Source organism: Lygodium microphyllum, chromosome 17 (assembly GCF_053477565.2).
Source record: "Lygodium microphyllum isolate KBCC chromosome 17, Lygodium_microphyllum_v1.1.10, whole genome shotgun sequence".
Taxonomy (NCBI): domain Eukaryota; kingdom Viridiplantae; phylum Streptophyta; class Polypodiopsida; order Schizaeales; family Lygodiaceae; genus Lygodium; species Lygodium microphyllum.
The window spans coordinates 12676914-12749002 of record NC_141151.1 but is presented as its reverse complement, the minus strand read 5'-3'; the positions used below and the strand labels follow the sequence as shown (position 1 = coordinate 12749002).

The window sequence follows — 72089 nt, the reverse complement described above, 5'->3', positions numbered from 1 at the left end:
GTGAGTCTCAAAATAATCCAAACTTTCCCTTTGAGAAAACCTCTTCTCAACAATCCATTGCCTTGTGCTTGTCCAAGGTCCCATCTGCAAGATACTTGGTCTTGAAGATCCACTTCACACCAATCACCTTCCACCTCTTCGGATGAGGATCCAACTCCCAAGTCTAGTTCTACTCAACAAAATCAAGCTTAGCCTACATAGCATTGCACCAATCATCCTATACAAGAGCCCCATCAACTATAGTAGGTTGATGGTTATGCAGAATTTGAGACATAAGAGCATAGTTCACATAGAGTAAACTATCCCATTGGGCCTGTAACCTAGCTAACCTGCGTGGGCCAATAGCCATCATAGGGAATTGAGTAATCCTTGAATCTTTCATGAGCCACTAATACCTTTGAGGAATGGTGATAGGTTCATCCCATTGTGAAGGAGACAGAGAATCCTTCAGTACACGTAAGGCACTTGTCTGTGGAAGGGATTCCTCCTCACTAAAGGAAGGTGGATCCTCCTCACCCAATGAAGAGAGCTTCCCCTCTAATGGCTCAATCTCCCTAGAGAAAAACTTGAGGAGAAGGGGAAGGGGTAGGAATACTTGATGATGAAGTAGTTGTTGAAGGAGCCATCAAAGGCGAAAGGGGAGAGGGTGTGGGAGAAGGAGTGGGAGGATTTGTAGACGAATAAGGGGAACCAAGGGGTAACCTAGAAGGAAGGGGAGGGACTGATGGTGGGGGGAGGGTCAATTGAAGACAAAGAACCACCTATAAGCAGAAGTACCATCAATAGGATCCTCGGAGGCCCCAGCCTTGTCGAAGATCACATGCTTGCTCACCTTAATCTTATGAGTCATTGGATCATAGAGTCGATAGCCCTTCATGGTCATATTGTAACCAACGAAGATAACCTTCTTTGACTTGGAATCAATTTTTGCTCCACCTTTTCTTCTTGTCCACATGGGCATATGCCACGCATCCAAAGATGCAAAAGTGGAAAACATAAGGCTTTTGTCTAAAGAAAGCCCGATAAGAAATCATATCTTGCAATGCCAAGACATCTCAAGTATAGTTCAATTGGCATGCACCACACCATTTTGAGATTGTGTGTGTTGGGTTTGACTCATGCCTATGCTCATAGAGGAGTGCCAGTGATCCTCGATAGGACATTGGGACACTTTTTACTCTTCTTACGAGAGGTTTTTTCCTCCATATTTATTCTCTTTTATTTTATGTGCTTGTGTTATACAATTTGACCACTTATCGTGTTTTATCTCCAAGAGATTGTGAGAGAGAGATTGAGAGAGAGAGAAGAGTTACCCCAAGAGGCTGCAAGGGGGAGAGTTAGCTCAATTCCCTCTAACTCGATCCTCGGCTTAGCCATCTTCTCTTACCCTCTCCCATCTCGAATCCATTCTGCTTTCTTAATCTCTTGAGTCTACTTGTGGACGATTGCCTCCAAGTGAAGAATGCCACATGCAAATGGCAATCCTACAACCAGTAACAAAGCTTCGGGTGAAGGCATCACTGTCAATCCAACTGCAGTTTCGGTCATAAGTAATGTATTTCTAAATTGATAGATAATTGCTTTGATTCTTGCATAAGATACATTAGGCCCATGCTATGATGTATGAGAATAGGTCATGGGAAGGGATAAGCCTCTTCTCACATATTTAAAAGATGGAGTTTGCAAAGTGCATGTATCAAGGAAAGTTAATTGCACTTAGTTGCATATGGCTTATTCGTTGATAGAGCGATCGGTTTGGGGTTATGAATAGCATAATCGTAAAAAAGAATGACATTAAGAATTGTGCATATAAGTAAACTTTGCATAGAATTGCTCTTTGATCCCAAGGGGGAGAGTGAATATGAAATGTAATTATTATCCCATCTATTCTTGTATTGTTTGGGAAAAATACAATTAGTTTTTTTGATTGATTGAACAACACCCTAAATGTTTTTCTTTCAATCAACTGATTGTTGCATTGTAATTTGGATAAATATTCCAAGGCTTGTGTTGATGGCAAATGCATGGCAAAGATTTGTAATGACAGGTTGCCATGGGAATAAAGGAATGTTTTCCTAGAAGATGATATTAGGGTTGATTGCTTTGAATATGCTTGATTTTTAATTGGATTAATTAAGGAAGGATATTTTGCACGCGTGGATCATCTCTAAGATCGCACCGCGGATTACCGCGAGAGGGCACTGCTCAATTCATAGGCCGATGGTTGAGTGATGAAAAGGCCAACCACGGAAATGGCATCTCAGTCCTAGACCGCTTGTAGGTCAGGTGGAGCTCTAGACACCCCTTGCCTATCTAGAATGGAGTTGGAGATCCCTGTGAGCCTAACGTCTAGGACATTGGAAGATCCTATTCTAGATAAAGGATGGAAATTTTCGTGCCATGTGATTTGGACCATGTACTTATGTTGGACAGAAGGGATACATAATTCTTCTGTATGGGCAGGAGACAAAAATTAACTTGAAGCTAAGTTAAGGAACTTGTTTGTCAAAAGGACTTCTTGTTTTGTTTTTGTGTCTGTGCCATAAATTGTGTGAACAAGTCATGTTCCCTAAAAGGCTTAATTAATGAAGCTGATTTTAAATATCGCACATAAATGTGGTAGGACCTAAGTAGAAAACTAAAGCTATTAAGGGAAGCGAGTGGACGAAATCCTCGATGGGTCTGTCGTACGACTGGGTGGTCCCAAAGAACTGGGAGGCTTCTCACAAGGATTTATCACCATTTGACTTTAGGTATTGTTAAGTTAGAACCCGATTCATGACGTTTTAGGGGACCGGAATGGGACTATGCTCTACAGGCAAAGAGGTTGAGCAGCGCATCCCTCTCGTTTCCCATTCTCTTTGAACCAAGTGTGCTATGGATCTGCTTCAAATTGGGTATCTCTACGTAAAGTAGGATGCCAAAAACTCGACACTAGAATACTATCAGGAGACCTTGACGACTAGGAACCCAAATTTTAGGTCAATCCTAGTGGGTTCGGCCGCATTGTGAGGCGGACTTAGGAAAACCCTAGGCGAAAAATCTCGAAACATTTCATGGGAGTGCCGGGCAGCGACGCTTAGATTCGTTTCTTGATGGACCGCTAAAACATGCTTGGACAGCTGATAGACAGGCACGTTACACCCAAGGTAGGGAACTAACGGTTGCAAATAGATGTTTTGTTTGTGAATAGGAGGATCATATGGGTAAGGCTGCCCTTATAGGCAAAAAACTACAAAATGCTAAAAATAAAGGTGATCAAAAGGGGAAGGATCCCAAAACCATAGCTATTTTGGTCCCCAATGTGATTAGTAAACAGCTCAATGATGATGCAATGAAGCTATATTTCTCCATAGACATGGCTCCATGTCTTAGCATCAAAGAGGATGAGATGGGACCTATGGTGAAATTAGTATGACATGTAAAGGTCATGTAAAACCTACACACATCTCTGGAAAGTTTCGTTTACACCTTTAGAAGATTGTGATGTATTGCTTGGTAAGCCATGGTGCCATTGTGTACATGGAATGATTAATACACATGACAAAGAGGTCACTCTCTAGTATAAGGGCAAAGTACATACTTTGGATATAAAGCTTAAAGGGGAATTTGTTCCCATTGTATCTACTTTTGTTGTTTGCAATTAATGCAAAATAATCTTTTAGCTTAGTGTTTTCAATGCATAAAAATGGTAATGAAATTGTGGGTAATGTGTCTAAGTTAAACAAAGATGGTATGGCATTTTTGGAAGAGTGTGTTCATTGCTTTTGGAAATCATTACTAGGGCCATGTGAAAGGCCTAAGGATCATGCTATATGTTTGATCCTTGTCAATATCCCTTCGAATAAGCCACCATATGCGGTGAGTCCAGCCCAACAAGAGGAGATTATGAGCCAAGTAAAATGAGATGTTAGAAAAGGGGTTGATTTAGCCCACCTCATCTTCATATTGTTCCCCAATATTGTTAGTGCAGAAAAAGGACCATTCATGGTGTATGTACCTTGACTTTCATGATCTAGAATGGGTTTCCAATTTCTAAGATCGATGATATCATGGATAGATTGTGAGGTTCTACCATTTTCAGTCACATAGACTTGAGAAGTGGTTACCATGAGCTTCGTTTTAGGCCTAAGGATGCATCTAGGATATCTTTTTGCACTTCCTTTTGTTCATTGAGTTTTTGGTCATGCCATTTGGGCTTATGAATGCTCTAGCTACCTTCAATCATATGGTGGATAGAATTTTTTAGGCTACATAGAGAATTTGTGGATACATTCTTTGATGATATGATTGTCCATTGAAGAAATAATGAGGAGTATTGGAAACACTTGGCTATAGTGTTCAATGAACTAAGGAAGCATCGGCTTGTCATTAATGATAAGAAAAGTTAATTCTTCTTGCATGAGATTTACTTTTTGGGCACATTATATTGTTTGACATTGTGCATGTAGATTGTGCTAAGATTAAAGCTATATGTTCATGGACACATTGGAAGAATGTATATGAGGTTCCTAGTTTCTTGGAAATTGTGCTAGATATGGTACATTTGTTGCTTAGCTTAAATTGCTTCTCTGTTGCATACTTTGCAAAAGAAAGACATATCTTTTAAATGGACAGCAATGGAAATTTTAGCATTTGACAAGTTAAAAGAAAAGATGCATGAGTGGTTATAGATCACAAAGAAAATGATGATCAAAAGTCATGCTCCTCTATATGCAAGATATAGATGCATTGATGCTACAATGAAGGTAATTGAGCATTTCTTTTATTGGTTACATGTATATAGAGTAGTTTGTGTACACATGCATTATATGTCAGAAAGTCAAGTATGATAGGCAAAAGGATTCTAGGGTTCTTACACCCTTTGCCATTTCTGATAGCCTTGGCAAATAATTGCTATGGATTTTATATTTGATCTTCTGAGGGTACCTACTGAAAATGATGCAATACATACTATCATATGTAGGTTCAAAAAAGAGGCTCATTTTATAGTTGTTTGTAAGAATATCAAGGCTAATCATATGGCACAAGTCTTTATGTAGTAGATCTTTAAGTATTATGGCATACTAGAGTCGATTGTTTGTTAGTGATCAAGATCCACATATGACTAGTTTGTTTTGGAAAGGACTATTTTAGACTATGGATACCACACCAAAATTTCCATCTTCCTTAATCCACAAACCGAGGGGAATTCAAAGGAAGAAAACTCTATAGCGTTGGATCTTTTGAGGTGTTATGTATCAAATCATAATGTGATGCTTCTACTTTTTTGACTTCTCATAATTAAAATTTGGAGAGTTTAGACTATGAAAAGCAAGATGCCGAATAAGATAATCCATATCTCGTACCTTGACACGTTTCGGGATTGATACAGCTGTGAATATTTCTACATGAGAATGGTCATGTGTAAGGCGATTATGGCTCATAAGTCCAGAATTGATCAAACATGTTTAAAACTTGAGTAAGTCAAGACCTGACTTGTGGAGACTAAGAAAGGAAAAACATCTTAGCTTAAGAAGGAGAAGAAGATGTCGAATTGGCGTTGCCCCCTCCCCTCCTTTTTCGTCATCAATGGTGCCATCTTCCTCTCTTTTCCCAATTTGGGAAAACTAAATCAGGGAAAAAAAAGCTTGAATTCTCCTCCTCGATCTGAGCGTAAGACTCCAACAATCTCCCCCTTTTCTCAATTCGACAAGAGGCCAAGATTGAAGCAAGATCACCCAAAAGGTAGGTGAATCAATCATGGTATCTCTACCAACCTCTCTAGACCTCAAAGATCAGATTGTCAACATCAGACTGCATCTCGAATGCTCTAGGTAGCTGGATTGGCAAGATACCCTCTATAAAGAACTCCTCTTCTTGGCCACAACTCATGAAACTCCCTCCCTTTAATTTGATTATAAATATGGGGCATGAGTAGCCGTAGGGAGCAGAAGTTGAATCTAAGAGGAGACTCTTCTTGAATCGAGAGAGAAGAGCAAGAGAGAGAGAGAGGCAAGAGAAGAGCGAGAGGGATAATTCATATTACGAAGACAAGGGGATACTTTGCCAGCTTTCAAAATCGAATCCCATCTCTTCTATCTTCACTCCCTTGTACAATCAAGACTCTACTTGATTTCTTCTCAATTTCTAATTATTGCCATCCCCATCAATCCAATTGAGATGTACCAAATCTCTATTATCGAAGCCCTCTCTATGATTTCGTGATCAAAGACCATGGCCCCAAAGAAGAAATTATGAAGGCCGTGGAAGCGGGAGTTGTTAATAACACTACGGGCATGACCACTACAAACGGAATGGCAAGTATTGGAATTACAAATAAAGATGTGAATACCAACAACGACCAAGCGATCGTTGTAAATCCCCATGTGCCATATTGTATTATTATTTTAAATATTAAATGTGACAAATAGATCATCATCCCATAGACTAGTAATGAAAAATTGCATCCGTAAGAGTAGGATTTTTCCATATAATCTCATGCGTAGAAAATCCTAGAGAAAATTCTTAATCACAAATTCAAAGTATTAATTTGGGCTTATACGAGATGTATAAGGAATAGGATGCAAGGAAGATACTACATTACCCAAAAGAATTTATGATTTTATTGCATTAAAATAGGATTTTTCAAGATTTTGATTCAATGACTATAATGTTTGTAATAATAAATATTTAAGGAGTTAAAATTTTGAATCTAATTTGTATTGAATTGATGGAACTTATGATCGATAAATAAGAGCACTAATTCTTTGAGAAATCTTCAAATGAAATTATTAGAATGCTTTTCGTAATAAAATATCCAAGAATTTTGAAACTAGTGAATTATTGATAGATAACGACCTATAAAATTCCATTAAAAAAGAAGAAGATCATCATTGGATTTTGCTCCCAAAGATGGAAATTTTGGAAAAACAAACTCTTGTTAAGACTTATTTTGGGCTAGATCCCAAGGGGAAGAGTAGTCTGCGAGGATTATTGAAAGATATTGCCACTTATGATAAGTTTAGCCTTGATATTATTATTCTAGAAAAAGGGTTTGTCTTGGAAATAAATTGTTACACTTTGGAAGTCCAAGACAGGATGGAAAAGCCAACAAGAGACAACCCAATGGGAGAAAAAAGAAAGAGAAAGGCAAGCTTAGAAAAATGCAAGAAAAGCCTCAATGTAAAAGGAATCACACAATAATAAGTGCACCGAATATTCTAGCAAGGAAAGCATTGGGTGCATTGTAATTCATTTTGTAAAAGAGCACCAAGCTCCCTCGTGTGCAATTTATAAATGTAGATGGGCATGGGTGAAGGAACCATGAAAGTAGGAAGGAATAAGAAAAAAGGACTTAGGCTAAAATGGTCATGTAAAAAGGGATGGGCACCCAAAGAGGAGGAGGGCATGTATAAAAAGGCAAAAAGTGAATGAAGAAGATCATTCGTGTGTTTTGCCAAAACTAGCTCTCCTCCTCTTCCTCTTCTTCTTCTTCTTTTTCTTGCTTGCTTGAGCTTATGCTTGAGAGAGGGAGTGTGAGGGAGTGAGTGTGTGAGGGTGAGGGACCGTGGTGGAGAAGCTCTCCATCTTCTCCTCTCTTCTTCTTCTCTTTTCTTCTCTTCTCTTCTCTTGCACCTTGGATCGTGGAGCTACCCGACTACTTGAGGGAGGAGCAACTTGATCGAGCTGGAGGTAAGCTCACTACACTTGTAGATGCGAGAGTGCATATGGCTATATGAGAGGTAGCCATTGCACTTGGTTTGAAACACTTGAAATAATAAGCGGTCCGTTGGTCTTGGTAGTTGAGCGAAGCATCCCACATTTTGGTTCCATTGCCGCAACAAACGGATTCAAGCCTTGAGTATTTGCGTGCTTCAAATCAAGCGACGAAGTAGGAGTTCAACTCTGAAATGGCACTTGGTTTTAGGTAGGAAACAAGGGAGTCAGAGGCTATTCGATCTCTTTTGTAGATTAGTTTAGGCTTAGGAAGCTTTCTATACATTGGTTAGAGTAGGAGTTGTGCATTTTCTATCACATTTGGGACAGTAAGGTTTGGGAAATAAGGAAAAGATAACTCTTTGGATAACCAGGAAATAGGGAAATGGAGGAAGAAAGAAATTAGATTTTGGATGTCCAAGAAGGAAATTAGAAGGTAAGGGGAGAAAGAGAGAACACAAGGGGGAGAGAGCTCTCATTTGCATTCAGGGAGATTGAGAGAGAGCTAGTGGGAGAGAGACAAGTCCACATGCTACTACACCCAATGATCCTTATCCTTGATGCTTCCAGCTCTTCCAAGTATGTTCTGAATCTTGGTTGTTGATTGTCGTATTGATCTAGACTCCTAGATGAATTAAATTGTGACATTAAATCATTGAATAGAGTGTTTTTTCCATTCGGTGGGTTTTCCAGCACACTCGGACAGTGACCCACAAACCTTGGAGCAGCCGAGTCGTGACTGTGGCTTGGACATCCAAGCCCCTAAGTGACCTTCTCGGATGGAAACCACTCAGCCTCGAATGTCCAAGGCCACCCAAACACTCAAATGGGTATCCTTCGAATGTCTAAATCTGACCACTCGTACATTTGGACCCACTACTCAAATGGCCGAGTCTAGGACTTGGACCAGTTATCTAGAACCTTGTCTTACTAGATTTTTAATCCTTCAGGGACTTGTTAGGGCTTGCTCCCAACTGACTACTGACCAAGCCAAACGTCAACCTAGCAGTCCATGAGGGACTAAAAGATCCAACCTTTTGGTTGCTAAAACTGATTAGAGACCCAATCTAACTCACTAGGTTGCCTAAGAGACCACCTATCACAACCCATAGAAAACCCAATTTTAACTAGTCGAGAGTAATCAAAACCCTTTCCAAAAGCATCAAGATCAGGAACTGATTAATGCAGTTGACTCCATCAAAGGTTAACTCGGCAATATAGGCATGTAAGCACGTGTGAAAGCTAAAAAGTCTGATTTTGCATAGCACATATCGATACACACTGCTGGTGTATAAGTGTTGCACATTTGTAAACTATTGGATTAACAAGGAACACATTAAGGGGAATTAACCAAAACATGAGCCCACCAAATAGGAGTACAACCCCAAGAATCGGACAAGGGACCCAAAAACCTAGGAGTAGAGACATAGAGGGGACCGAACCATCACATTGCCAAGAGAAGGAAAGGCTCGCCAAGATTAGGGATATGCCTCTAGCTAGCTTAGTTGATCTCATAGACGCACTAGTGGGTTAGGAGAGGCAACTACTATATCAAGCTCTAGCTCGAATGAGAACAGTCTAAATTCGAGCAGTCTAGACCTTGACCTTGACCTTAGCATAGCTGAGTACCCCGATGGCATCCAACGACTTGTCACACAATACGACTAGCAAATGAGGATAGCACACCATGAAAGATTAGTGGTAGATGTCATAGCCAACCTTAAGGAAGAGAAGAGGCTGGCAAGGATGGCATTGCAACACATTGCAAGTTATAGCCAAGAGCAAAGGGCTTAGAGGTTGCATCAAGAGAGAGAGCTCAATGAGGTTCATAGGATCCTAGCCATATCAAGTAGGAACAGAACAAGAGGCAATGCTAATAGGGAGAGAGTCCTGGAAGTTGATCTTATAGTAAGCAAGCTACTCACCAAAAGATTGCTAGATAATACCAATGCTGAGTAAAGTGGGGTGGCCTTGGCGGCATCATTGCTAGCTGAGCTACCCCAAATGCTAGGAGCCAAATGTAAATAACCATAATTGCAAAGAAACTTGATAAATACCATATAAAGAATGACCCCTATAGCTTCTTCGAGCAATTTGAGTAGCTATGTGAGGCTAATAACCTTACAAACCCAACTCAATGAGCAAGGCATTCGATCTTTGCTTGGGAGACAAGGGATGGACTTGGTTCACAAGTTTAGACAATGCTAAATGTAATAACTTCACCCAGTTGAAGGATCTCTTCATCAAGAGATTCTCAGAGGTACGATACTTCAATAATCTCATTGTAAAGTTGATGAATGTTAGCCAGAAAGACAAAGAGGACATACGGGACTACCTCACCCATATGAGCAGTCTCTATAAGAGGATACCTTCAGCTCAATGACCCAATGAGAGAGTGGTCTCTATCATATTCATTAACATGATCTACAACGAAGAACTCTATAAAGCACTTGCAAGCAACTCAAACATGCAAAGGGACATGTTTGCGAGAGTCTTTGAGGAAGCCATATTGGTAGACAACTTGCTTAGGGAGAGAAGCTCTCGAATGGCACAGCAAAGTAGCAATGCAATTAGGAACACCAAGAGAGCTACAATAACTAGTGAACGAGCAGTCTCTAGTGAGCAGGAAAAAGGAAAGAGTGTTGACCAAACCCAAGCTATAGCCAACCTAAAAGCAGAGTTGACTAAACTGGCAAAGTCAATACAAAGACCAATGTGACCCTATGTGTAGTGTGTGCACTATGGAGGGAATCACGTACCCTTTGAATGCCTTGCTCCCAAATCGAGGCCTTGTGCCATTTATGGAAGATTTGGGCATGACACCATGCACTACCGATTGCAAAGGCGGTTGCCTTACCAACAAACTTACACTCAGCCATACTATCCAAGAGTTAGACAACCATGTTTCAGAAGGGCAGCCCCTTTGGCTCTCATTGCACTGCCCAATGATTCAAAGCCAGCTGCCTCGAGGGTAGATATCAACCCTATGGGAATCCCTAGACCTCCAGCACCTATTGTGACCCATCCAACGAGCGAAGCTCTAGTGCACTTTGTTAAGGAACCACTGGGGGAAAATTCTTACTTGAACCCTTATGTCTCTTATGACAAATAAGGCAATCCCATGTTGATGGACTATAGACCTATGCTGGTCATGGCCTTAGACAGATGAAGAGATAGAGGCCTACAAGGAGGTCAGACATAGGAACACATAGTGTGTTGGGCATGTGGTCATCCAACGCATATCTCGTCTCGCTGCCCTAAAAAGGAGCAAGCAATAGAGAGAAGGCTGACTTGAGATACCCCGAATGTGGAGTCACACATGTGTTTGCTGATTGGCCTAGGCAGAAGCCCTCCACTAGCTCGACCATTGTACCATCTGTGCCACTCAGAATCTTTTGTGTTGAGTCGCACAACAATGATGCTACATCTATTCTCCTAAATGTCATGACACAAGCTTAAATAAAATAGACCGATATCTCATTACCTGGGCCTAGCAACCTCGATGCATCCTCCATAGAAAAGAAGAGTCGACAAAGGAGGAAAAAGAGAACCGAGGCAAAAAATAACGCTCAAGATCGAGAGTGAGACCACATTAACCAAGGGAAAGCAAGTCACAGATACTAGAGCAGAAACATCTACTCCTAAGACCAGAGAGAAGGGAAGCGCTAAGGTTGGAGAGTACCCTGACCCTAACCAACAGACTAAAGGTTGCAGATAAGGTCAAGGAGTAGATAAAAGAAGCATAGGCTCACCTTCAAGATGCCGAACCTATAGTTGAGGAAGAGATTAACGAACTCTCAACCATGAGCCTACCAGTCTCTCCAACATATCTAAGGGTAGGAGAGACAATGCCACCATATGAACAACTAAATGGGCAGAATGAGAGGGCTAGGAATACACAAATAGTTCAAGAACATTAGCAAGGAGCCCATGCAGCTAAGGAGGAAAAGAGGTATTGCAACTTACTATCCACACTCGTAACAACTCCTGTGACCTTGTGGTTGAAAGAATTGCTTAGACAAAACTTTGCACTTTGGCAAGAATTGAAGCGATGGGTAGGACACAGTAATGACCATAAGCCGCAAGACTTTCTAGACCATGATGCCGTAACACACATACCAAGGCTAACACTAAATCCCATGTCTAAGTCCTCTCAAGTAAATGTGTTTTGGGAGGGCACCAAGATACATGCTTTCTTACCCGTCATTTCCTTAAGAGACACTACACGGAAGGGGATAGTGGACACAAGAGCAGGGGTTAGTGTACTTAGTCATTCGATCCTGCAAGCTCGGGAAAAACCACTGGTGGAGACCGCAATATTCAATGTCACTCTAGCAAATGGAATGAAGTTAGACCCTTTGGAGTCCTAAAGGACTGGCCACAAAAGATAACAGGAATCCAATTGTCAATGAATTTAATAGTCATGAAGGGAGTGGATTATGATATCTTGCTAGGTAGGCCTTGGATGAGAAATACAAGAGTAATAGAGAACTGGGTTAATAGCCTAATATTCTTGGGCAATAGATCAAAAGCAATCGGAATAGGGATGGACACTTGGAAAACCTCACCAATGGACTTAGATGCCATCTCTACCTAACTAAAGGGTGACTCAAAATCTAGAAGCAAATATGGGCCTCTAACAAGGTATAGTCCTTGCTGTGACGATGAGCGGGATTGGATGCACGTATTGGCAACCATTAATCTCCAATTCTCAAAGGATGAGGATGAATACAAGCAAGCTGTAGACTCCATTAGCAAACCTAAGAGTGACATCACTTGTAACCTGCCCATAGTACCCTTGTGCATGATGGCCAAAAGCTCCATGGGCCAACCAACACCAATCACTTGTCATGTCCTAGCAAACAAACTTGAACTTCACAAAATCCTCGAGTACTTGTCAAGTCAGCTTGTGGGTAACCCAAATGCCGACTTGAATCCTCTCAAGGATCTTATGGAAAGAAAAGAGTCGCAATGGACTAAGGTGCACGACCTGAATTTGTCATATAACTGAGCTCTCATGTCAAGTAAGGCAGCGCTCAGAAGTGGGAACCCTGCAAACCTACAGTCCTAGTTTGAAAATTTTGGTGACAAGTGAGAAGACTGCTACTCTATTAGTGAGGAGAGCAAAGAGGAAGTAGAGACCATACAATATGATATAGAGGGAAGAGTAATTGAACAAATCAAAGCTGACACTAAACTAGGAGAGGTAAACATGGTTTGAGTGAGCAAAGGAGTTGCCAAGGTAGATTGCGATCGAGCTTGGCTAGAATTCCTCGAGGTGGTAGATTATGAGCAAGTAAGACTATCTTGTCCTTGCACCCCACCACTATTTGGAGTAGAGTCACCTTCAGAGTTGCGAGTACCAGGGGGGACAACTTCTTTTAGTGAGGAAGATGAGTACAATTCCGAGTCAGAGGCAGCTCTGAAATGACCGCGAAATGGTCAAAATCTTCACAAGTTGGAAGGTAGAAGAAACTCTTGGACCTACCCAAGTGGTTCACGAAGTACAAAACGGGTGATAGAATAGTGGTATTAATAGGGGCCAAACAAAAAGGGCAAGTAAGTGAACCCATCGAAGGACTAGCCAAGGTTAAGAAGGTCAACTTAACAGGGGATGAAGGACAAGCCTCAAGTGGATGACCTAATCGAGGAGGAGGAGCATGATCTTATAAATCTCCTATGGGAGTTTGATGATGTGTTTGCCTGGTCCTTAGATGAGCTTAAGGGAATAGATCTAAGTATTGTGACTCATAACATCCCCATGATCAGCGATGCAGCACCAATCAAGCAATGACCATATGCAATGAATCCTAAGCATGCACATGCCATAAAGGAGGAGATTGATAAGCTATTGAAGGCTAGATTTATTTACGAGATAGAGCATATGGAGTGGGTGTCACCCATAGTCATAGTCATGAAAAAGAATGGGAAGATACGAGTATGCGTAAACTATAAGAAGGTTAATGCAACCACCAAGAGAGACAATTACCCACTACCATACACAGAGCATATGCTAGAGAGAGTGGTAGGAAAAGAAGCCTACAACTTTTTGGATAGCTTCTCAAGCTATAATCAAGTGCAAGTCCAGATGACAGGTAGAAGACGGCATTCGCCATCGAATCGGGGGTGTTTGCCTACATAGTCATGCCATTTGGACTGACTGATACCCCCCGCTACCATCCACAATCTGGAAGGAGTGGTGACATCCGAAGGGGCAATGGCACAGAAGATAGAACGATGTAACCTTATCGAGTATCTGGGAAAGGTGGGACGAGACATCAACCACAGTAAATGTACAAAATTCCTAAGGACTTTCGATGTCTAAAGGAACAATGGCACTGTGACTATTAGGCAAGGCAAAACCTCTAGAAGGGTGGAAATTTCCATTGATCTAGAGATTGTGGAGAAGGCATTGGGATTAGCAAAGAATCCAGAGAAGAGGCCAAAGAGGGATGTGTACGGAATGCTAGGGATGGACAAAAGAAAGGTCTACACCAATGATGGAATCAACCTAGGTGATATTTCATCATTCGACTACAAGCTAAAATGGTCCACATGCTTTTTTCAATCCAAAGATGCAATGCCCTTACGAATAAAATCGGTGTACCATTGCTGGAAAGCCTTGCAACTAATGCCCTAAACAAGGTGAATTGGAATGCCTACATCTGTAAAACAATACATGCATTAGCAAAGGTACTAGCCACAGTACCAAGGGTGGCATGAGGAGAATCCCCAGCTACAACAATAGAGTCAGAGAGGAAAAAGTTGTCACCAATCTACGAGGAGCATCGCTCTCCCACACCAGCAAGCCCAACCATCTCTCTTTTAGTAGGAGAACAGGGGGAAGAAGAAACCTACAAAGAGCAGAAGGACAACACGGAAAGAATTGTGAATGAAAAGGAGAATGTCCAACTATCTCAATCACAAGAAGCCTCGAGTGAGAGGACAGTCAGTGAGCAGCAAGGCTCAGAGTTTTCGAGCCAAGGGGGGAGAAAAAAGATCACTCTCAAAATCCCCATGCAGAGGACTTGCTCCACCACCGAGGAAAATATAGAGTTGCAAAGGGTAGAGGAGGATTCAAAGAGGCTAGAAGAAGAGCACAGAAAGAGGCAAGAAGAGGAGGAAGAACGACTACGGCAATAGAAGAAAGAGAACATTGCCCTAGCCATTCAGAGATCCATCAAGCAACCCTCTTGATCTCAGGAATTGACAATGATGAGCCCAGTAAGAGAGGACGTGTCAAGCACAAGTGCAACAACTGAAGAAGCGGGACCAAGACTAGTGGTGGCGGAAGGTAAGGGTAAAGCCCCGCTACAACCAATCCCACCAGTCTTGGCCCCACCAACAATCACCCCAACATAGGATACTGCGAAAGGGGCGATCAACGAAAGAAATATCATGGCTTGGATGTAGTATCTCGTTAGAAGGATCCCCCCTAGTAGGAACAAAGAGGCCAGTAGCAGTTGACACAAAGTCATGCCAAGGGCCAAAGGTACCCAGCTAGCAGGAACAAAGAGGCCCCCTAGTAAGGACAAAAGAGGCCAGTAGCAATTGACACAAAGTCATGCCAAGCTCGCTTGGAAGTGTCAACCACTTCGGTGCCTTCATCCATGCGCCACAATGAAGATCAGGATGAACTTGTAAAGGAGTTTCAAATCCAACTCCACAAGGCAACAGAAGATAAAAAGGTCGCGCTTCTAGAGCTTAAAAAAGAAAAGGATGCCTTCATAGACTATAGGATGGAACAATCAAGAGTAATGACCATCATAAATAGGGAGGTGATTGCACTAAAAGAAGCCTTGAAGGCAAGAGAGGGAGACGAGGGTCTAAAAGAGTTGTATGATGAAGAGAGAGAGAACCACATCTCCCTAAAAAATATATGTGCCTTCAACTCCCAAGAAAATAAACGTCTAGAGCTAGAGATAAAGGAGCTGAAGAGGCAAAGAGAAGAGGTTAGGAAAGAGCTATAGCCAACAAGGAACCAAAGAGATGAGGAGAACACAAAGAAACAGATGGAGTTGCATAACCAGCTACAATCAACTCTCCACAAACAAGCCATACTGAAAGAGTAGGTGGAACGAAAAAACCAAGAGCAAGAGCAAATGCATACACTGTGGCGGGAGCAAGAGCAGGTGATTGCCACCCTAGCCTGATACCAAAACCAAGGGTAAGAGCAAATGAAGGAAAAAGCAGAGGAATAGGTAGCTAGGAACAAAAATCGAATAAAAAACTTAGCCTACAAGCTGGCCCATTCCAAGAGTGATGAGCACATGCTAGGGTGGAAAGCAAAGCCATGGCTATTGAGACAAGAATGGTGGAGCAATAACATGCATTCTTAAGTATAGTATTGAATCTCATGTAGCCAAGAGAAGAAGAAACATTGGAGCAAGTAAGAAGAAAGCTAGAACTAACGAGGAGGGCCTTGCAACATGGACTCCATGACATGGCACCCAAGCCTAGCACCAGCTTGGGTGTAGAGGAGCAACGCGCTCATGTAATCTCAACCGATTTAACTACATAGGAACTCACCTTAGCAGGGCTTGGAAAGCTAAAATAGCAAACACAGCCACCACAACAGGAGCCACTAGAGTCGGTCCAAGAAGAAGGGCCTGATTTCGAAGCAGACCATCAAGAGAAAAAACAAGTGCAGGAATCAAGCTCCGTTATGCAGCCACAAGTGCAACTAGAAGACCAAGGGGAGGAACCCTGGCCACTTGAATAGATGGTGGAGATAAGGCACAAGCGTAGAGAGCAAGTGGAACATGCCCGCAAGAAGTTTCAAGCTAAGACACTGCAAGTTTGACAAGTGGCCATCCCTCAAAGTGAGGAGTGCAATCCCTTTAATTGTAGCCAGGAACTTGTAGTGTGGGAGCAATGGGAGAACCATTGCCACACCTTCGAGTTCTCCTTCACTTTCCCTCGTAGATTGGATAGAGTGTTATCTCCTAGGGTGGTGGAAGACGTCATCAAGCTTTTAGCAAGGCTAAGAAGAAGATGGCTAGAGGAACGAAGGAGGCATCCCCCAAGGTGGCAGCAAGAACCTGCAAACTATTGAGAAGATAAAGCGGTGGAGGTTCCCCGGAGAGTAGAGAGATATGAGGCACAACCTAAGTGGTGCAGGAACATTTGAGACTCTAGCTTAGAGGCCTAGATCACTTTCTACAGTACCTACCCCATGAACGAGATGATGCTATCTACATGCCCTACCCAAGAAGGTTTGGAGCTGACTTTGACTAGGAGGTGCATGGTAGATACGACTTCCCTCTGATCTACAATGTAAACGCCTCAATCCTTGAAGAGAGCTTGATTTTCATCGAAAGGGACCTCTCCCCATCTATAGCAAGTTTCCTCAAGGTTTTCTCCTCATACCCCGACCCCGCTTTCATCAATACATGTAACTACCTCTGCCTAATGTGAATACTACTAAAACAAAAACCTACTCCAAAGGAAGAGTGGTTGCTACCCCTCTTTTTCAATCTTAATGATGGGATAAATAGTTGTGCAATAGTGCACCTCATGATGAGAGCCACTCTCTTGCCAACATTTTGTATGAACCTCTTAGAAGATATGAGTGATAGTAGATTCACTAGGTGTAACCACCTATTTTTGTCTTCTACTCCACTCAATTTAAGAACCAACTTAAAGGGGTATCTATAGAGCAGGGCATTCCTCATAGTAAGTGCCTCAAGCCACCACACAACCTAGCCTGTGCTCACGTGGGATGCCTCTTAATATGCTCCCTTAGTTTTTTAAAAAATAAAAGAAAAAGAAAAACAAGAGAGAAAAGATGAGAAAAAGAAAAAGGACAAGAAGGAAAGAAGTAGAAAGAAAAGAAACACAACAAGGAAATCAACCCATCTGTACTCTATGAGTGTCATAAGCACTGCATCTAGGGACCACCATAGCCCTTCCCCCACTTCACATACCTAGGGCACCTTAAGGGAAAGACACACATGGGGAGCCTCCACTCACCTACGGTTAGACCTATCTCCCTAAGTCACACCCACAACACCTCCCTTTGTACATGAATTTGGTCCTCAAGTATAAGACAACACCATGGGCTTGTGTCTAAGGTTTGATCCAACTCCCAATTCCACTGGCACAGACACCATGCACTACACAGTGAGGTAGGCACACCCCCAAGTAGTACACTTCATTTTCCTTTCCAAGTACATTCGGCAATCTAGGATCAACCATCGACATCGGAGGCCCCCATCATCCAATCAATCCATCCTCAGCCTCCACAACCTCACATCCATTTTGGTGTGTTTCTTCTCCATCGCCAATCTCCCCAAAACCCCATCATTGACCCACATGGCAAACCTTCAACCATCCAAGCCCTTACCAACAAGTGCCATGGGACTCGCACTCGGCTAGGAGGGGGTAGTATTACACCTTTGGAATTCCAAGACGGAATGAAAAAGCCCCAAAAGGTTGGAAATTGAAGAGGCTAAGGCAAGAAAAAATAGAAGAGAAAGGCAAGCTCAAAAAAATACAATAATTTTTTTAATGGAAAAGGAAGCACATAATAATAAGTGCAATGAATATTCTAGCAAGGAAAGCGTTGGGCACATTGTAATTCATTTTGTAAAAGAGTGCCAGGCTCCCTCCTATGCAATTTGTAAATGTAGACGGGTATGGGTGAAGGAACCGTGAAAATAGAAAGAATAAGGAAAGAGGACCCAGGAAACGGTCGATCATTTAAAAAGCGATGGGCCCCAAGAGGAGGTTTCATGGCTGTTTGAGCAAGGCACCAACAGTTTTTCAACATTTCTGACAATGAAACTTTGAATTTTCTCTCTCTACATCTTTTTTTTTTCATCCTATACCCATCTCTCAAGTTATCTCAACAAAATCTAGTCATTTGAGTCATGGAGATATTGGAAAATCTCTGCTATAAACCCTAATTTACAACAAAAAGTAGGGTTTGATTAGACACTTGAGGATGTGTGCTCAGAATTGAGGACTTGGGACTTAAATTCCACCAACTAAAATTGAGGAATTTCAAGGATATTTAAGAGATCAGCTAGCCAATATCAGATTTAGGGTTGAATTTGTCTTTTAAGGAGCAGGGTGAAGACCAATCCCCGAGCAAACCAAGTAAGAAATTGGTTTGGAGGTTTGCTAGTCTGTTTTGACAAGAAGTGACACTTAGATTAGAACAAGAGATCAGAGGATCTCTAGTGTACTCCATCCATTTGCAATAAAAGTTAAAGAAATACCACAATGAATGTTTGTTTTGGGGCCAGCAAGCTATCCAATGTCCAAGATTAAGTGCGGTAACATTTGCATTTTCAGTTTATGTGAATTTTATGTTTGTTGTAATTAGTGCTAAATCAAGTCATTACCACCCTATCTAAGGAGAAAGGCTAGCTTCATAAGAAGTTGTGCCTTACATCTCCATATGTGGTCCTTGACTCACCATAGCATGGAAACTAGTGCCACCACCAAATTACCATGGCTGCCCTATCATTGCATGCATGCCTTACTATCCAAAAGGCATTGGATTGGCACTTCCAAGTCAGCCTTGCATATGCATCAATCACCCCACTAGCATCATTTGCTTATGCTTACTATCCACATTTGGAATATCATGCTACTATATTGGCTCTTCCTTCAGTGCATCTTGCTATCAAGAAGCTCTCGAATATAATTTCCTCTTCTTGCCTTTGCTACCCTCCCTCAAGAGGCTCAAAAAGTGCATAAACAAAGGATCTTTTGCGAAAAGCACAAGCGTTTTAATTACTGTCCTCAGTTGATCTTTAAACTAGTCATCAAAAATCTCTTCATCTTGCTGGTCATCAGCTTCAAGAGACCTAGAAGGACCCACATTTTGATCTAAACCAAGATTATCAACTCATTGTTCATGTTGTGTGCCTTGTCCAAGGTCAAGCATAGCATTTCTCCCAACACTTTGTGAATTTTCAAATTGAGAGGCATCATCCCTACTTGATCCCATCTCACTATCAAAGACATTCTTGCTGTATTCGCATAAATTAAAATGCACACTTTATCACTTGAATCTTGGACAATGGATAGCCTATTAGCCCCAAAACTAGCACCCCTTGTGGTATTTTGATAGTTTTTATTACAAATGGATGAACTACAACTGATATCCTCTAATCTCTTCCGCTAATCCAAGTGCCTCTTACTATCGAAACTAGCCAACAAGTCTTCAAACCAATTTGCCCCTTGGTTTGCTTGGGGAATTGGCCTTCACCCTGCTTCTTGTGAGACAAATCTAGCCCAAAATTTGATATTGACTGGCTGGCCTTTTGAATCTCCCTAAAATTCCTCAATTTCAGCTATTGGGATTCAAGTCCTCGGCCCTCAATTCTGAGCATGCATCTCAAGGTGGCTATCAAATCCTAATTTCTACTATAAATTAGGGTTTACAATAGAGATTTTTCAATATCTCCACCTCTGATAACTCAAACTACTAGAAAATATTGAGGGGAGTTTAGAAATGGCTATAGAATGAGGGAGAATGTCAAAGAAAGAGAAATTTTAGACTCCATCGCGAGAAAATGGAAGAAATCGCTTGCTCCCCTGTCTAGACAGCCATAAAAGCTGTCTCCACTGATGGAACACACCGAATATGGTGTTGTTTGGTTGAAATAGCCCTTAAACTATTATCACCTCTACTGATGTAGTCTCTTCAAGGCATGTCAACAACTCTTGGAGGGTCTCTTACTGGTTGGAAATGGCATATCAACTATTGTAGCAGCTTTAACAGCCTTCTCTCATCTCTCTCAGCTTGCACAAAACTGGAATGACCTTCTCTCTCTCTCTCTCTCTCTCTCTCTCTCTCTCTCTCTAAAACAACTTTCTCACTTACATGGGCAAGTTTTGCCAAGTGGCAGCCTTCTTATCCCATTTTCCAATATTATCCAGTTTATTGGATTAATTTTTAAAATATTTTTAAAAATTCATCTAATAACTATTCTAGTGTCCATAAAAATAATTTGACTAGTCAATAAATAAATTAGCTAGTCCAATTTGTCTCCCAAGTATCTTTGGGTAATTATTGACCCTTAAACCGATATTAATTAATTAATTAATGCCTAGTCTCTGATGTTATAGTTGCATTAGTAGCCATTAAATTGGTCTAGGCCCAAATCTGACATTGGATACCACCTAGTACCTATCAGGCATAACTTATTATCACTTTTGTATTTGGCACCAAGTGATATCTCAGAATCCTAGTCCCACACTATGAAATAATTAACTTGCACCTCACATGTCTAAGTCACATTAGTACATTTGATTAACTTTTAATCAAATGCTAAGCAAAGCAATAAAATTTTGTGTCCCCTTGTGACAATAAGGGTCAAACAATTCTAGCACCCAAGTGAAGCATCTATATGAGCCTCACATGGGTGGGCAAGGGCAAATAGCCAAGTACCTTAGATTCCAAGTAGCACTTAATATCAAAATAGACCAATAGTTCACCCTTGTGCTTGACTCCATCTAGCAGAAGCTAACCTACTAGAGCATGGTCAGGTCTCCCTCGATCGTAGGTCCCTACTAGTCAACTAGATTCTTTTGGTGATAGCTTGGTAATTGTCTCCTGCTAGTATTTCTCTTTGTCATACATGGCCCAACTATGCCACTTGGTGTGGAACTTCCACTAGGCCAGATCAAATGGTCCAAGGATTCTCATGCTAAGGTGGCTTGGGAGATCATTTGTCGCTACTCCCATGAGGGCTTGTGGGATCATTGATCCTAAGTAGTAAGTCTCTACTAGGCAAGCTAGTGGTCCAAGGCTCACTCCAAGCGAATAGACATGGGGGTTTTTAGGAATGCAAACCTCAGCTACATGAGATCTTCACTATAGCATCAATTAGTCTATCCAAATCTTCCTTCCCTCACAACTTGCTATGGGTTTGGCAAAGTTTATGTAAGACCCTAGAGCAACGGGCCCTAGCATGCCAAGAGGAGATTGTAAATAGCATGTTGTCTAGAACCCACAAACCCAAGATTGTGACAAGTTGCAGCTATGGAAGTTCTTTAACATCTAGTGTGCTAGCTAGGAGGCTAGCCTCTTGGTATACACAACCTTGTCAAAGCTCTAGACATCCATCATGTTATGAATCACGTGGTGGGAGGACTTGCTTGAGATGCTATGACAAGCACACACCATACATACAAAAGGAAGCTCACTCGTGAACACAAGAGACATGGAGGCCAAAACATTTTCTAGCCAATTTTCTTCTTCTTCTTTCACACACAATACAATGTACACAAAGTATAGATAAGATACAAAATAAAGGAAAGTGACCTACTAAATTAAATAGTGCATAACTGACTATACTAATCAACTAGTGCTATAACTATGCCAGTTGTAGGTAGGCGCAACAAACTGAATATAATAAGTGATAAGTCAATGGCCATGTGATACATCTGACAAACTCTTTGTTTAACCATCATGCAAGGACAAGGAACTTTTTCAATGAGTGAAATTGAGTAGTATGAATCATCACCCGTCTCTACACATAACCTGGATTTTGTAAATCATACATCTCTGCAAACCATTCAGCATGGTTGTTCATATGATTAGATGCACTTGAATCAACATACCATACATCATCATGCATCCCCTTTCCTATCCTACATCGTGCGTCCCCTTTCATCATATGCTACATAACAAACAGAAGCTCATTTCTGTCTTCATTCTATCGTAAAGACGATGCATAATTTCCTTGCTGCAATTTACCACTATGGATATCATCCTTCTTAGCATAACAATGGGCTGCAATATGACCTATTTTTCCAAAATAATGACAAACAATACCAAAATTACTAGAACCTCTATTGTGCCATCCATCTCTTCCTCTAGAGCTCTCCCTGCCTTTAAAGTTTTCACGACCTCTTGAAACCTGCATTTCACCAAACAACTTATTTAACATTTTTTGGCAGTTATCACCAACACATCCCATACGTTGGCCTCTTGAAGAGGATCTATCACATCTCCTTCCTGAACTTGAGTAAAATGCTTGGACCTGCTCACCAGTTTCTTCAGATGATTTATCCTACATGTTGATCTCTTCAATGATCACATGAGAAAGACCAACTCATCGAAATCTAAAAATGGCTTCCGTACATACACAGAAGTAACAAATGATTTCCAAGCCTTTTCATTATTAAGACCACCCAAAGTAGATGATATTAAATCATCATCATCAGGCATTGCATCAATCACTGCCAAAGTATCTACAATGCTCCTCATCTTCAAAATATACTCATTGATAAACATTTTTCCTTTCTTCAAAGTATTTGGCTCTTGCTTGATCTAAATCTTTCGTGCCTTTATATTCACAAAAAATATATTTTCAAATGTGGTCCATGCTACATGTAAACTTTTTGCATTTCTAATATGTCCCAACACAGTATTATCAATGATTGTAGATAACCAATACATCGCATTTTTATCTTTTGCATTCGATTATTTCCACGCCTTTAATTCATCTGTAGTCATCACAAGGTCACTTAGCTCTGGCTCCTTTTCTTCACCTGAAACAAACTCGAGGAGGCCTTATCCAATATAGAAGTTTGTCACACGGAACTTGCATGATGGATAGTTGTTCTTGTCTAGCTTCTCAATGATGGAGCTTCCACTGTTGTCTACCATTATCACGAAATTGGTACAAAACATCAAGTTTGTCTTCTACAATAAGTCACAAGATCACTCTGCTCTAGCTCATTTTCTTCACTTGAAACAAACTCAAAGAGACATTTTCCAATAAGGAAGTTCGTTACATGGAACTTCCAAGATGGCTAGTTATTCTTTTCTAGTTTCTCAATGATAGGGTTTCCACTATTCTTTACTATTATCAAAAAATTGATACAAAACAATAGCATGTCTTTTGCAACCTTCACAACAAGTGCATAGCAATATGCTAAGCAACCCTTTTCACTGCTCAATAGTACATGTAATATGCCACATGTTTACAAATAAAACTTGTGTTTGCTTCTTGGCAAACACCTCAAAAACTTACATATTCAAAATCTGTAACCTGTACACCCACTTTTGGTCAACACAACCAAAATTGTAGTATATCTTGAAATTGTTGTCCACAACATTGCTGGTCTAAGATGGGGTCCGAAACAGCCTTAGATGGCCGAAAAATCAACTGAACAAGCCCTAAAGGGCTAACTTCCCATCATGCAATAGTGAAGTAAGCACATTGGATCCCACAATGTAATTGGGATGACTATGGATAGACATGATCACCAACTAGTTATCTAAGGAGGGAGATATAGGCATACTATAAGCACAGGATGGATAGCTTATGTTTGAGATACTCATGGTAGAGGTCCAATTTGAGACAGATATCCACATTGCCACACCAGAATCTATGGGCTGTACAAGCTCTATTCTACAGGAGCTCAGAATTAGGGTTTACTATTTGCAACAAACCAATGGCTAGGGTTTGTAGAAATCAGTCATTTTAGCTGTGGAATTGCTTGCTAAATGTCAAGAATCATGTGGTGGGGAGACTTGCTTGAGCTGTTGCGCCAAACACACACTGTATACACAAGAGGAAGCTCACTCAAGAGCACAATAAGAGAGATGGAGGCCAAAACGTTTTCTTACTTATTTCTTCTTCTTCTTCCACACACTATACAATGTACACAAAGTATAGATAAGATACAACATAAAGGAAAGTGACCTACTAAGTCAAACAGTGCATAACAAACTACACTAATTGACTGGCGCTATATCTTTGCCAGTTGTAGATAGATGTAAAAAACTAAATATAATAAGTGATAAGTCAATGGCCATGTGAGTATCGTAATGACCGCCAATGTGCTAGTTGTAGACGTCCAGACCCATCTAGCTAGGCGGTCCATCATCAATGTCCGCACGTGTTGAGCTTGCCATCTCAACACTCCCCCTCAAGCTCAACTCTATCTCTGCAACTCCAAGTAAGCTTCGAAACTTTCGAAGCTTCTCTGCATCCAATGCCTTTGCAAAAATGTCAATTATCTGATCCTGTGTGGTGACATATACCAAGTCAATCTCTCCTGCAAGTATCTTCTCTCTCACAAAATAGTAGTGCACCTCAATGTGTTTTGTCCTAGCATGGAACACTGGATTCCTAGCTAGTTGTATGCTACTCATGTTGTCACAATGAATGACAATTGGACCACCTCCCTGCACATCCAAATCACCTAATAACTTTTGCAGCCATACCACCTCACATGCTACCATAGCAGCACCTCTATACTCAGCCTCTGTACTTGATAAAACAATTATAGGTTGCTTTTTTCTACTCCATGTAACTACTGCACTACCAAGGGAAAACATGAATCCACTAGTAGATCTTCTATCTGACATGCTACCAGCTCAATCTGCATTTGTGTATCCAAAGACATGTACATCCTTACCTCCTTCTTAAAAATTCCATAATGTAAAGTGGACTTCATATACCTCAATATACGTCTAACTGCATCCAAATGAGGCTTTCTAGGCATTTGCATAAACTGATTAACAAGGCCAACAATATAGCTCAAGTCTGGCCTTGTGATAGTCATGTAAATCAAACTCCCTACTATCCTCCTGAACATAGTAGGATCTTCTATCTCATCCCCAATGTCAGCACTCAGCCTTACATTTTACTCCAATGGTACTAAAAGAGGCTTATATGCTATCATACCATACTTGGATAACATATCCAAGCCATACTGTCTTTGTGATAGCCATATACCATCACCACATCTGATCACCTCAATACCAAGAAAGTATCTCAGCTCACCCAAATCCTTCATCTCAAACTTCTTCTTCAAGAAGTCCTTAACTTTAGCAATCCCATTGTCACTGTCACCTGTAATAATCAAGTTATCCACACATATGACTATAATGACCAAACTTGCATCTCCCTTTCTCACATAAAGTGAGTGATCAACATTGGAAATACAAAATCCAATATTGACAAGATACTCTCCAATCTTATCAGACCATGCTCTAGGTGCTTGCTTCAGCCCATAGAGTGTCTTCTTTAACCTGCACACATATGTGGGATGATCTAAATCCTCATAACATGCTGGCTGCTCCATATACGCTTCTTCTTGCAATTCACCATGCAAGAAGGCATTCTTAACATCCATTTGCTGCAAACTCCAACCTTTAGCTGCTGCTAAGGCAATCACACATCTAACAATTGCCATACTAGCAACTGGATTAAATGTCTCTTCATAATCTGTGCCATATGTTTGAGCATAGCCTTGTGCAGCCAGCCTAGCCTTATACCTACTAACGGAACCATCTGCATTATGCTTGACTTTGTAAACCCACTTACAGCCAATAGCTTTCTTACCCTTAGGTAAGGGCACCAAATCCCAAGTCTTATTTGCCTCTAATGCAACCATCTCCTCATCCATTGCTGCGTCTTAATGAGCATGACCAACAGCATCCTCAAAACAAGTGGGCTCAACATCCTCAACTAGCTTCACCATATAAGCATAATTGTGAGCTACATAACCTTCAAAACCAAATCTTTTAACAGGGTATCTAACTCTGCTAGACCTACATACCATTGGATCACTCAATGGAGCCTTTACATTACTATGAGCTCTCTATACACCTAGTGTCCTGATTGAAGGAATACCAAGCTCATCATCCAAACTCTCTGAACCACTAGAATCTTCATCAAATCCCAATTGACTAGTAAATGCATCATTATCATCCAACACTTTCTTCTTTCCTTTATCTTTGCCTGCAATACTTATAGATCCACCTAAAGATGGAGGGCTACTCAGTCTCCCAGACTAAGGGCTCCCTCTGGGTGTAGTACCAGATGATGTTTCTAGTCCACTAAAACTCCATGATTCTTGCTTTTCTTTCTGTACATAGCTATCATGATCGTTATCATAATCTAATACATCACTAGTACATCCCATACCACGGCCTCTCAAAGAGGATCTACCATGTTCCCTTCCTGAATTTGAGTAAAATGCTTGGACTTGCTCACCATTTCTTTCAGATGAGTGGCTAAAGTGAAGGAGAAGAAGCAAGGATTCGAGCAAGCAAGCAATGGGTAAGAATCTGTCCCACTCTTCCACTTTTATCTTGGATAGTGCCTATGGAGGCACCATAAGTAGGGTAGAGTGAAAATCTCAAATTACTGTGAGATCTGATATGTGAGCAAAAGCATTATATTTTTTGCAGACCCTATGGGGTCAACTGTGCAAGGTGACTCTCATGCCCATTGACAACTTAAGCAACAGGTCATTCTTATTTGTCATGGCCATGGCTTGTTTTTTAGTCCTAGGTGGTGATACATTTCTCCCCCATGGCTTCTAGCACCCTAAACCACCTTGAGAAGCTTGAATAGCTAGACTGATGAGCACATGTGCTTATTTCTAAAACTTCTCTAAGCAATATAACTAGCCACACCTTTTTTTCTTTAAAAAGTTATCTATAGATCTTTTGGAAGTAATGTATGTTTTATGAATTCTTTGGAAGCAATGTAAGCCTTCTATGAGTCATTCTAAGTCCTCTGTAATGTAAGTTCTCTGTGAATCATTGGATGTAATATAAGTCCTCTCTCTAAGTTAACTAAAAGTACATTGTCAAAGTCACTATAAGTCCTTTGTAAGTATTTTGTAAGTTCTATCTAAGTTCTCTCAAAGTCTTTGTCATCGGTTGCATTCCATCTACACAATATTAGAGGTTCATCGTGTTTTCCATAATTGAAATTGTATCATAATTCAAACAAAATATTAGAGAGTTCAATCTGTGTCTATATAATTATGTTTATTGAGGGGGAAATATCATACAAGACTAATATCAATGTGGACTTCAAATAAAAATACAAGAGAGTTACTATCAACAAAATAGATCATTGTTGATATTCTCTAGGATCCTTTGATCTACATTGATGATGGATAAGGTTTCTTGGATATTGATGGATGTGGTTTGCAAAAGAAATGATGCAAAGCAAAGGAGGAGGACCATGAAAGGCCCTCTTATAGCATGATTTCTCTCTCATTCCCTCTCCTATGCCACACAAAGGCAAACTCAAAATGTTCGCTTTAAGCCAAAATGATGGCGAAAAGTTTTCCCTAAAGTCACGTAAATTTTCCCTTAAGACCTTAAACCACAAAAAAGCACATTGGAATAGCATACATACCCATTTTCTTTTTGCTTAATATCCAATATTAAGGAAAGATGAGGCTTTCTCCTAGTAAGAACCAACAAAATCAAAACATATAATATTGCTAATTGCCTAGAACATCCCTACAGATTCTTTATATACAATTGACTGAATACATGGCCTTTCAATTGGCTCCTTAAAATTGGCTTTGAACCTGAATCACAGAGTGCGATCTCCTATAAAGGTCTTGGTATCCAATAAAGTGGGAATGTGTAGCAGCTAGTATGCACAAGAGGGCATGAAAACATTTTCAATGCACCCTATAAACAAGAAAACTCAAGTGAGTTTGTGAGTAAGAACCTCATAGTGCAACTTGCTTTGTAGGTCTTTGAACATCCACAAAGTTAGTGTCTTGTGATTTCACAAAGTCACCGTCAATCCAAAGGTTGGTATACCCATTGTCATGTAACTTATCGAAAGCCAACGATCAAAATTGATTATGTAGCATGAGTAAAATGATGTAACAACTTGGATGGGACATGAGATTCAACAATTAAAATTGATCTCAATACAAAGGAAGAAAACTTAGGGCCTCCCCACATGCAATTGTAGCCCTCTAATCCTTCTCAAGCATAGCTTACACTTGTTCTAGAAACTGCTCACGTCTTTTCATTAGCCTTTGGCCATTCATACACCCCAATTGCCTACTTGAATACTCTTTCTAAACAAGGTTGTATAGCTAGCATCGTTATCCTTGATGAACACAAGGAGGTGATATGACCCTACAACAAAGGCATGCTCTCTCCTAGCTGGGCCTAATGTCTAGTAATTCATGGTCTTCTCTAGAGAGAAGCTGTGATGATTCAAAAGGGGACACAAAATGGATAATGTTGAGCCTAACAAGTTCTTGATTATCTTGCATTCAACATTCTAAATGATAAAGGCAATGTTGATGCACAATGCAATGTTGATGTTAAGATGAAGCATGTGCAAAGACAACATTCTAAATGATAAAAAGCAATGTTGATGCACGATGCAAAGTATGTGGATGTTAAGATGAAGCATGTGAAAACAAAGCATTAGAATATTCAATTTGAAGAGGCTACTCTCCACCTTGTTGACCTTATTTACCAATTATATTGTCAACAAGCTATTGGTGCTTTTGAGCGCCATGGTCTTGACAACCTATTGCTTCTTTGATTAGCTCTTTACCTTTAGCACGACATGATGATGAGCCACAATTGCCACTATCTGCAACTTGGCAACCACCAATTGGTCTAGCCTCATGGTTGCACCACGTATATAGCCTGAATCACCCCATCTTCTATTCCCTAAATGTTTTCTAATGAGCCATCATTTGATGGATTTGGACATATCTATATCAAATTATGGCAATTTTCCTCCTGACTACCCTGTTTGGACAATTATAATAGTTGTACCTATTTCACTTCCTTCAGCATTATGCTTCATAAGGAATCTTCTTGGATTATGGCCTTCTCTATTTGCAAGGATCTACTTCCTCACCAAGTCTTTTGTATATTCATAATGCACATTGAGAGTATACTAGAACTTATCGTGGCCATCATAGTCATCTTGATCTTTCTATTGTTTCCTCTAGCTCTTGGAAACTAAGTGGCTTGAACCAAGATGCTTTGAAAAGCAAGCACACAAGCTCTTTAAACAAGCTAAAAGGCTCCCATCCAAAGCTCTGTATATATAGAGAAAAGACTGAGGTACCAAGGTTAAATTTTGTATGTAGTCTATAGAGTATGAATGCTCACAATATTTGATTTGTGGAATCTCTTGAACTTTTATTTGTCTTGTTTCAGGAGGAAAGCTTTTATTCTCTTGTGTAGAATCCTCCAATAGGCATTCCTTTTCTTGTATGTGAATCTTCCCTTTGTAGCTCATTTGAAGGATTCATCTTCATTCCTTGTAGCAAATGAAGCATAGTTGGCATGAAGGCATTCCATACCATTGACTCGGAAAAGCTCAAAATTGCTATTAAAAAGTACTTTCACAGCAGTCTCCTATTCTCCACCTCAAAATAGATATAAACAAGAGATAAGCCTTCCTCTACAATCTATGTTCAAAAAAATGTCCTCAATGCCCCAACAAATGTAATGGGGAAGTAAATGCCACAAAGGTTTCTTGTCAAATTTTGTTGTTGTGACTTCTCAAAGTTCCAAAAGTCCTTGACCTCTTAGGATCATGCAAAGATATCTACTTGAAAGGTGTTTTGCAAAGAGACTTACACAACATGCCCCTGCAAATTGAAAAGTGCTACACTGCCACCTCAAGTGTTTCTATCCTCATCATAGAAAAGAACATGTTCTAAAGAAAGGGTGAGTGAAAAGCATCCTTAAGTAAAGAATCTTTATTATGTTGAAAATAGAATAGCTCAAAACAAAAGAGTAAGCACTTGCCAAAAAGATAACTTATAAAAGGATGAGAACAGTAGGAAGCCAAAGCATACTACCATTGTGTCCTTTCCATTACCAGCAACAAAAATTCCATCTCTCTCTCTCTCTCTCTCTCTCTCTCTCTCTCTCTCTCTCTCTCTCTCTCTCTCAAGCCAAGGGTGCATGAGAACACATATGAGCTCATTTGTTATTATCAATATTTCCTAATAGTAAATTAATATTTTTTTAAAATAATGTGGTAGATATTGTATTAACCACAAAAGTAAGAAATTTAGGGCATTGTATTCCAATGCATCAAATCACCAGCCAAGTAACCCATCTTAGCTCCTTTTCAATAAAAGACTTTACATATCCAAAATTTAGAGCATAGCTTCCTGGCAATTGTCAAGATGTCCTATAAAGGTTAAATAAGTCATCCATTCCTCCAAAAGGCTCTTTCATTCCTAGAGCTCCAAATGAGCTTAAGGATCATGCCCTTATCCCCAAAAAGGGAAGTTTTCAAACCAAAGGCAATAGCATAAGCCACTTCTAGAGTGTTCTCCATACAAGCTTGACTTGGACACATTCCCAAAATAGATGTATTGCTGATTCCTCCTCCCTCTTGCATAGTGGGAACAATGAAATATGACTAGCTATGCTTGAGTTCAATGAATAGATTTTGATGAAGGGTGACACATCTGATCAAATGAAAGATGCAATTTTCCTTTTTATTACTTTTCCTATTAATTTTACATGTGATAAACGTTCAGAGAGTCTCTAAGAGAGCAATTTATCGACCAAAAATTATAATGCATAAAAAATTGAATATTTTGACACAAAACAAAAGAAAAGTTTATGATATCCTATCCTCTACAATCTTGCATAAAACAATTGCATCTAAAATCTTGCACGAATAATGATTGTAATCATGTAAGGAGTTTTCGACTGCGCTCAGCTAGTCCTGACCACGAGTTTATCATTGGATAGTAGGGGGCAACTTTGACATGGTAGAGGCCTTGGATGATAGGAGAGGTAGATGTACATAGACCATTAAAGGAGGAGAGCAAGCTGCCTGGGAGGATCAGAGGACAAGACCCATGGTTCATAGTAGAGTTTGGCAGGTCTACAGGCTCACTTCACTTCTCTAGAGGCAATAGCTAGTACACTCTTTGGGATCAATCAATTTTATGTGGATGACTGGGCACCTGGCCTATGATGATGATCTTAAACAGTCAGTTTCACAAAATTGGAGATCTAGACCTTTCTCCTTTGGACAGACAGCTAGAGACATGGATGAGAGCCTACATGGGATCAATTCTTTCTTCAGGGAGGAGGCCATGAGGAGGAGATTGACTCTTCTACAGAAGGAGAGGATTGCTAGAGCATCACTAGCTGCACTACAAAGGGAGGAGGAGAGACATCCAAGTTGCAGATGGGTGGCTGAGAGGATGCATATTACTAGAGCAAAGATTAATGCAGTGAGGGAAGCCAGATCTGAGTACAAATTTCATACTAGAGCTTTCTTTGGACTCAGTTTGGAGACAATGACTTTTTTTTGCACCAGAGGCCAAACACTCTAGACAAGGTGTACAGAGACTTAGTAGAGCTGATGAATCCATTGCACATAGCCCTTTGGAGGTTGGATAGGGAACAGTACTATGAAGGATCAAGCTTTAAGGATGTATCGACTCTCTCCAGCTGTAGGTTAAAAAGGGTGTGGCATCTCGCCTCTCAAGGAGAAAGACAAGAAGAGAGAGATAGAGAGAAAAAGAGATGTGCCACATGTCCCCCTCCCCAAACATTCTCTTAATCTTACTACTATATTATTTTCGCTATAGGTTCGAAAAGCCCCAAGCCTCCAAAGGGCTTCCCGAACCTACCCCCTTTTCCAAACCTCCCTTTTTCAATCAAAACCCCCTTCCCTCCCCTCTTTCTCATGTGTAATCTCTCATTTTCTCTTCCCCCTCCCTTTTTTAAATTAAAACCCCCTCCCCTCTCTTTCACTTATAATCTTTCTCTTTCTTTTTCCCCTCCCTTTTTTAATTAAATTCCTCCCCCCTCCCCCCTCTCTCTCATGTGTAGGGCCTAGGTTCTCTCTCTCTCTCTCTCTCTCTCTCTCTCTCTCTCTCTCTCTCTCTCTCTCAAGTTAAAATTTTTAATTAATTGTTTTTTTAAAAAATTTAATTTAACATTTTTCTTACTACTATATTATTTTCGTTATAGGTTCAAAAAGCCTCGAACCTCTAGAGGGATTCCCAAACCTACTCCCTTTTCCAAACCTCTATTTTTCAATCAAAACCCCCTCCCCTCCCCTCTTTCTCACATGTAATCTCTCATTTTCTCTTCCCCCTCCCTTTTTTCATTGAAAGTGCTCTCCCCCCCTCCCCTCTCTCTCACTTATAATCTTTCTCTTTCTTTTTCCACTTCATTTTTTAATTAAATAGGCTAGTAATAGTAAAGGATTAAAATAAGAGAGTAAAACATAAGAGATTTAAAAAGCCTTTTTCTACTAACATGATTTCAAAGTAAGAGAGTATTGTCTAAGGTAAAGGGGCCAGTAAAGTGACACTCGCAAAAGTAAAACACACCCCACCCTAATTGAGTGACAATTTTGCAAAAAAGATGCAACTTTTTTAGCACCTCAATATTATAATACAATTTTTTTCATTTTACATATGAGCTTAATGTGAGCTAAAAAATTGAGTGATGTAAATTTTTTTATATTTTGGATTTTGTAAAATCTTAGAACAATGCATCATTGAGTGTCACTCTACTGGCCTCACATTATCACTCTTTTGTGGACCTTTCATTTATAACTACGGCTATTTGATAAAAACATCAAAATGTCCCAAAGTTTTTTTTGTGAACTCCATATGACATATAAAGTTGGACTATTCAAAAACATTTATGTAACTCACTTTGGAAAAAAAGTTATAATGGAGGATTGTTAGATGACACTCTATTGATCCCTTTACCCTAGAATGTAAGAAGTCTTAGAATGCAGAAATTTTGCCTTCTACTAGTTAAATATATTTTTTGCCTTTTCAATTCTCATAATTGAAAAATGCTTTTTTAGTTTTAATTCAAGTGTACTCATTTCAAAACATCTTAGGTTTTACCCAACATTCTTTCAAAATCAACCCTTACATATGTAGTCATGAATGTAAACGATACCATTGGTACCATTATAGGTAAGACCTATAATTGATACCATTAAAGATTTAAAACCTATATGTTACAATGTAAATGCTCAATCATTTTTCTTGGACACTTGCATAGTATCATATATATGTAGTCATTTCAAGTATTAAGTACAAACATATTCCATGGATAATTCAAAGTACCACACACCACTTTTTTGTTAGCCAAAGCCATACATACAAAAAAATAAGGCATTGGTAATGTTTGATTCTCTTTAATGACATACGAACAAGTTACTTTATAGTATCCTCACTTTGAGTGCAATCCCCTTGGCCATAGTCAAGTAGTCTTCAATGTAGTGCAATCTCCCTAGGCAATTTGGGAGGTGGGATTTTGGCCTAGGCTTTCAAGTTGTTCATTGGTGTGCAAGTAGTTAAAGGAATATCAGTAGAATCATTCCTTGAAATATGGCTTTTAAGCATGGCCTTCAAATGGGTTGCTTCATGTGCACAAGTGTCAATTGTAAAGTAGTCCTTGAGGATATGGAAACTCCCTCTATCAATAATGTGCCCTCCAATCAATTCCCTTACTCCTAGGTTCAAGATAGGTTCTTGCTAGGCGCTAGATGATCCAATTCTATTAATGCTTCCAATGGTGTATGCTTTCTCAAGTATGTCTTGGTGTGCAATGAGTTTGGAGGGATTATGATTTCTTTCAGAGTTCATGTTCTAGGTGAGTGAAGTGCTAAGTTGCCATAATCACAACCCCTAGCTTGGTGTTGGTAGGGATGACCTCTTAAAGTTAGGATTCTGCAATTGCTCAATTAGCTAGCCACCATAGAACCTTTGTTCATAGTCCGGATCAAATGTAAAAGCAACCCAAGCTAGTACACATGTCTTTAGCTCAAGCAATCACTTGAAACTTGGAAAATTTGAGTGCAGCCCTTCCTATATCAAGGGCCTTGGTCTTACAATGTTTTTGAGCATGTGAATTCAAGGGCACTTAGCTTCCCCCTTAATGCAATGTGCTAGTTCCACATAACAAAAAATGTGAGTCTACTTCTAGTCTTGGTAGTCCTTATCTCAACAAGACTCAAAATTTATTATGTGTTTAGCTCTATGAAGTAGCAATATGTTTAGGTCCAAAAGAATTGTGCTTTTGTGTAGATCATTGGTGTGGTATTGTCCTTGCCAAAATATCCCTAATGTTTTTGAGAGGTTATTGCCTCTTCTTTAGCTCTAATAGTACTAGTTCCACGATTAAATCATGGTTGAGTAAATACATTGCCTAAGCATGCTCATTCTCAAGGCATTGTTTGTATCAACACACACTCCTTAAGATCATTTACCGATATGCATTGGCCTTTTTTGTTGAGCCTTGATCAATAAGTTAAGCTATTTTAGTCTTCAACAACGTCTATGATGTCAAGTTGCAAGACATGTTAGCACTACAAGGCTTAAGCAATTGCAATGGCTAGGAATGTAACTAAGAGTGTTGACTTCATTCTTGTTGTCATGTCCTTTGGAGTCCTATGAGTCTTGAAGCTCTTTTACCTACTAGATTGATAGCTTGTAGTCACAAAATCTAGAAGAAGACTCCTTCAATGAGTACTAATCTTAATGAGAGCAAGTTTCCAACAATATATGCCAAGTCAAGGTGCCTAGAGGTTGAGTGAGGGCACTTTATGTGTTCCATGGGTAATAGCTCATTGCTACAGCCTCTTGTTCATGACCACCAGATGCTCATTTTAGGAACCTTGTGTTTGATTCTCCTTACCCCATCTAGACAAGTCTAGGGTCACTTGTGTGAGAGTATTAGATAATATATCAAGTCATTCCTACGCAAGCCTTGTGTAGTTCTTATCAGCCTTGTTTTGCTAGGGATTATGATCTTGTGCTACCCTACCCTTGTCTTTGTATTGTCATAACTTCTAGGCACTTAGGTTTCCTCAATTCAAGTATGGTTTCCTGCATTGGTAGTCCCAAATTCAATGCAACCTCCCTAAGGCCTAAATGTAGCTAGTCAAGACATTAAGTGCAATGTCAAGGATATGAGTGCAACTTAAGGTTTGTGGTGATGTGTAACTAGGCCTCAACTGGTTGCCTCCAAAGCACCATGGCTCGTAGTAGGGATCTTTATAAGATAGTTCAATGCACCATGATTCCTAGTGATGTGCTTTAGAAATAGTTAAGGGTATTGGAGGATGAACTTGAGCTTCCATATGCAAATTCAAATGCTAGCAACCTATAGTCGCTACTAGACTCCATCTAAAACCAATAGTATGATTTCTTTGGGGTCCTTTGAGATGGTGATTTCATGCATTTGCAAAGTGAAAAGTGACACACTTGCAAGGGTGATTGGTTTTCTAGATCTCAAGTTGCTAACTACTATGTGCAATTCTAGCCTTTGTTGGCATTGAGGATTCACCCTAAGGATAATTCCCGATGCTTGTGCCTTGCCTATCCCTAGGATGGTTGCTTTAAGGTTGGTTGGGGTGACATCTTATACTAGTGAGTGAAGTGCATGTGCAAGTGATGCAATCCTATTGTTGCTTGACTCACACCTATAAGTGTTATGTGGTTAAAATCGTGTGCTTAAACATGTATGGTGAGCCTCAAAGAGAAATGCATCAACATGAACATGTGCTCTTATGTAAATGACTTATGCAATATGTGAGTTAATGTGCATGTGATATATATGGATTGTGACTACTTGTGCAACACTAGTGCATGCATGGCTTATGATCATATAGTTATGCATGGTCTTTGAGAATGTGCCTTACCTAACCTAGGTGATGTGTAGGCCAGTGTATGAGTTGCTCAAGTTTGTGTTGTCTAGCAAGTTAGCCATGTCAATGGTGATTTGGACCTGAGGATGTTGTGATGAGTGTTGAACATGTTGGAGAGTTCTAGCTTCTATGCCCACTAGTGATATGGTCCCACCTCATGACTTATGTTAAGAGCACTCCTAAGCTTGCATGCAAGGTACCTCTATTGCAGTGCTGAGGGTAGACCGCCACCCAAATATGTAACCTCTCATGCAAGTTTGGAAGTTGGCCTTGTAGAGTGCAACTTAAGACTAGTGCAATCTTATGGTAGTTTAGGATGATTAGTTGGGTCCCTCAACTAGCACCAGAGATTGAGTTGTGTAACTAGGGTACCTTGTTTATGCACTAAGGAGGTTTAGGGTATAAAATTTGAGGTGTTCAAAACTTTTGGGTAGAAACCACCATTCAAAGCAAAACAATATCATCGTTAAGTCTATGAGGGCTCCAAGTTTTACTATCTTGGTCCTTGTGAACCCTTGAGGTCTACCATGGTGAATTATGATTAGTTTCCATTTCTAAGGTTCTCTAAGCCTGAACTTTTGTAGCTTGATCAATTTAAGATTGGGGCTCTTTCCTTTAGCCTTGGTTCTCAAATGTTTACTTGATCTGCCAAGAGTGCTCACTAGTACCCTTGTCAAGGTTAACGCCTTCAATCTAATTGAGAGTGAAGTTGGCTCTTCCAAGGTCAGTAATATCTTCCTATAGCATTATATCATAAAGCACGGCTCAAGGTCAGGATGTCAGTCCCGTTCTACTGCAAGTGGGTCCAAACTGTTAGGATTCAAGCTCAACAAGGTGAGTTGGGCTGTGGCCTTCTTTCTTAGGTGCTCTAAGTGAGTTCCAAGGCCAATTGGGTTGATCACCATTTAGAGAGGCTAGTCCTAAGATCCAAGCAATGAGTCTAATATCCAAGAAATTGAGGTCTGGGTTCACTTAGGATTCCATTAGAGTTCTTATTGTGCTCAATCAATTGTCAAGACATCAGCCAAAGTCATAGCCCAGCTTTGAAAGCAAGGGTTAATGTGTCAAAAAGATGGAGCGAAGATGAAGCACATGTAGATCTCAAGGTTACATGGTGGAATCAATCAATACGGAGTCAATAGGAGTGGATGTAGGACATACCTAGTGAACTTGATGTTGTATTCTATGGAGTCTTTCCTCCTGATGGGCAGATCCCAATCCTTGTTTTATCTTCTCCTCTTTCAAACGAGATGGATTCCTTCACCTTTGAAGCTCTTCTTCTCTTTGAAGACTTGTTCTCTTAAACCCCTTCTCTTCTCTCTTGGTGAAATAAAGGTTAGTTTTGTTGGTGTGTTTTGGTGTGCAATTGTCTCTCTTTTGATATAATCCCCTTTCTCTTTATTTTCTAATGGGGACCTTAAATGCATCTTGATGGATTGGATTGTTGGGTTCTTTTTTTTTGCATGTGTGTTTTTTTGGTAAGTTTCTGCTTTACTAGGTTATGGTATTGTCCTTGTCTAGGGGTGTTGTTGTTAAGTGTGAGCATGAGATCTTTTATTTGGGGGTTATTTTTTTATCTTTTCCTTTTTTAATTTTAAATGTATTATATGTGTTTGTGATTTTTTCTTACTTCATTGTCCTCTTTTTCATCACTTTCTTTGACTTGCTACTTGATGGATGCCTTTTGAGCTCTTTTCTTATGGAAAAAATATTTCTCTTTGTGTTGTGGTTTGTGGTGAGTCATATACAATCATTTCATTTTGATTGGCTTTGTTCTTCCCTTTGAACTTGAACTTGTTGTAGAGGGCTTCATGTTGAGGTACCAAATTGGACTCTTGCTTGATCTTCAATCTCTTCTCTTCTTCCATGAGAGAAGCTTCAACTTCAACTAACTTGGGAGAAGGCATGTTTATGAGACTAGTATTCACATGATCATACTTTTCAAGAAAAGACTTGAGTAGATAACTAATGGCTATGTCTTCTTTCATCTTGAGATCTATACATACAAGATGGGTTAGCAAACCATGTTCATCTCCTTTTGAATCGAAAGGCCAGCTAGTCTCAATTTTAGGTGCATCCTCAAAGCGCACCTTCCGTTCTAACACTTTAAACATTGCCAACATTTAGTTCAAATGAGATGCTAAAAAGAACAAATTTTCATTTCCAATCTAAAAACTCAATAAGCCATCCAAACTTGGAGCTTTTGGACTAAGCCACAAATAGCTTGTTCAATTGGTCCCATGTGTCTTTTACAATCTCACACACATTCACATTATAGATATGGGTGTTATCTAGTGCAAGCTTGATGATATCTTAAACCTTATCATTTTTACTACCCATGAAGTGCTTGGCATCCCATGGGTTCTTCTCTTTTCCATTTGCAATATTCTAAGATCCAATTTTTCATTGGCATTAGCTCGATCCTTATTAACCAAGTATGGAATGCATGACCCTTAAACTTGACTATTCCACCTTCACTATTACTAGAGTATATGTTTGTCGATATAAAATGACCACTTGATTTAAAGAAATCCCAATTAATGATTCAATGTAGCTTCACCAAAAAGATGCAAGACCTCCTAGAGAGAGCTAGGAACCTTATTGGTAAGCTTGAAAGGTTATCTGCAAAACCATGGTGTTGTGTGTTTCATGAGGATAAGATGCATAAGAGATCAAAGTAGGTGATTGAGGTACTCAAGGTAAAATTTTAGGAGGGTCCTCCTATTACAATATAGCTAGTCCCAATTAGAAAGCCTACAATTGCTCTGGTGATGTAGTGGACCAAGATTCACCTATTGTGCAGATCATGATGTTAGACTGAGAGGACATGCAATACATGCCCCATCATTGATTTCGAGATGCTTTGTTAGAGCCTCACTTCCTCTTGATTGTTTTAAGCTCCTATGTATTATCTCTTGATGATAGTTTCTGATGAGCCCCTTACTTATAAAAGGAGGCTATGCATCGAGGTGATAGTCACTCTTGGGAGAAAGCCATGCAATCTAAGTTTGTTTCACTACAAAAAAATCATACATAGGACTTGGTGCCCTTGCCATATGGTAAACATTCATTGCCATGCAAGTGGGTGTATATATTGAAGAGCACCCTTGGTCACTCTGTCATAGAAACCTCTTAAATTAAGTGAGAAAATGCCAAGAATTAAGTGATCATGTTTATGACATCCTAGAATATTTGACTAAGCAAATGTAATCTCAAACTTCTCTTTGTGGCATTCTTTGACATGTACAGACTAGGCATCTTAACTTTTGTACTATCATTAACAAGTTGTGTCTCAAAGTAAAGGTGCAACAGATGTTGCATACAAGACAAGATAATATGTGAATGCACCATGGTCAAGGAAGTGTTTCATATGGTTAGTGTTTTTGAAAAGGAGACAAATAAAGTGGACTTTGGGAAGGAATGCCATGTGTCATATCTTAGTTTCTTGAAGAAGGTGTCTATCACACAAAATAAAGTTTCAACTTTAAGAATGTTTGTGGCTAGGTTCAATGGTTTATTGATATAGATGAGTCAATGTCTCCTTTCCACTTGTGGTGCGAAGTACAATCCATTGCACTTGAGTTTGTAACATTTACAAAAAGAATTGGATCTCTAGGATTATTGCATAATGAAATTTGATTAGAATCCTCATTTTTTTATAATTAGTAGTGCTAAGATTTGTTTTGTATAAGTGCATAATTTTAAATTTATTTACTTTCCTCACTCATCTTCATTGTCATTTAAACGATCACATGTGTGAAACTAGAAGAGCCAATTCACTAAGCTTGGTCTTTTGTGCTCCCTAGTCAATGCACTTGGTGAAATTTTCATGGGTATAGTATGCATCAACTTTTGCTTCTCTAATTTAACAATGTTTCCCTTTTTTTCTTTATCGTCCCACCTATGGGTATTATCTTGCTTTGGGAATCTAGTTGTGCTTGCAAGAACAATCCATATACCTTAATGTCATATGGCATTATGAGGAGAACCCTTGTTCACGTTGTTGAGCGGCTTCTGATATTGCCATATTTGGATTGTTTAGCATGTGGTTTTCTGGAGGTGCAGCATAGGGCATACATCTAATGTTTTTGTGTTTTGGCCCCCTTAGATGGTCTTGATCCAAAGATCACATTCTTTGAGGATCCCTTGCTTCTTTCAATATCATGAATTCCTTGATTTGTTATGCTTGGTTAGGGTGCATAAATTGCACCTAGGTCCGATCATTGCCTCATGTTGTGCTAAGGTTCATACACCATCTTCAAATATGAGTGAGCATCATTGCTATTTTTCAAATGTTTGTTTAATATTTCTAGTCATTTCTCTTGATAAGAACTGTTATTTGTGTCTTTTCAAGTAGTAGACAGTTTTATAAGACCAATGCCACCTCCTTAAACATTTTAGCCATTCACATAATTGATCTACCAATTGTTTAATGCATGCTATAGTTGAGGTACCATTGGTTTTTTAATTAAATATGTTTTCGAGAAAAAAAAATCTTTTTAAAACAAGATTGGGTGGACTATCATTTGTAGCATTTATTTTCCTTAACGATTCTTCATAGATTGCTTAGCACTAGAGTGCATTTATTATGTTACTTCAACTTTTAATAATTTCATTTTAATTGTGTTATCTTATTTGCAAATACATTGTATATTTGGGGATGTTTATCGTTATCTTTTAAATCATTTAGACTATCGAAGTGAGGTTTAACAACTCTTGACTTTGTCTACTTTGGTCACATTTTGTATATGTCTCTTTTGTGTTCTCTTTTACATATTTCATTACGAATTCTTTTGACCTAAATGGATCCATAATTAAACCATTGTCATTAACATGTCAATATTTTTGGAAAACCAAGCCTATGAAATATAAGCAATTTCACAATTTCCCTTTTGCACAATATGTATGCTTGAAATTGAGAGGCCCTTGTAGGATAATACTTAATACATTGTTTGAAGTCTTCCTAAAAATAACCTTGAGAAAAAAAATTGTATTGCTCACCTAAAAATTAGCCCCTAGTAAGCACTAATTGTCATTATGCCATATAGATAAAGAGATGTATTAACATCTATAGATAAAGGTGTAGAGAGAGAGAGAGAGAGAGAGAGAGAGAGAGAGAGAGAGAGAGCACATTCAACAAACACCTCACAAGTAAGTGCATTATTGCATGTAAAAAGATATATGTCGTATATTACAATGTACATGTGTATATGATTAATTACATGCTTATGTGAATACTTTTAACAAACAGTCTATTCACATAGAGTCTTGTATATTAGGTATGCAGTTGTTCATGGAACAAATGGACTTAGAATTGATAGCATGATTATTTCCAGCTGCTCACAAAAATGCAAAGCGAATAAGACTAAAAAGGTTCATGAACTTGGCAAATTCACATACTGTGCAACACAAGCCACGAGTAGATCTTAGCGAACCTGGCCTGGCCAGCAAAGGATAAAGCTGAAAACATACTTGGCGAAAACTTGTTCCGTGAAGAAGTGTTTCCAAATTTCCAATCGCACGTTGCTCCCGTGGGGTCGGAGTCTGTCGACACAGTTTGGCACATCTCTGTGTCTATTCGAGCTTTTGCAGGCAATTTCTACCAATCCTGTGGCGTCGGTTCTCTCATTTGTTTCTTTTTTTTGGTGGAAACATGGCAGATTACGGAAGAAGCAGCCTCCTACTAATTGCTACTATTGGTCGGATATGCACAGTGGCGCGTCAGCGGAGGTCCTGAAAGACCAATGGACACTGATTGCGAGGACAAGTACATATTGAAGTATGGACCTTTGGAGCAGGATTTCGAAGAAATGCAAGCGGTGAGGAAATTAAACGAGCTTCTGCGTAACGCTCATGAGCTTCGTCGGATCTATAAAAATGGATGCTCACGAGCTAGAATTGTTGCCTGTTATCATATCCTTCAGGAGTTTCTGGAGGCTTCATGCCAGCTGAGAAGGGCAAAGGAAGCAAAACTACAACTCCAAGCTGAGGTAAGGTATGTTTTTCTCACATTTCTCTGGCAGAAATCTGGTCAAATATTCGGCCGAAAGGCTAGCCATTGCATTCGTTACTCTTTTTCCTTCTGGAAAAGTTTATCAGAGTGTCTTTGCTGTGGCCCCTGTATTCTTTTTTTAATGTAGCACTATGTCTTTCATTTTGGCTGAGTGGGTAGGTCTTTCAATTCGCATATGTAAACTAAACTTTCACTCTTCATTGAGAACTTTTCTATTTGTAATCTCGATAAGCTAGAGGATCGAGATAGATCTCAAGTACAAACATTGTGAGACATGAAAGGCTAACCACTTTTGTGGTACCTTGTAGCACTGTTTTACGTTTGGCGAAGTGGGCACTACCTACTTTCGTGCCTTGCTCTTGTGTTTCTATTCTCTAGATCTCTTGATCTCTTGGGTATAGCTTGGTTACTGCTCTAAGGTCTGCCCAAACTGCCTGAAAAATAGTGCTCTATGGCTGAACTTAACTTTCCAAGTTAGCCCTTTGTTGGCTGCATTGGAATACCTACGTGATGGTTTCCCATCTTGGGTTGCTTTGGGTCCCCAACTTACCCTTGTGGACACAAACCACTTTGACCATTTATTGTGATACCACCTTGGGCTAGGCTGTCCTAGCCATTTGCCTTGACCTCCCTTGGCCACACAAATCCAACCTACACAAATTAACCTGACATAATAATACTAGCATATAAAAAGAAACATGGATGGATGAACATCAAGCTCACCTCCTAGCCATAGAGCCAAGTGGCCTTACACTTGAGCCAGCATGGGCCATGCTCTTATCACAAGTATTGTGTTCCATACCATCAGCCCACACTGTCCTAGAGGATTGTGGATGAGATGACATATGGGCCTGTAAGGATACACTAGATTTTGCAAAGAACATAGATTGTGTGTACGAATATGACTAACAAATAAACTTAGCCAAAAACACAAATGAAGAAGAGAAAGATTATGAATGAATGCTGAAGCAAAGTGAAACTCAATGAAGAAACCGAGTGAGGTATGTTACAACAGATCCTCAAGGAGCAGAGGGCTGTCCAACAGCTGCTGTCTCTTGTGGGAGTGGGCTGAGGGATGGAGGATGATGTCTACTCTGACAGGTCTTGAGTGTAGCAAATCACTAATCTTGATGCTGCAATCTGATGAAGAAGCCAAGGCAGTGATGATGGCCGGAATGGATTGCTGGAGGCAAAACACAGCTGTGTGAAGATGGCTGACAGCAAAACAATGATGCCTGGTAACTGGTTGTTGGGCGGCAGAAGGAGAGTAGGCTGAAAGCAAAACACAACTAGGGCAGAGGGCTGGAATGCAAACGTTGCAGGTGAAGGGGAAGAGATGCCAAGCTCAGCAGTGAAAAGCCCGAAGGTAGTAGTGCATGGAAAGCTGACATTGACGCTAGATAGAATGGGGATGAGAGTGGCAATCCCTGTGATTCTCATTTTGTAGAGCTTCTTAAGCCAATTGTCCTAAACAAGATGCTCCCCATTTACTCAAATTTTATGTAGCAAATCATCTCATTGCCCGCTTTGCCAATCTTGATTAGTTGAAGTGTCAGCTCTTACTTAATGCATAGTTACATGACCAATTCCACAAGAGGATGACTTCTCCTCCCTCATCTTTAGAGTGGGATTTGGTTTCTACTTCTTTGGAGGGGCAATAAGGAGGTGCCAAGAATTCTCAAGATTGTAAGGCAAGTTCCAAGGAGGGTGACTCCCCTTGAATCTTCCTTAGACAAAACCCCATATTCTAAACCAGCTTGGCAAAGTACATCAGCAGTCATGTCATGTCTTAGTCTCTTTTTGCATCCATCTTCTAGTTGTGAGCGTTAGTTCAAGGTAGACAAGAATGTTGGAGCTCTGGAAATTGGCACTGGTTGTATTGGTCAGAATCACTTAATTATCATGTCTTATGGCATTAACTTGTTCATCCATCTTCTCTAGCATCTTCTTAGAGGCTTCTACCTTTAGTGTTGGGTTAGAAAAGTTAAATGGACTAAGATAATCTTGTTCATACAAGGCTTAGAATGGAGCCATCTTAATGCTTTGGTGATAAGAGGCATTGTAAGAAAATTCCACTAAGGGTTGTGTTATGCGTTTCCGGCAGCCTCTTGGGCACCTTCCCTAGTTTTACTTGCCCAACATATACATTGCTCTTTTGCTTTTTGTGGCAGATCTTCCATGTTATTTCTGTCCCTTGGGACAGCCATGTGGCATCCCTCTTTGCTGTTTAGGCAGCCCATGGGCTGGTGGCTGCTTGTTTTGGGTTCATGCGACACTTGTAGCATCAAGTTGCCCTATTTTAGGGGCAGTTAGTCCTATTTCTTGCAGGTTGGCAAGTTTTCAAGCTACCTCTTTTATATAGGCTGCCTCCCCTTTGCCATCTGCTACATTAATGAATGTAACTTATGGGGAAACAACATGAGAGATGACCATCCGCGAGACTTGGGCTCCCATATGGGTTTGGGGGGACTTAGGAAGTAAGTGAGTTATAAATTAGTAACTCTCTAGGAATTGATGGCTGGCAAGAGTAGACACGTTTGATCACCAAGTAAGAATTAAGGCCCAGGATGTTCCTAAGATGACATTTCGTACTAGATATGGACATTATGACTTTTTAGTGATGCCTTTTGGCCTCACAAATGTACCAGCTATATTTATGAAGCTAATGAATAGTGTGTTTCGACCCTATCTAGGACGCTTTGTAGTAGTCTTCTTGGATGATATCTTAATGTTTAGTAAATCAAGAGAAGAACATTTGGAACACTTATGGTTAGTATTCCAATTTTTAAGAACCCATTCCCTTTATGCGAAGAAAACTAAATGTGAATTCTTCACACAAGAGGTCAAATATTTGAGACATATTATCTCGAAAGAAGGAATCAAGATGGATCTAGAAAAAGTAAGGACAATTATTGAATGGCTATCTCCAAGGAACTTGGAAGAGCTGCAAATCTTCCTAGGTTTATCTGGATTTATCGTAGATTCATTTAAGATTATGCTAAGATAGCTGTTCCAATGACGGACCAACTTAAAGGGAAAGGGAAGAGCTTTAATTGGGGAATAGACCAAAATGAAAGCTTTGGAAAACTTAAGGTAGCTATTGCTACAGCTCCAGTACTATTTATTGTGGATCCCAATAAACCATTCGTGGTTGAAGTTGATGCCAGTGATAGGGCAATAAGTTGCTTTTGAAAGCAAGAAATTAAACCGTGCAAAACGGAATTATTCTGTTTATGAGAGGAAGCTGTATGCATGCAATGAAGAAATGGAGACACTATCTATACGGTGCCAAACTTTTGATCTTGTCGGATCATGAAAGCATTAAGTGGCTTAATGACCAACCGGATCTACAAGGGCGTAAAGCGAGATGGGCCGAACTCCTTCAAGAGTTCGACTATGAGATAAGGTATAGAAAAGGAAAGTACAATATAGTGGCTGATGCACTCAGTAGAATGTCCATCATAAATGAATTGAGTTTACTCAATTCACTTTTGATTTGCTTGAATTCTCAAAAGGGAAATGCTAGGTTGATCTGGCATATTCCAACATATGGGAAGTAATTGAAAATGGGGATCCAAATAGAAGGGTCTCCACTGAGGAAGGAACATCTGAGGATGTTCAACAAGAAAATGGAGCATCAGGGGTTGCTCAAATGGGATTCAAATGGAAGAATTTTGCCATTGATAATGGTTATTTACTCTACAAGGGTAGGTTATGTATCCCGAAAGATGAAGAAATAAGGCGCGAGATACTCTTTGAGTGTCATGATACCCCTAGTGCGAGACATCCAGGAGTTAATAAGACTTAAGGTCTTATTAAAAGGCAGTTCTATTGGCTTGGAATGAATAAGGACGTCCTTGACTATGTGGTCAAATGTAAAAAGGGCTAGGTTAATAAAGCTGGAAGATTGAAAATGGGAGGACTTGTCCACCCATTAGAGATTCCTTCGGGAAAATGGAAGAGTATCTCCATGGACTTTATTGTTAGGTTACCCAGGACACAGAGGGGGGTATGACTCTGTGTGGGTGATTGTGGTAGGTTAACCAAAATGGCTAGGTTTATTCCAACTTCAACTGATGTTAAAACACCAGAATTGGCAAGATTGTTCATAGAGAACATATACCGATTGTATGGCCTTCTGGCAAATATAGTTTGTGATCGGGATAGAAAATTTGATAGTCAATTTTGATGTGCTGTATTTAGGAAGTTGGATACTAAACTTAGCATGAGCACGGCGGAGCACTCGCAAACTGATGAGTAAACTGAAAGGGTTAACCAAATCCTTGAAGATATATTGAGAGCATATGTAAGTAAAAGGCAAACTAATTGAGAAGAGTATTTACCGATAGTAGAGTTTGTATATAATAGTGCCAAACACTCTTCCACTGGATATAGTCTATTTATGCTAATGTATGGGTTTCAGCCCAGAGCTCCTTATGCAGTAGGAATGTATAAGGAAAAGGTTAAGGCAGCAAAAGACTTTTTGGAGGATATGAATAATATGTTAAAATTTGCTCAAGAAAATATTAAGAAAGCTCAAGACCAAGCTAGAGCTTATGCAGATCCTCACCAAAGAGACATCTCCTTTGAAGAAGGGGAATTGGTCTATCTTAAAGTGCCTGGACAAACTAAAATCATGAAAACGGGACGATGTCCAAAGCTTTCACCCAGGTATTGTGGTCCTTTCACAATACTCGAGGGTGGGGGAACATGCTTACAAGCTCTAACTACCTGCTGGTAGTAAAACACATCCAGTTTTCCATGCAAGCAAGCTAAGAAATAAGCTGGGTGATATGGATAATCTAGTCTTAAATGATAAGATTGAGGAGCTATTCAGTGACCAATCTATTCCACATGAACCTAAAAGAATTTTAAATGTTCGTAATAGACGAACAAGGCATACTATTTATCAAGAATGTTTGGTAAAATGGAGAGATTCTTCAGAAGACAGTTCAACATGGGAGCGAGTAAGCACTTTAAGAAAAAGGTTTCCCAATTTACAGTTAGATCTTCCAAGTATCGTTTTCGAGGATGAAACCTATTCTTAAGGGGGAGGAAATGTTACATTAATGAATGTAACTTATGGGGAAACAGCACGAGAGATGACCGGCCGGGGGACTTGGGCAGGCTGTACAAGGTTCGGGGGGCTTAGGAAGTAAGTGAGTTAACAATTAGTATAACTCGCTAGGAATTGACGGCTGGTAAGAGTAGACATGTTGGGTTCTTCCGGCATCTTCTTGAGAGTGGCTGGGTAGCAAATCGAGAGTTCTCATGCTTCCTTTTTGGGGCGATTGCATAAAGACAGTCCCGCAACACTATCAAGATCCTCCTTGTCAAGATCCCTCTCTAAAATGAGGAGAGGGAGAAGTAGGCGTAGTTGAGCAATATTAATTAAGAAACATGAAGTAAAGAAACTAAATGTAAAAAAAAAACTACAACTCATTGGATATTATTAATTAAAAAATGTTACGTAAAAAAACAAAAGGGCATTTAATGTTGGGGGACTGAAAAATAAATTCAATTATTTCTAACGTTTATGAAATTGGCTAACATTTCCTAAAGTTAGAAAATGCATTTTGTGGCAACTATGGTCCTTATGTAGAGTATAGAGGTATTGATGCTACAATTAAAGAAGTGGAGCATTTCTTTTATTGGCCTTCTTTGAGACACAATGTTGAGTAGTTTGTCAAGATATGCATCATACGTTAGAAAATGAAGTACGATAAACAAAAGATGCTGGGTTTGTTGTAGCCCTTGCCTATTCCTGATAGGCCTCAGTAGAGCATTGTCATTGACTTTATCTTTCAGCTTTCTAAGACACCTACGGGGAATAATGGGATAGGGACTGTTATTTGTAAGTGCAGTAGATCATTAGTGATTAAGACCCTGGGATGACTAGTTTACTTTAGAAGGAGTAGTTTGAAAACATGGATACCATGCTGAAATTTTCTTCATCCTTCCATCTACAAACAAATGGTCAATCAGAAGAGGCAAATTCTACAATGCTTGATCTCTTGAGATACTATGTATCTGAGCATAAGTCACAGTGGGGGCAATATTTATCCTTAATAGAGTGTGCATACAATAATACAGTGTATAGTTTCACTGGCAAAGCTCCATTTGAGGTTGTTGAAGATGACAAGAAAGTGCCCCTCATTTTGCACACAAAGGACAAGATGTCTGAGGTTAATCGTTATGCGGAAAACATGGATACAACCCATGCAAAGGTTGAATATACTCTTCAAAGGTCTCAAGACAAGCAAAAGAAGGTAGTTGATTGCCATAGACGTTCTTTGTAGTTTGTAGAGGGTGATTATGTATTGCTGTCTTTTGAAAAGGCAAGTCTGAGAAAGATGAAAGATAGAGAGAGATTGTATCCAAAGCTAAGTATGAGATATTAGGGGCCTTTCTAGGTGTTGGAGAGGATCAACGATATTGCTTATAGTATGAAATCGCCTCCACATTGACTGACACACATTGCCTTTCATGTGAGCTTGTTGAGGCCTTTTCATGGTGATGTGCTTGAGGATGTATTTGCTGAAATTCAGCCAAAGGTTGAGGAGTTGGATGAGATATTGGTACCTAGGCGGATTTCGGCACATAAAGAGAGAAAGATCAAATGTAAAGTTTCTAGAAGATAGTGGAGGTTCAAAATTATTTGCCAATGATGATAAGTGGATGGAAGAGGATGACTTGGCGGACCATCCTTAATTGTTGCACCTTTATCCCAAGACTTTTCAGTTAGAGTAGACTTTGGATTGGGCTCAGTTAGGTTCAGCAGAGTTGGGATCTAGAGAAGATAGCACTTCCACTCCTCCAGTGATGGACAACACTCATGTATAGTGGATCTTGGACGTATTCAGCAGGCATCCAAGATAGTGAGCTGATAGTATGTCTGCCATGAGGTTACTATTCAGTGTACTAATCACTGCAATTTGGTATGTAAAATGGTATAGTGTTCACTGCAGCTTTGAAACTATAATTTGCATTAGTTTGCATCATGTATGATCATCAGTTGTCAATAATATTCAGTTGGTTTTATGGGCAGCAGCGTGTTTTATAAATGCCATTGATGGTCCAGCCATGATTTATACTCAATTTTAGTTTTGCTATGGTTATTTGGCTAGAACAGTTGAGATATGCTACTGAGAAATGCATTCTATGGGTCTTTGGCAGCAGGTTTGGATTCTCTATGAGTCTTATGTTATGGTTTTGTTGGCTGGTAATTTTTGGGCAAGGGTTTGACACTAGCATGGCTAAGCAACAATGGCCAATGTTGTTTTGACTATGATACCTTTCTGGAAATTCCAGTGCAGTATGCTTTTTTGCTTTGGCACTTGATTAAAGAGTTAATCACATGTGCAAATGTGACTTGTACATGTGAGAAACAAGTTAGTTATTCCACAATGTGGGACCGGATCTCGAGACATCAGTTGGTGCCAAAGGCAAAAGTTGTAACAATTTATGCTAGATAGGTATTGTATTCTATGTGATCCTCCAATCTATTCTCATTCTTTCTCAGTAATTTCCGGCAAGATCAGCCATTGGAGATTGAAATTTTTACTAATCTTTGTTATAAATCTTAATTTACACAAAAAGTTAGGGTTTGACAGCTAGCTCAGGAAGAATGCTCAGAAATTGAAGGCATAGAGACTTGAATTTCAATCTTTGAAATTAGGGCAATTTCAAGAGATTCAAGTGGCTCTTTAGGCACAAACATTCAGGGCTGAATTCGTTATCCAAGGAGCGCAATTGAAGGCCAATCCCCAAGCAAACCAAGGGATAAATTGGTTTTAAGATGTGTTAGTCATTTATGACAGCAAGCGGCACTTGGATCAGTAGAGGAGATTATAGCATCTTAGTTTACTCCATCCATTTGCAATCAAAGATAAAGAAATACCATGAGGGGTGCTAGTTTTAGGGCAAATAGGTTGTCCATTGTCCAAGAATAAGTGGTAAATTGTGCATTTTTATTTATGTGCTTTAAATGTGTGCTATAGTTATTGATTAATTAGGTTATTACCACCCTCTCAGAGGAAGGCTGGTTTCTATTGACCAATTCTGAGTTCAAAGGAGGTGATTTGAGGCAAAAGCCCCAAATTTTGGGTGTCATAGAGCCCCAATTATTACAACATAGTAGAAAGAAATTGCAGAGATGCTTACTGAATTTACGTTGAATGTTGTTCAATGATGGATGAGTTGTCATCCATCTTGAAGAATTTGCCAAATTGGAGATCAATTACAGTGAATTTGTTTGAAATTGTCAAAAGTCCCAAATTTTACCTATAAATTGAAGAGAGATTTGAGAAATTTGGTAAAGTTTTTGCTTGACTAATGTTGGATGTTGCACCTAAGTGGAATTGAGCCTTGATTTTGATAAAATTTGGCCATATTGTAGAAAAGGCCCAAATTTATTGATGTAGTTTTGGTGAAATTGAGCCCAAACAGTGGAAACCCCCTAAATTTTATGAATGCTGAAGTTTAACTTTGGCACTTCAAAGAAGAAATTTGATGCATTTATGAGAATCCCCAAAATCTAGAAGATGAAATTTGGTTGAATTTGAAGAAATTTTCAAAAAACTCCAAATTTTATATGAAATTGTGCTTGACTAGAGGTTAGGAGTGTAAATAGAGACCTTAGAGAAATGAAAGAATGAATAAATAATATTTTCAAATGAAGTTTGAGAATTTTGAACTATCAACCAAGATGAAGATGCCCTAGGGCGGTAGGTCTCCGTGTTGACGTGGCACTATCGGCAAGTAGTGTGAAGGTTAGTGGATCTAGGTGATGATATGGCATGTGGGATGGAAAGGTAGTTGACTAGTTAAGATGATAGGGTTGCGTAGCAAGTCGGAGTGCTGGAGAATGTAGTGATAGATAGATGGCAAGTGCAGGTTAGTGTGTCCCAAGTACAACAATTGGGAAGGGAGTTGGTTAGTTCCAAGGCAATGTTTAGGAAGTCATCAACACTCAACTGGGCAGCTACAACTACTGTAGACAATGGAGGCACACAAGCTGTAGGTGGTATAGATAGGTCTAGTGATAATTGTGTAGGCAATAGAGGACAGTGTATCCTTGGTTGAGACAAGGTGATAGCCACAGAAGGGAGCATTGACGTACACGATTGCACAGACAAGTCAAAGGTGTAAGCAAGAGCTTCAAGGTGGTTGAATCTTGATGTTGATGACATTCACAATATAGAAAGATCGAATGACGTTGACAATGGTGGCATGGTGACACTTAACCATCAAAAGCCACTAGTCAAGGTGATTAAAGCTGGCATGATGACAATGGCTTTGTATAGTAGGTAGTCGAGGTATGGTGCTCAATGGCAATGGCTGCGATGGAGGTGGCCACAAGCAATGGCAATGACTGAAGCCACTTTGATACCAATTTTGGCCTAGGTGTGAAGTAGTTGTGCATGATAGATGTGTTTGAGAGAGAGAGAGAGAGAGAGAGAGAGAGAGAGAGAGAGAGAGAATCAATGCATAATGATACTCGATCACAAAAATGTTAGCGAATGTACCAATGAATGAATGAAACTACAATGTTAGAAAGTCCAAGATGAAAAATGCCACACTTTTTTCATAGGGTTGCACAAAGTGTCGTGTCATAGAAAAACCCAACTCTAAAATGACTTAGTCGTCATAAGAAACCTTAAAACTAGTGACACTTGAGTCCTAGACAAGTAAGGGTGACAACTGTCATAAGGTGATAATTTAAAGACACTAATGATCTTGTAAGATGAAAAAAGGGGTATCAACGCGGATTCAATGAGATGACCTACATGGGGTGGTTGGGTGGTTTTGGGTTGATATGGATAGGAGCCAAGGATCCTTTTCCCACAGACACTCGCTAAAGAAAATTTGGAAATTTTAAAGAAAAGTCAACAGAAAAGCTGACAAAAAAAAAGTAATTGGGCTCCCGATGGAAGATAATCATCACCTTTGTAGTCTTGGTAGGTTCTTGGGACTCCACGAGTACCCATTGATCAATACCATGGTTGCTTTGGGGTGGGATCTCTTGGGAAAGAAGAGAGGTAGTTCTTCATAACCTCTAGTCTTGGTAGCTATTACAAGGACATGAAATTTTATTGCTTTGCTTAGCATTTGATAAAAAGTTAATCAAATATGCTAATGTGACTTGTATATGTGAGGTGCAAGGTTAATTATTTCAAAGTTTGGGACCTAGGACCCCGAGATATCAGTTGGTGCTAAAGGCAAAAGTTGTAATAAGTTATGCGTGACAGGTACTTGGTGGTACCCGATGTTAGAGTCTAAAGGTCAATAATTGCTCAAGGATACTTGAAAGATAAATTGGCGCAGCAATTTAATTATTGGTTGGTGGAATTAATTTTTTGAATGCTAGGATAATTATTAAATCAAATTTCAGAATTAATATTGTGAAAATTAATTTAATAAGATGGATAATGCTGGAAAATGGGATTAGAAGGTTGCCATGTGGCAAAATTTGCCCTTGCAAGTGGAAAAACGTTTTTAGGGGCTAGTGGAAGTCTATTCCAACCATTGTAAGAGATAAAAAGGTTGTTAGAGAGTAAGGAGAGGTTGCTAATGTGATTTGTAGCTACCAAGGATCAGTCCTAGAGCATCTCCAAGAGCAGGTAGCAGCAGCCCAAGGTCCTTGCGGTACAAATGACAGTATATAAAAGGGGGCAATAATCTTTTTGGCGGTCCTAAGTTGTAGGTGACATCTTGTATGGCTGTTTGAACAAGGTAGCATATATTTTTTCAGCACTCTGAAATTTCTCTCTACAGCATTTTCACTCATCCCCCAGTCATCTCTCAAGCTATCTTAGAATTTTCCAATAGTTTGAGCCATGTGAGGAAGAGAGTTCAGTCAATCTTTGCTATCAATCCTATTTTATAGCAGAAATTAGGGTTTGACAGCCACCTTAGGATGCATGCTCAAAATTGAGAGCTTAGGACTTGAATTCCAATAGCTGAAATTGAGGAATTTCAGGGAGATTCATGAAGCCAAGCCAATATCAAATTTGGGGCTGAATTTGTATTTCAAGAAGCAAGATGAAGGCCAATTCCCAAGCAAACCAAGGCAAATTGGTTTGGAGGCTTGCTAGTAAATTTTGATAGCAAGAGGCACTTGGAGTAGCAGAGGAGATCAAAGGATCTCAGTTGTACTCCTTCCATTTGCAATATAAAATTGGGAAACACCACAAGGGATGCTAGTTTTGGGACCAACAGGTTGTCCAATATCCAAGATAAAAGTGGTAAAGTGCGCATTTTCAGTTTACATGAATTTATACTTGCTGTAATTAGTGCTTAATTAGGTTATTTACCACCCTATCCGAGGAGGAAAGCTGATTTCATGGTTCCATCGCCGAGATACCATTAATTTCCTTGAATTGGTGGACATGAGGCACTTGATTGAAGTTCAGAAGCTTTGCTATAGTGTTGAAATTGTATTTAGCTGAGCATTACAGCAATAATATATTTAGATAGTGAGATGGGATCAAGCAGGGACTCTCAATTTGAAAATTCGCAAAGTGTTGGGCAAAATGCAAGGCTTGATCCTTGACAAGGCTTACAGCATGGACAATAAGTTGATAATGTTGGTTTAGACTAACATATGGATCCTTCTAGGTATTTAGAAGTTGATGATTAGCAAGAGGAAGAGAAATTTGATGACTGGTTTAAAGATCAATTGAGGACAATAATGAAATGTGTGTACAATTGGCAAAAGATCCTTAGTTCATATGTTTTTAAACCCCATAAGGGAGAGGAGCAAAGGTAAGAAGAGGAGATTGCCTTCAAGAGCTTCGAGACAACAAGGTGCACCAAAGGAAGAGCCAATACAGTAGCATGATGTTCCAAATGTGGATAGTGAGCATAAGCAAATGATGCATATGCAAGGCCACCTTAGTAGTGCCAATCCAATGGGTTTTGAACAGTTGGGTATGTAAGCAATGATGGGGCAGCTAGGGTATTGTGGTGGTGGTGTCACTAGTTTCCATGCTATAGTTTGTTAGGGTCCGCATACATGGATGTATGGCACAACTCCTTATGGTATGTAGCAACCAATGCGTGGTGTGCAAGGCTCAATGTATTGGAATATGGTTGGTAGTATGCAAATTCCCATGCACAATCACATTGCAATGGTCCAAAGTATGCAAACAAGAATGTTTCCTAACGCATTTGGTGCTCCTAGCATGTCAGCCACACATGAGGAACTAGTTAATTCAATCATATTAGGTAAGTTGAAGTTGCAGCAATGTGAAAGCTTAAAGCACCGCAATGCTCAGAAAAAGAAAGACCTATAACCTAGTGGAGGTTTTGAGGCAAGTAAGTTAGAAGTAAAGTTTCCATATGCTTCTTGGTAAAGCTTTAGCATTGTTTCACCAATAGATGTGAAGTAGATGGAAAAGAATGACTTGGTAGACCATTCTCAGTTGTAATTTTATCAATACATCTTTCAATTAGACCCGACTTTGGTTCTTCAAGCTTAGTCAGGTTCAGCAAGCGGGAAGTCCAAAGCATTGCTTGATACTCAAGGGAGAAGATAGCACTTTCACTCCAGCAGTTTTGGACAGCTCTTGTATATAGTGAATCTCGAATGTATTCAACATGCATCCAAGGTACTATGTTGATAGTATGTTTGCCATGGGGTCACTACTTAGTGTACTAGTCACTGTGAGACGTATATAGATGAGTATGGTAGTTACTACGGCTCTGAGACTATACTTTTGCATTAGTTTGGGATCAGTTTGTTGTGAAAAAAAGGAAAAGGTTAACCACTTTGAAAAAACTTTAAGAAAAGATTGGCGTGATGAACACAACACGATCAGTTGGACACGAGCTTTTGCCTAAATTTTGAGATTAAATTTCGATCAGCTTGAGAACCTTTTATGGTCACTTCTGGGATTAGTTTTGCATCTGGTTTTATATTAGGTATTGATCGGTTTGGGATCACATTCGTAGTAGCTTGTGATCATTGATCAATCCTCTGATGAGTTTATGGTTAGATTATGCTTAATTTTCAATGGTTTACAGTTGGTTCCATGAACAACAACATATTAGTAAATGCCATTGACAATTTCAGCCATGGTTTATATTTTATTATGATTGTTAAGTTAGAACAATTGAGAAAAATAAGTTATGGATGTATCCAATGGGTTTCTAGTAACAGTTTTAGACTAATTTTCAGTTTTATGTTATGTATATGCTGACTGGAAATTTCTAGCAGGTTTGGGACTTATGGCATGGTTGGACAATAGTGGTCAATGTTGTGACTATGATACCTTATGGAAATTCCAGTCCAATATGCTCTTTCTTTGGTACAATGCAGTGCAATTGAGGACAATTGCAAAGATTTCATGGTGATGGTTTATCAAGAGGGCATGAAATTTTATTGCTTTTGCTTAGCATTCGATTAAAAGTTAATCAAATGTGCTAATATGACTTGCACATGCAAGGTGCAAGTTAATTATTTTAGAGTGTGGGACCCAAGATCCCAACATAGCAATTGGGGTGAAAGGCAAAAGTTGTAATAAGTTATGCTTAATAGGTATTAGATAGTACTTGGTGTTAGATTTTGGCCTAGACCAATTTATTGGCCACTAATGTCAGCAAGTGACATTAGAGATTAGGCATTAATTAATTGATTAATACCAATCTAAGGGTCAATAATTGCTCAAGGATACTTGGAAGACAAATGGGCCTAGCCAATTTAAGTATTGGTTGGTGAAATTAATTTGTTGAGTATTATAATAATTATTAAATCAATTTTTAGAATTAATATTTTGAAAATTATTTAATAAAAAGATAATACTCGAAAATGGGATTAGAAGACTGCCACTTGGCAAAACTTGCCTATGTAAGTGGCGAAAACGTTTTTAGAGGCTTTTGGAAGTCTATTCCAGCCATTTTGAGAGAGAAGAAGGCTATTAGAGAGCAAGGAGAGGCTGTTGATGTGATTTGTAGCCAGTAAGGATTAGTCCTACAACATGTGACAACAGTTTGGAGCCCTCTAGGAGCAGATGACAGCAGCCCAAGGTCTTTTTGGTGCAGATGATAACATATAAGAGGGAACATTACACTTTCTGGTGGTCCTAAGCTGTAGATGATAGCTTCCATGGCTATTTGAATAAGGCAGCAGCTGTTTTTCAGCATTTCTCGCGACGAGATTCTAAAATTTCTCTCTACATCATTCTCTCTCATCCCCTAGCCATCCCTCAAGTTATCTCAACATTTTCCAGCAACTTGAGCCATCGGAGGAAGAGAAGGCCTAGGGCTGGAATTCCAACAGTTGAAATTTAGGAATTTCAAGGAGATTCAAGAGACTAGCTAGGTGATATCAGATTTGGGGCTGAATTGGTCCTTCAAGGAGTAGGGTGAAAGCCAATCCCCAAGCAAACCAAGGGGCAAATTGGTTTAGAGGCTTGCTGTTTAGTTTTGACAACAAGAGGCACTTGGATTAACTGAGGAGATCAGAGGATCTTAGTTGTACTCCTTCCATTTGCAATATAAGATAAGGCAATACTACAAGGGGCACTAGTTTTGGGGCCAACAAGGTGTCAAATCTCCAAGATTAAAGTAGTAAAGTGTGCATTTTCAGTTTACGTGAACTTTATGCTTGCTATAATTAGTGTTTAATTAGGTTATTTACCACCCTATCCGAGGAGGAAAGCTAGTTTCAGTAGGCCATTAGGCAGCCAATGTGTTTCGTTTGTTCAATGCCTTGAACTTTGGAATGAGCCCGCTTGGATGAGCTATGCTTTGTGGTTTCTTTTGGTTCAAGTTTTTGGGCGGAGAGGGGTGTTAAACAGTGAAGGGTTAATAAAATTTAACCCCTTTTATAAAGCTCATTAAACATTCCCAAAACTCAAATATCAAATTTACCTTAAGTGTTTTGGTGCCCATATTTCATGCACCTGAAGTGTTTGGGTGCCACCCTAGTTTATTGATTGGCTCATGTGTCTTTAAATAGGGTTCTGTCCAGCCACTTTGCATATTTTGAATCCTTTTGCATCCCTAGTCTCTCCAATCTGTCCATCATCTTTAGATGCTGCAGTGACCTTCTGGAGGCTTTCCACACGTGTTTGGAGAGAGCTACTATCACCATCACTTTAGCCCTCTTTTGACTGTTGTAGGCCCTATTTGAGTGTGCACAACTACTATCGTGATCATTATGACCTGGTTGACTACAACATTCTTACCCCTACAAGCTGCCTTGTTGCTGTCCATTGTTTGGAGCACTTTTTTAGCATCATCTTAATCCACTCTTGCATTTACAGCAAGTTTTTATTAAGTTTTACATCACTTTTCAACATCATCCGGATTTGCATTCGCATCTACAGTAGGTCATTTTTGAGTTTCAGCACTTTCTATATCATCCTCTCCTCTGAGTGGTGGTTACTGCAATTGGGATCTATCTCTAATGGACAACAGACTTCGACACTTCGCTCAGCCCACTCCCTCCAGAGTCATCGGCTGTTTGATTACTCTGCCTTTGAGCATTATGTACATTCATCTCATTTACATTCAGCATTCACTCATTCATCAAATTTTACGCTTCTCCCCTTGTGTGCACTCTTTGCATTTTGCATATTTGTCTGAGTTACTATATTCTTGTTGTGTTCATACATGTGTTTTCTCAATGCAAACCCTATCATATCTTCATAGCCACAACTTACATGTGGAAGGAAGTTTGCCATAATCCAACATACTCTTTCTTAAGTCTAATGGGCTATGAGGGCACCTTGAAAGTTGAACAACTGCTAAATGCGTTCAAAATACACATGTTTGAAGGGTTTCCCCACCAAATTGACATTGGTCAAGGTGCATAGAGGTAGAATCAAGATGATAGCGTTCAGCATTCTCATGTTGTGGCTGATGCGGATAGACCCCAAACTTAGGTCATGAAGATCTTCCTCCATGTCAGCCTTTGGCCATCAAGTTGCCACGGTTCCCATTGCACAACCTCCATACTCATTTCAAGGGACACTGTACTAGTGTCCAGTCTTCCACTACTTTGCCATGACATCATGTGGAAGAATCATGTGCAAAGGCTTCCAGAATGGTGGAGGGAACTAGCCAGTTTGTGTTTTCTTGTCCTGTTAGCTTCTGTATGGGCTGGGCTCTCTATGGAGGAGTGATTGTATTGTCATTGTGCATATGTACGTTTGATTTTTCTTCTCATATATTCAGAATTGATGTCACAGGTTATGCAGAACAATGGGCATGTATTCGACCAGCATGTGCATGATACATAATTCTAAATTTCTATTGTGGAAACATGAATCTTATATGTGCTTGGAACACTTTTTCCAGGCTTTTGAGAAAGCGAAAGGAATTCTTAAAGGAATTTGATATGGATAGACCAAAGGAGTTTGTTTTTGTAAGAGAAAGTGAGGACAGAAGTTATCAGATCCTTAACACAGCTTGGCTGCCAACTGGGCTGATGGTAAGGTGACTCAAATCTGCATTGTCTTTTTGGAGTTACAAAATTTCTAGTGTCTAACTTATAATCAATGCAGGGGCCTGCAGCAGCATCGTCATTGTCAAATCATATGTATATACTTGGTGTCTCCAAGCTTCCGTCTACTACTCCAAGGCACTCTTCAAATGGTGCTCAAAAAACCAAGAAGTTGGGAAAGAGGAAAATGTTACGGTAAAATAAGTTTCAATCAAAGCAATGACTGCTTCTTTTGTACATGTGCTTCAATATCCAATCTCAAGTACTCAGAAGCAAACTCCAGCTTGTGCTGGATAAACTAAGATGCCCAGAAATAGAGAATTACTCCTGAGTATTGTCTTTCCCTTCACAAACAAACATATCCAAGGTCATACTTTGGTTCAGACTATCAGCTGATCCAAAGATGAATGCATTTATTGCACTCCTTATGCTTCAGCATCCAGTTTAAGCTGTTGTATTTCAAACTTGCAATATTCTTACAGTTCCCTTACGTTCAAATCTTTCATACTGGAAAATATACTAGATTTATTACATCACCATCCAGATTAAGAGCATCCTTCTGTTCAAACAGTTTTTTTCAAAATTACTGAGTTGATGAAAAGCTTGGCCTGGTCATGAGGGGCATGTTTCGTTGACTGCATTGTTTTGGCCTGCCACTTTAAGTGCTCATGGCCACAAACCAAGGACTTGGTCATACTAACTTTATATGATGTCTGTAGTTACTCTTAGGACCCTTATTAGTGGTGGCTGAGGATGTTTTGTCACATGGGTAGCATGCTGTTTAGCTGACCCTCATTTGCAATCTAGCTACAAGATAATTCTACAATGCTTCTGTTTGATCAATGGAAATCATGATCACAAGCACGCATCTAGGATAAACAGGGTGTACTGATCGACAAAAGAGAGTTTGAAGTCTGCAGGAGAGGGAGGGATAATTTGGCTTCATGGGAGCAGCATCCACTATTCCTCAATGAAAGGTAAGCATATGGCTTCTGAATGAACGCGGAAGTAGGATCTAGGTTGCTAATGTGAGGTGCCTAAGGCTCTACCTAAACTCAGGCCAGGGGTTTTGACTCTTGAGGCCAGGTGCCACGATGCAGCAATGAACAGCTGCCACAATGTGGCACTGTCGAGGAACTAGAGATGGAGTTGCCCAAAAAAAGGCATTCGGAAGTGTGATTCCTTGTTTTATGGTCTGTGTTCAGTTGTAATCATTCCTTTATGGTTGAACGAGATTTGGTAGTAGCTTCACTGTGTCACTAATGGTAGTGTTTGCTTTACATTTGGTAGCAGGGGTCTGTGCTGTATGTGTGTGGTACTCCAGCATCGACAGCCTAGTATCACTGTGGATTGCTTTAGCATTAGCAGACCACTATCAATGTTTAGATAACTAAAAAAATCACCCAACATTTTCCAAACTGAAGGAACTTTGAAAGAGGAGGTGAAAAGTGGGGGGAGCGCATGGCGAAGCTGACATGTGCTTGTGTTAATGCCTATTAGCTACCCTTCAAGCTGGTGTCAGGAGGGCAAGAGCTAGGGGGAGGGAAGAGAGCGCACCAGCGATGAGGTCCTGAGCCAGGACAGGCTGATTGCGGCAGACCAACCTGAGTGCATGGATTACCTCCAGGCTGCAAAGAGCTCTGATGTCAACATGCAAGTGCTGCAGCAGATGCTTGCTGAGGAGCAGGCCAGGCACAATGCATCGAGGAAGGTGCTCATCTTGGAGTTGGGCAAAAGAGTGCACAGAGCAGCCATTGCTCTCCCCCTGGACAAAGCCAGGAACCGATATGCAGACCTGGTATTGGCAGGGATGCTCTTCTATTTCCTCAGCAGACCTCGTTGGAGGATGACTTCTCCCAGTGGTTCAAGCACACGTATCAAGGGAAAGCCTCGTTGCTCCAATATTGATTCATTGGTAAAGGCTTCTTCATGGTTCTGGTTGGCTCTCATATGGAGCATGATTGGATTCTTGCTTTTGCGGTTGGCCTCAAGAGTGACCTGGTCTACATACACACTCGTGATGCTCCTCCTTCTCACCTGATGGGGTTCTCCAATATGAGTGCCTTGTGTGGGTGTCTTTCCCTGGCCTACCGCCGTGGCTCGACAAGGAGGTTGACACGATTGCACAGGCCCTAGCAAGGTCCTCTATGTTCCCTCCCTTGTGACTATCATTGTTAAACTCAAAGCGGAGAAAAGGGCTTGTGTGCTATGGGACCGATGCAAGAACCACCAGAATTTTTGGAGGTCGTCAACCCACAGGGCTTCGAAGTTGTGGTGGAGGTTAAGTTTTCTTTTTTTCCCGATATGGCCATTTCGCCTGTGCATGCCCTAAGAAATCACTGCAGACTGACACTGGTAACTTTGGAGACCAGCCACTAAAGAAGATCGAGGAAAAACAGAAAGAGTAGGCTGGTAAGTGCCCCTTGGGGAAGGCTGTGGATTTTGGCAAACCAAACAGTGTGCAAATCCCCAAATCCAAAGGAGAGACTAAGAAGATGGAGGCTTCCTGCTCCTGTAGGAATGGGTGTTCAAAGAGCTGTGGGAGGTGCTAAAGCAACAGTGTCATAGAAAGGAAAATGCACCGTCTAAGGAGCCTGGCAGATGCACAAGAGCTCCAAACATAATTCTAATGGATCTCTCAAGAAGGAGGCGAGGAAACTGCTGGTTGACCACAACTTCTTTGCTCCTATTGATGGTGTTGAACTCTTACAGGATGCCAATGATGACTTCTAAACCTAGCATAGTCTCTAGGAAGGTGACGCTCATCTCTTGGAATGTGTGCAGTCTTTCATCCGGAGAAGGGCTAGGGTGTTGCCCTGGGTGCAATGAATATGCAAGTGCTTTTCATTTTTTCATTTTTTCCTTCTTTTCTCTCATTTTTTAAAATATAAATAAATATGCAATATGTGACAAGGTATAGGAGAGGAAATAGATCACTCAGGAAGTGGCTTGAATGTCCATTGAAGACAATCTTTGCTAAGAAGATATTCCTTACTGTTGCAGCCAAAGAGGAACTTGCCCCAAGGCTCTTGTGGGGATCTGGTGTAGGGTCCGCAGTGGCTATTAGTATTCAAAGCACAGGAGAAGAATTCATAGTTTGCAATGTGTATGGCCCCAATTTGTCAGCAGCCAGGGCTGCCCTATGGGCTGATCAAAGTGGGAAATTCAAGTCGGCTCCAACCATCCTAGTGGGTGACTAGAACATGACAACCAAGATGCAGATTGATTACGTGACTCTAGGACAATGTCACGTCAGGAGCGAGAGGCTTGGCGGGATCTTGAGGGCTCTCTTGACCTCAAAGATCTTGGCCTATTGCAGCAAACGAAGGCAGATGATGTGTTTACATGGCACAATAGACATCTGGGAAGCACCTGGCATGCTACTCGATTGGACAGGTGCTATGCCAATATGCATGCATGGTGGGTTGCTAGTGGGTATCAGTTCCTCCCTATCCCTCTGAGACAGCCTCGGACCATATCCCCATCCTGGTTGCCGTCAGGATGATTCTCTGAGATAAGACTTCTAACGGTCCCTCTCCCCCCTCCCCCCTCCCAAGGAAGAGGAAAGATGGGTGGTAGCCGCTAAGGTGCAGCTCAAGGATGGGAGATGACCCCACTTCTCTGATTTTGGGTGGGCAAAATGTTAATCATTGCCTCTGTTGATGATGATATGGGTATTGTGGCCTCTGATGACCAGGAAATTATCTAGGTGTTCATTTGCCACCTCTCTTGGATTGGTGGACCCTTGAGGCTTACAACTATGAAGTTCAGAGTGGAGTTCTTTCACGACAATGTCCGGCAAATTCTTGTGCATGAGGCTTTGCTTCTTGAAAAACCCTTTTCCAAGGAAGAGATTAAGATGGTTCTTTGGGCAATGAAACAGGGGAAGGCCCCAGGTCATGATGGACTTTCCCCTCCTTGAACTCTTCTCAATGTCTATGGGACACGTGCTGATGATTTAGTGAAGCTCAATTTGGTCCATGCTTCAAGTTACCTTGTGGAAGTCATGAACAGGGACCTCATCAAATTAATCCCCAAGTCCTTGGACAAGTGTAAACCATCATTGTGGCAGCCGCTAACGATGCCCCCATGGTATTCAGCTGGTTTTGTGGATAGCAACATATGTTATGATGCCATTGATGTTTTAGCTATGGTTTATGCTATGCTGTGGCTTGATTTTGCTAGATGAGTTCAGCTCATGAGAAATAGACATGTAACATGATAATCTAGCAATGTTTTTGAGAATCTTTGCGAGTCTTACGTTATGTAATGTTGGTTGATAATTTTCAGCACGTGTTGGGCATATGGAACGGTCGAGCAACAATGCACAATGTTGTGTTAACTTTGATGCCTTATGGAAATTCCAATCTAATATTTTGCATTAAATGCATTTGGCAGTGCTATCGAGGGTGATTGTAAGGATTTTAAGAGGGAGGGTTGTCGTGAGGATATGTATTTTTGAAATCTCACTTAACATGTGGATTAATTTTTAATCACATGGTTAAGTAAATGTTACACATGTGAGTTGTAATTCGGATTAGAGTAACTTTACAAGCTTGGAACTTTAAGAAATCATAAGACGTCAAATGTAAAAGTTACTATAAGTTATATTGTACAAGTACTTGGTAGTATTCGGTGCTAGTTGTTGGGTTAGGTCATTCATGTGGATATAAGTGTCAATTGGTGATATTAGAGAAATATCTAATGGTACCTAATACTAATCTAATAGTCAAAGGTAGTGTAGAGACACTTAGGAATGGAAGTTGTCTAGCTAATTTAATTATTGAAAAATTAGATTTTTTAAATCAAAATAATTATTAGATTTTAATATTTAATTATGGATAATGCTAGAAAAACCATGCCATTTAACAAATTTATCCATGAAGGTTGGTGGGAGATTCAAGAAGAGAAAAAATGTGACCATCTCATGTGTGAATCGTAGAGAGCTATTGGAGTCAATTGGAACTATTTTTTTTTCAATTTTTCAACATGAAAGAGCAAGTTGGAAGGCGATAGCTCTTGGGGATTCCAAATTGTAGGTGGCAACATCTGGGTTACTAATGACAGTATTTACTATAGGCAATAGTAAGAGGGTTTTCAATAGCAGATGATGACATCTATATGCTATTAAGACAGGGTAGTAGCTATAAATGATTGATATTATTTACTTCTTTGCGAAGAAAGTTTGAATTTTCTCTCTCAGCATTCCTTCTCATCTTTTGGTCTTTCTATAAGCCTTGCTTCGAAAATTATAACATTGAGATTACTAGAGGTTGAGAAATTTCATATTTCTCTTTTTCAGGTTTGGAAGGCTCTTCTCCATGAGCAAAAGAGGATCCATGTTGCTTTATTTGCTGAATAGGGGCTCTAGGGAAGATAGAAAACTTGGCAGCTATAGGAGAGAATTGTTCAGCAAGGTCACATGGTTGATTGTCAACAAAATGAAGCTTGCTATGGATAGGAGGAGAACACACACTCTCTGCACTAGATTGCTTTGATTGCATGGCAGGAGATTGAGGGAAACAAGGGACATAAAGGATCTCAGGAGGGAAAACTTGAGGATCCATTGATAGCCCTGGCTCTTCCTCACTATCCTTGTTGTCTATATATACTTTCTTTGTAGTTTGCTTGGTCCTACCTATCACCTGCTTGAAAATGACGAGTACACAAATCAAAATGACAGACATACAAATTACCTGCTTTGTCCTACCTATCACCTGCTTGAAAATGACGAGTATACAAATCAAAATGACAGACATATAAATTAGAAACTAAAAACGGGGTAAGATCGGTGGAAGCAACAACAGATATGATGCGAAGGGAAAGGAGAGTTAGATCGGATGCCATGCATTTACGTTGTATGTGCAAATAGTAACTATCTCGCTCAAGGTATTTTAAGGATCCCGACGACAGGGACAGATACGACATGAACGATGTTAAGCAACAAATTGAAGGTGGCGCCCTTGTGCCATATTTGCAAATCCCAAGTGTGGCAAGGCTGATACGGCACAAACAGAGGAGAGCGCAATATCGGATAAGATATCATCGCATTGTATCTGCAAATTTCAAGTGGCGAGACCGATATAGTGCAAAGAGAGGAGAGCGTAATATCGGATAAGATGTCCTCGTGCCATATCTGCAAATCTCCAGTTGCAAGGCCGATATGGTGCGAAGAGAGAGCATGATATCAGATAAGATGTCCTTGTACCGTATCTGCGAATGTACGAAGGAAGGGCAAATACAATGCGAAAGTAGCGAGAGGCAAGATCACACATGACGTAGTCATGCCGTATCTACGTCTGTATATTGACGAGAAATTCCAAACCCAAGTCGAACTGTAGATACGACGTGAATAGAGCAAAGCACAAGATGACAAATTACCTATTCACATTGTAATGTGCAGTGCGGATACGGCACAAAAGGAGGATATCAAAGTCATGCACCGTATCGCTGGCTTGGATCTTGGAAAGCAATGGTGGAAGAGCGTTGGCAGTGCAAGAGGTCACTCGCTTTGTATCGTCGTTCACATCGTGGATATCAATAGTTAGCCATGTAAGCCAGCATTGGTCTTTTATACTTGTTTGACAGGCAACACGTGGCACTGTATGATTGGCTAGGATTTCCGAAGGTCACCCACATGATTGTTGAAGTGGTTGTCCACTTGGCCAATCCCTGTTCTTATCTATATATACGTATAATTAGACATTTATAGATTTTTTAGCAAATTATTAAGCCTAGCCAAATTTGAGCTTCTATTATTATACGTTTGTTATTGTGCCATATTCCACTTAGTGATATAGAGCGAGTATTGTTATCCCATATCGTCGGCTCTATTGATTTGCATCGTATCGTGCACCCTTTGATACAAAGTGAATGGGCTTTCTCATTGTGAGGGGAATCATCTTTTTGCGTCGTATCATGGATCCCCCAATATGAAGCGAGTAGGCATTTGTCATATGGTCGTGTGTACCTTTTCGTGCCATATCGTGCTTCCACTCATGTCTGAACCAAAGGATCTTGTGGGCCAAAGGCGGTTACCCCTAAGAGGAAAAGGAGAAGATTGTCTTCAAGGTCAAGGGCCTATGGTTGTCCTGCCTTTTTCCCTAAAATTCCCACTACTTCTTCCCCTTGTTCAATAGTGAGTGTGGGAATGCCTAGAAAGTCTCCAATCATCAAGGGCAAGTCACCATTGAGGGTTCTTGGATAGTCTCATATCATAGAGGTTTCTCCCTAGAAAGACTCCTAGACTTCTTCTTTAGAGTGACGTGGAGGTATCTTACTATGGAATTGTAAAGGATATTTTCAACCATGACTGGGATATTGACCATGTCTTGGAACTCTTGCAAGAAGTTTTTTGTGGAGTTTAGTGAGTTTGAAGATATTACATCTCCTGTGGTTGAAAAGGATGCAAAGGAATATGTTCATATACCTATTGGGAGCTCGCCTTTGGAGAATGCTTTATTTTCAAGGAAGTGTACATCTCATTCTCTTGACAGGTTTGGTGCACCAAATTTGTTTTGTTCTTTTTATTCTAGGAAATGTAGGCTTATGTCGAAAGCAAATGCATTTATTGCGTATACTCTTGTTAAATATATTGTCACATTTGATGAACAACAATTAGAGGATCCAAAATGTTTCAGCTTTTGCCTTTTGGATGAGGTGGCAAATGACAAGGATGCAGAGAAATGTTTGGACCTTGAGCAAGAAGCATATATTGTTGGAAAACTAGATATTGTCCAATTCAAAGCTGAGACCATTATTGAAGAAAACCATGCAAATGTAGATATTGTATGTGGATCTTCTTTCTATATTATTCCTTCTCTTCCAACTTTCCCTATCAATGACAAGGAATACATACTACTATCAGACATCCAAAGGCTCTTCAATCTTAGGGAAGATTATTGTTTAGCGATAATTGCAGAGGCTTCCGATGTTGCAAATGGCATTGTTGATGTCGAAAATGAATTGAAAGAAGAGTTACTTTTATTGGATATTGAAATTACAGATGACAAGTTTATTGAAGCAGGGGATGCTCTTTCTCTTTGTTTTAACAAGGCAAAGAATGCTGAGAAAGAGTATGTGATTACTCGTGAGGAGTTTAACTGCCTTCAAGACCGCCGACTTGGAATTTTTAATTTTGGAAGAGAGGAGTCGGAGTATGTTAAAGAATTGAAAGATACCAATGAGGCACAATCATCGATTAATATATGGAATCCAACTAAGCTGGATAATGATAAAAATCAATTGGTACTATTATCTTGAATTTTGTAAAATACATTAATATGTTTGATTTCAATATTCATTTGACATTTATCTTTTTTTTAAAGTTGGAGATTGAAGATTTTAGTAACTTCTTGGGACGAGCTAAAGGGTCGAGAGTTGGTATTAGTTTGCTAAAAGATGTTGCACTTGGCCATTACTTTGCAAGGATTGATCTCCATATTTTCTTGGTATTTCATAACATCTTCTTAAAGAAAGCAACATGGCCTATACTATGTATCAAGACACTTACAAGGCTACTTGGTTTCTCTGGGTTACAGTACAATGCACATAAGGTGATTGTTTTTGGAGAAGACTGTATCAATTAGGATTTTTTGTTATGGTCCTGGTTTCTTTGCTTTTAGAGTAGGATACTTTCTAGCGCTCTCATCTTATGCTTTGGCAGCAATACGAATTGATGTAAAATCAATAGTTCATTACAAGAGAAATTTCTAAGTTATGGAGGAAAGATCCCGGAGAGGGAGGAAGATGTAAAGGCTCTTGAGAGCTAGCTTTGTACTTTTCTTTCTTGAAAAATACTATGAATTCTCAAGTTTCATTGTCATCTTTAGTATTCATTCTTTGAAGCTGTCATTGGAAAAACCAATTGAATAGCTCCTCAAGAGCATTGCTTTTTGTAACTCCTTCTCCATGTGTTGTGCTTCGAAAAAAACTTGTACGTGCTTGATAGTGAGATTTTTCCATGCCTTGGCTACTATAAGTTGCTAGGGGCCCTTGCTTCTCCACAAAGTAAGGCCCATGGATATGAAGGATATGTTGCAAATTCAAAAGAGTAACAATCATTTTATGTCATTGGAAATTTTATCAAAGAAAGCTTGGATTAAATATTCTCTTTCCAAATAAATGTGATATCCTTTTCTTCCCATGCCTCTTTTATTGCTTAAACAAGATTTGTAATTGAACATTTAAACTCTTTTGGATATATGTAGGTTATCTTTTGTTGCTTGAGGAGCTTTAGGAAGACATCGAGGTGTCTCCAAACCTCCATCCTTATAAATACAAGTCGTGGTATGCTTGCAAAGTTTGTTGTTATCCCACACAACACTCTCCAATGCTCCCAAGTAATACTCGCCTGTTTTCTTGTATGGTTTCCTAAAAAGCGTCTAGCTTTTGAGCCTCTCATTGAGACATCAACCAAGACATCTCTTGTTTTCCCTGAAAGTGTTGGATCTTTTCTTAAGTGAACTTGACCTCCATGAAAACACATTTTGGAGAGTAATGCCTCATACTTGTCAATACACTCATCCAATAAAGACATGGGCTTAATTGAGTATGCATAGTCGAGATGCAACTTGAGAAGTTTATTAATGATTCTAATCTCTACATGCAAAATACATATATGAATATTTGTAAGAGGAATCGAAAGAATGGGACCCCATATATCTTCCTTCTTTTCATATTTACTCAAATCTATAAAGTCTCTAGTTGGGGCTCTTCTTACAGGGCGCAAGTTGCTCCAATCTTTAGACCCAACACTTTTCATGCAATAAATATAAGGATATTTTGCATTTTTTACATTTCATATTCCAAGCATAAATTTGATAGTTTTTAAGCCAGTGCTCATGTGCCATTCCATATTAAAATTACCAACCCCATCAACCACCAACATTTCTCCTTCACTTTGAGACTTAATAATGTTTAGAATACCTGTATGAGTGAACATCCATTTCAGTTCTTGATGATTCTCAATTGGTACCTGGACTGCACCAATCCACCAAATTTCCATCTCAGACTAAAAATTTTGCATTGGAGCTTGATCATCACCATTGTTGTAGTCCAATACCCTATTCATGCTGCAAATGCTGACTCTTTCTATCTTTTGTCATTTTTGAATCTACGCTTCATCTGACTTCAAGGTAAACTTCAAAACATTGTGACATTCCTATAACGTGAGTCTATACATGTGAACCGTTGCAATCTGCACTCTTCTTAGATCAACTCATATATTGTTAAACACATTGTATTCAAAACTAGATATTCTTTTTGTCTTTTCGTATGGCATAGACGCTTCAATATGAATGTATTTCCCCAAAATGTGGAATCTTACGATTCATGGTAGTCATTGCAATCGATATTGTAAGGGCTTGAGTTAATCCAAATGCAGTTATTCTATTACATTTAAGATTTTTAAACTATAATCTAGAGATAGCACGATAACCTTTTCGATTAAAACCCACAGTATCACATCTCTACAATTTCGTTTGGTTTTATTGTGTCCTTTAAGTAATTTACCAATTCTTTGAGAGTTGGGCCTCTCAAATCCACGTTCTGAGGTGACTTAAGAATCCTTTAAATATCATTATTATTCATGGTCACTTTTAAAAGATTGATTCTCTTCTCACTCTCGAATATTAGTGCCTGATATGTTAGATACATATTTCTTTGCAAGATTTAATATTTTTTTCTTTGCTCTCTCACACAAGCTAGTTACATTTTTTAATGGTCTCTTTCTCTCTCTAAATCCTATTGGAGTTTTCTTGAAGTGTGCTAATCTGTCTTCTAATGAGTTATTAGCATTTTTCAAAACGTCAATCTTATTTATAAGCTTAGCAATGCTTGTCTATGCAATTAATAATGTTTTTTTCATTTCGTTCATTTGAGCCATGTATGTGTAAGATGTAGAGTATAACCTTTGACAATAGCCAAGCATCCCATTATAACCTTCCCAAACATATCTCATGTAGTCATATATTCCCACATGTAATCCTCCATGCGAAATCACCAAAAGATAAATAATAGCATGCATCATCCAACTAGATAGTAGATAGAAGGCTTTTGGTCAAAGCCAATACATAGCAAACATTATGCAAAGTAAAGGATCTACTTGAGGGAAACTAGATAGTAGATAGAAGGCTTTTGGTCAAAGTCAATACATGCCAAACATTATGTAGAGTAAAGGATCTACTTGAGGGAAACTACAATCTTACATCCCCAATGCCAATAATATCCAAGGCCAAATAGTCACACAAAAGATGTTGTGTTGTGATAGAACTAAAACCAATCCCTATATGAGGTAACATGAAAGGGAGCCCCCCTGAAGTAGCTAACACTGAGAATATATAGACGAAGCATTGGTCAACTAAGGTGCATTAAGAGAGGGAGTTGCTAAGATATACTCATCATCTAACTTAGCTTGCGCTACATTTATCTCTTCAATCTTTGTACTTGACTTACTAGGAACAATGTTGTGATCATCAAACTTTTATTGCACTTTACCCTTGCCTTTCTCTTTGCACTTATAATTGCACATCTTATGATATTGTAGCCAAATATAATCCTACTTCCCATAATAATGACATGTCAGAGAGAACTTACAACCATGGGACTTACTGTGAGACTACCCATGAGACTAAGACCTTTGTGAGCCTCTACTACGATAGTCATTACTGATCTTGCTATCATGTCTATCCCTCACAATCAATGCATGAGAAGTGTGGGCTACATCCATATTCTTTCTATTTATCTCATGTGTCTTCATTAGTAAAGCGCCCTCAACATCCTAGAGTTTTAAGCCATCCTTAGGCATATTAGCACACATGGTTGTATGGAAAGTATCCCATGACTTGGGTAGGTCACAAGCAAGAACCAGGGGGGTAGGTTATCCTTGAACTCAATGCCCTGCAAAGTCATCCTAGAGTTCAAGGGTAGATTTATATAGCTCATCCAACTCATCCCGATCATCTTGATCCATGCCTTCGGGCTTTAGACTCTTGGTTTTCAATGGCCTAACATGCTTCTTTTGAAGCATTACTTGCCACATCTACATCTTTCAATAGGTAAAATGTGTACCATCAAGCTTTTTAATATTGATATATAGCGTTGTCATTCAAAGAACCAACCATAATGACATTATACCAATGCAAAATCCGAAAGAATAGGCTATTGTAAATGACTACAAATCAGCCTCCAAAACTCAGCCTAAATAAGGGCAAAACAAGAGGAAATACCAAATTATGGAGCTACCTACCAACTACAAGTAATAGGCTACCAAAGTACAATGTCTACTCTCCAAGACAATGCTAAAAATTGTAATTATAGCAATGCTAAAATAAAGGTAGCAATATTTGTCAATCCAACTATGGACAAATAGCCAAGAAAGAAAGCTCCCACTACTAGGGATATTCAAGTAGCAATCGGGATACAAAGCATGCAACTAGCCGTGACTGAGCATAGACCACCAGTACCAAAGACTATCATGAAATCAAAGTGCTAGTAAACCATGCATTCCATAATGCATACATCACTAACAAACTACTGAGAGAGGTAAGTGTCGGGGTCCAAAGCATATAGAATCAAATTAGCCCACAAGTAGAGAACCAAGTTCTACCAACAAGTAACTACAAGCATCTCCCAAGTGGAAGCAAATATGTTGGGGTAAAAGGCCCTTGGGCCTGCCCGTGTACAGTGACTGCCCATATTCTTTATTCATATATATATGAAAGTGCAATAAGGGTGTCATAACATTATTGACAGCACCTACATTGTGTGTGCTCTTCTCCCGCGTCTCCTGCATCCCTTTCAATTGGTATCAGAGCAGGTCCTTCGTGAGCACTTCTCGGCTTTCCCTGGCATCTACACGAGGTATGAGAGCTTGCTTCTCACTCAATTCTCAGCCATTCTTTGACATGAACAATAGGGTTTCATGAAGAGGCAACCATAGCTTCCATCATTGAAGCTTGTTCTCTTCACCTCTTGCTTGGACTTGTCCTAGGCTTGTGTAGGCCTATTGTACACCTTCATTGGGCTCTTGCTTATCCGCTACCCACCCTGATTTGGCCCCTCAAGTACAATAGCATGCTCACGTTTATTTGTGCATGTTTGCAAAAATGGCTCAAAAATCACTCTTTTTATCATATCTCACGCATTCGGAACCCGATTCATGCAAGGTAAGAGTCTAGGTTGGGGTTTTGGCATGCTCCGGACACAATGGTGATGTTGGATTTGCCAAAATCTAATGACAGAATATTCTGCAACAGATATCAGGTCTGAGACAACATGTATTTGTATGCCTATGGCTTATGTGATGCTTCTACTGATGTCTATTGATACCGGATCACTTGTGGATTTTATGCCTCTTATGTAAGATGCATTTGGAGTTGATTTAGCTCAGCCCTTGATTGTTTTGAACAGTCCCAGATTTTTCCAAAACATGGCAGCTACTTGTTACTTCAATTTTATGCTTACAGGTCTTGGCATTTGATGTCCGATCATGCTTGGT

At 39.7% G+C, this 72089-nt stretch overlaps 2 protein-coding genes across 3 annotated transcripts; both read left to right on the top strand.

Moving 5' to 3' along the window:
* The first annotated feature begins 41471 nt into the window (after window positions 1-41471).
* On the top strand, window positions 41472-59132 carry LOC148021581 (ribosomal RNA small subunit methyltransferase G). Of its 2 annotated transcripts, none has more exons than XM_087697000.1 (5): window positions 41472-41720; window positions 41843-41947; window positions 42053-42123; window positions 58447-58579; window positions 58663-59132. In XM_087697000.1, the coding sequence occupies exons 2-5, from the start codon at window positions 41873-41875 to the stop codon at window positions 58891-58893; spliced, it is 510 nt and encodes a 169-aa protein (XP_087553126.1). In that variant the 5' UTR covers window positions 41472-41720; window positions 41843-41872; the 3' UTR covers window positions 58894-59132. The 2 variants fall into 2 exon arrangements, with proteins under 2 accessions (XP_087553126.1, XP_087553127.1); XM_087697001.1 differs by having other exon boundaries at window positions 41483-41720; window positions 58653-59132.
* A 147-nt stretch (window positions 59133-59279) lies between these two features.
* On the top strand, window positions 59280-62894 carry LOC148021580 (uncharacterized). Its single transcript, XM_087697002.1, has 2 exons — window positions 59280-61424; window positions 61595-62894. The coding sequence occupies exon 1, from the start codon at window positions 60204-60206 to the stop codon at window positions 60630-60632; it is 429 nt and encodes a 142-aa protein (XP_087553128.1). The 5' UTR covers window positions 59280-60203; the 3' UTR covers window positions 60633-61424; window positions 61595-62894.
* The last annotated feature ends 9195 nt before the right edge of the window (window positions 62895-72089 follow it).

Bases quoted from the DNA above. Each gene is read 5' to 3' on its own strand.
- LOC148021581 (XM_087697000.1), top strand. From the start codon at position 41,873: ATGGACACTGATTGCGAGGACAAGTACATATTGAAGTATGGACCTTTG. The intron at 42,124-58,446 runs GTATGTTTTTCT...CACTTTTTCCAG, and splicing joins CAACTCCAAGCTGAGGTAAG to GCTTTTGAGAAAGCGAAAGG. The intron at 58,580-58,662 runs GTAAGGTGACTC...AGGGGCCTGCAG, and splicing joins GGCTGCCAACTGGGCTGATG to CAGCATCGTCATTGTCAAAT.
- LOC148021580 (XM_087697002.1), top strand. From the start codon at position 60,204: ATGGATTACCTCCAGGCTGCAAAGAGCTCTGATGTCAACATGCAAGTG.